The sequence below is a fragment of the Coregonus clupeaformis genome, chromosome 20, assembly GCF_020615455.1.
Source record: "Coregonus clupeaformis isolate EN_2021a chromosome 20, ASM2061545v1, whole genome shotgun sequence".
NCBI classification, from domain to species: Eukaryota; Metazoa; Chordata; class Actinopteri; order Salmoniformes; family Salmonidae; genus Coregonus; species Coregonus clupeaformis.
Genome location: NC_059211.1, coordinates 37930801 through 37991748, shown reverse-complemented (window position 1 = coordinate 37991748; position 60948 = coordinate 37930801). Strand labels below are relative to the sequence as shown.

The 60948-nt window shown below is 43.2% G+C and overlaps 1 protein-coding gene and 1 long non-coding RNA gene across 3 annotated transcripts; both read left to right on the top strand.

The window, feature by feature from the left end:
* The first annotated feature begins 331 nt into the window (after nt 1–331).
* Nucleotides 332–29254, top strand: fam20b (FAM20B glycosaminoglycan xylosylkinase). Of its 2 annotated transcripts, XM_041839198.2 has the most exons (10): nt 332–457; nt 3341–3674; nt 3762–4009; nt 4235–4321; nt 4445–4554; nt 4782–4953; nt 5028–5219; nt 27206–27265; nt 27393–27648; nt 27765–29254. In XM_041839198.2, exons 2-9 carry the CDS (start codon nt 3546–3548, stop codon nt 27622–27624), a joined length of 1230 nt encoding a protein of 409 aa, XP_041695132.1. In that variant the 5' UTR covers nt 332–457; nt 3341–3545; the 3' UTR covers nt 27625–27648; nt 27765–29254. The 2 variants fall into 2 exon arrangements, with proteins under 2 accessions (XP_041695132.1, XP_041695131.1); XM_041839197.2 differs by having other exon boundaries at nt 27393–29254.
* Nucleotides 29255–35983: 6729 nt separating this feature from the next.
* LOC121532679 lies at nt 35984–37162 on the top strand. The gene is made up of 3 exons (XR_005994362.1): nt 35984–36178; nt 36740–36831; nt 37034–37162. It is a non-coding gene; the product is annotated as an uncharacterized LOC121532679 (long non-coding RNA).
* Nucleotides 37163–60948: the final 23786 nt, after the last annotated feature.

Here is a 60948-nt window from a genome sequence, read left to right as displayed (position 1 = left end):
ATCTAATACATCAAACACATAGTTTGATGCCATTCCATTGGCTCCGTTCCGGCCATTATTATGAGCCGTCTTCCCCTCAGCAGCCTCCACTGTATTCCATATACAGTGATTCGCAATGAGGGCATTTATTTGACCTTGGAACTTGTTTTAAAACCCACATTTTATGCAAATGTCACATAAATATGAACAAATATGAATCCTGAATAATGTTTAGACAAATATTTGTCATATATCATAAATAAATACAAGTTATTTACACTTTTCTACTATTACGTGGGGGACTTTTATTTGGAAAATTTGCTAAATTCCGTGACCCGGAAATCCTGTTTTAGTGTTGCTGATGAGACGCTGATTCTTTTGACAGCCTATCGATGAATAACACACAATTTCAAACAAAACATCGAAAACACACCGTTGCATTGATGTGGTTTGACACTCAGCAGCCGTAATTGTAAAGGTAAGCCATTTTATCAGACTTGCTGATACGATAGCTAACGTTACCTCACAACAGCCATTTCTTTGCAATCAACGTTGTTGGCAAGCTAACGGTAAAGTTAGCCTTTAATCACATTCGTAGAATGTTTGATAATGTCTGATGTTAGCTTGCTCGCTAATTAGGTAGCTAGCTAACGCTTGTCAGCTTTCAACGCAAGCTTAGATTTGGAAAATATTGATGCAGTTCGTCAGCTATCAGTACGTTAGCTACTAACTAGCTAGCTAACCAGGTTGAACTTATAAGTAGCAGCTAGCTAACGTGAGATAACTAACCGTTACTTTGCTAGCTAATTTGCGTTGCTAGCTGGCTAGCTAACCACCTAGCTAGCTAGTACTACTGCATTGCTGGACGAAAACAAAACCGACTGCACGGTACCGTTAGCAGCTATCGATGCAGATTTATTCTAAAATCAACAAGGAGTTTCCTAGATGGCAAACTAACTTTGTGGGCCTTTGCGATTTCCAAACAGCTAGTTAGCCAACTAGCGTAGAGTTTCCGCAGTATTGGGACGTGTATGTTGTTGGTCCCATGAAAGACCGATTGTGTGGAATGCAACTCGAGTCATTCCTGCCTGCGTGGCCACCGGCACTGCTAGACATGGGTTGCTAATGTTAACTTAGCCGGCTAATTCACGAGTCCTCAGTAGTTAGCTACCTAGTATCTACTTTTTCTGTTATGTATTTTTATTAATTCTCAACAAGTCCGTTTCTTGTCTATTTTGGCCTCCCTAAATAACCTTTCAAATGACAGCCCTTTAATTTGAGTGGAAACATGATTGCTGTTTTTGATGAGGGTGGCAATTTGATCATCCAGCTGACTGGAATGTTGTTGTTAGCTATGATGATTTACATTACATTATTTAGCAGACGCTCTTATCCAGATCGACTTACAAATTGGTGCATTCAACTTATGATAGCCAGTGGGACAACCACTTTTATTTTTATTTTATTGGGGTAGGGGAAGGAGGATTACATTATACTATTCCAGGTATTCCTTAAAGAGGTAGGGTTTCAAGTGTCTCCGGAAGGTGGTCAGTGACTCCGCTGTTGTGGGGGAGCTTGTTCCACCATTGGGGTGCCTAGAGCAGCGATGATTCTGTGACATTGACAGTGGCACTTTGACATATGGCAAGGACCAGAGCCATACATTTAGAATAAATACATGGCTCTGGCCATGTTATGCAGGCTCATTTGCCATGTTGCAGGCAGTTTGCTTATTTGCCCCAAATAGCACAACAACCCCCATCTATGGACAATCTCATCAATATCTTTGTCCTGAAAACACCCATTACCAACCGATCAATACATCCATCTCAGCTAATGTGGGTCTGTATGAGAGGAGCCCTGCTCTGGAGCCTCCATGTCCTGTCCTGGGTCTGTTACCCCAGCTCAACTCTCCTCTGTTGGGGGAGAGGACAGGATAGAATATTCCTGTTTCCCTGGAGATGTGGCGCCAGACAGGCGAGGGTCACTGTCTGACAGCCCAAAACAGACTGGCTTCTTATTCTTTTTCTTTTAGTTTTATGGCAGACTACACCTATTGGTGTATTGCCGCCACCGACTGTACGGGGTAGTGAAACAAAAAAGATTCCATTGTGGGAAGGGGGGGGATCGACATAATATAAAATACCCCCCAAAATAAAAACATCCCACTCCTTCAGTCACATTCAAATCACATCCCTACACAGGCTCAGGTGCCTGTGAGGACGGAGCAGAATTCCTTGTAATTCCTCTGCAGAAAAATCCCTGAGTCCCAAGAAATGCTCAGCCGCACTCACAATGAAGCCTATTTTCTCTGATTTCCTCTCCGTTTGCACTGTGCAGTTGATAACCAAATGACTAAACGCTAAAGTCCACCTTCTTAACATGCAACATGTCAGGATCCCTCTGTTGACAAGGAACATCGTCTTGTGTCTCTACTCCTACTATCATTACTTCATCAACATCACTCCTTTCTTCCACTCTACTCAACGCCTCCGGATAGGAGACATGCTGGACAGCCCTTATTCTTGCCACCTCTGTCTCCTTCACCCTAACAGGACACTTCAGTAATGTGGGTGCATGTTCACCACCACAATTGCAGCATAAAAACAATTATAAAAAAAAAAATAATAATTGTAAAGTGGTTGTCCCACTGGCTATCATAAGGTGAATGCACCAATTTGTAAGTCGCTCTGGATAAGAGCGTCTGCTAAATGACAAAAATGTAAATGTATATTTAGGCTCAGCTGGCATATAATACTCCTTCCGTCTACTTACACTTGACACATGACCAAGTAATGTACATTTATCACACTGCATGCGTTTGGGCATGAAGAACAGACTGGCTGCAGCAGAGACTAGAGGGCGGGAAAAGAAAGAAGTAGAGAGGGGTTGGGGGACGACAACAGAGAAGACATAAAAAGGGAGAAGAAAAGCAAGGTATCCAATTTCAAAACATAAAACGTTGTTTTGAAAGACAGGGAGTGATAGGCTAGATGGATCCTCTAACTGATCCTGTAACTGGTGGGAGAACAGCCAGTGGGTTAGGCTGGGTTTGATGCTGTCAGTAAAGTGATTGTTTAAAACCCCGGGTGTGGATCCAGGAGTCAGTCAGGTTTGTCTAGGTATGGGTGTGTCTCTGAGCTCTGATGACACAGATTAGAGTTGTAATCTGTTATGAATTGAGCCCAATAATTATACATTACTTTGTCATCATGCTCCTGCCTATCATTTGCCGGCCTGGCCAGCATCTAGGCTCCTGCTGTTTCTGTATGTCTGTCAACAAGTTACTTTTAAAAAAATATCTAACTGTTTTTCATCACTAATGTCCTCTCTGACCTCCTCTCTCCTCCTCTGTCTACAGGGTTGGTTGCTGATACAGTAGGGGCCTGGTCAAGCTGTGGGTCTTGTGGTGAGACAGAGATCCACACCTCCTGCCCTACAGAAGGGTGTGGGAGCTGGGAAGGGGGAGGTGACTAGAGTGGGAGGCAGGTGCCATGCTCCAGGGGTGAGGTGGGGAAGAGGGGGACACACACGGGTCAGGGGTGTTTGCTGAGGTTGCAGAGGAGATGAAGTTGAAGCAGCGCGTGGTGGTGCTGGTTGCCGTGCTACTCCTGTTGGGGCTTGCCAAACTTTTTCTGTTGGACGGAGGAGAGGGGTCCGCAGCCAGCCGACGAGACCTCAGAGCTTTCCGCAAGGTAGGGGTGTGTCTTTGTGTCAGTGTGTATTTATTGTAGCTGGTGCCTGCATGTAACACACACATTTCTATCCGTGTGTGTTATCAGATGGAGTCAGGCCTGTCTCTCTCCCGCGGTGCCCGGCTAACACACACTCTCCAGTCTCCATGGGAGGTGGCAGGCCAGTGGGTGGGCCCCAGGGAGGTGTACCCTGAGGAGACCCCTGAGCTGGCAGCCGTCCTCACCGCGCTGGGCACTGCCAGGGTGGAGCGGGCAGATGTGGGCTACAAGGGCACCCAGCTCAAAGCTCTACTAGTACTGGACGGGGGGCAGAAGGTGGTCTTTAAACCCAAGCGGTGAGAGCGAGAACACACACATACACAGTCCATTCTTTGGTTCTGTGCTGCTGAACAGTCCTCAGGAACTGAGTGTCCTTGTTTCACTCTGACATCTGTGTGTTTGTTGTCTGGTTCTGTTAGGTCAGATTAGGCACTGTGCTTTTACTCTGTGGTTTATGTAAGAGGATAACTCTCTCCATCACTCCCTCCCTTCCATCTCTCCCTCCCTCCCTCTCTTTCTAGGTATAGTAGAGACTATGTGGTAGAAGGAGAGCCGTATGCAGGTTATGACCGACACAATGCAGAGGTGGCAGCTTTTCACCTGGACAGGTACGCGCGACACACACGTATCGGTCTTATGCATTAATATATACATTTTACATTAGGGATTGGGAATCTGGATACTGGTGTTGCTAGTTGTATCTGAGTGTATGTCCTGTGTATGTGCTGTAGGATCCTGGGCTTCAGGAGAGCACCTCTAGTGGTAGGGAGGTTTGTCAACCTGAGGACTGAGATCAAACCTGTCACTACGGACCAGCTACTCAGTACCTTTCTAATGCAGGGTGAGATGCTAGCACACACACACACGGACAGACACATACACACTTGGACACACACACACACACACTACAGGGCTCTGTTCGGTCCCACCCATAATATGTTTGCATATAGACATGCCACTCCTTAAACGTTGATAAGATAATGTGTGTCCGGGTTCAAGCAGCAGTGGGCTAGATCTCTCTCTAAATGGAAATGGTTAACCTCTCTCCCTCCCCCTCTCTCTCTCCAGGTAATAATAGTTGTTTCTATGGGAAGTGTTACTACTGTAGAGAGAGTGAGCCGGCATGTGCGGAGGGAGAGAAGATGGAGGGATCGATAACTCTCTGGCTGCCAGACGTCTGGCCGCTCCAGAAACATAGACACCCCTGGGGACGCACCTACAGGGAGGGCAAACTGGCCAGGTGTGTGTATTAACTATTTGTCTGTGGTATATGTTAACTGTGTGTGCTTGAGTATTCATTTTGTGTGTGTGTAGGTGGGAGTATGATGAGAGCTACTGTGATGCGGTAAAGAAGATGCCTCCGTACGACGCTGGTCCCAGACTGCTGGACGTCATCGACACGGCCATCTTTGATTATCTCATCGGCAACGCAGACCGACATCATTATGAGAGTTTCCAAGACGATGGAGGAGCCAGCATGCTCATCCTGCTGGATAACGCAAAGAGGTGGAACACATACACACTCTACTTATTGTAGCTAATGTTAGCACATGAATGGTATAAACACATTTAGGTACTCTAGACATGATGACTAAGATGACCTCTCCTTCACCTCTCTCCGCCTTCATCTCTCCATCCCCCACATCACTCCTCTTTTCTAGGGGTGTAACGGTTTGGTACATATTGTGGTTACGGTTCGGTTTCGGTACAGCGTAAATTAACAATGTTCAACATTCACAATGTTCCTTGCATTGTCTGTTGTGACCGAATTGTTATGATTGACCTCTCAAGTTTCCACTCTGATGCTGCATGTTGGAGGTGGGAATTAACCAGTTGTGAAGTCGTAGATACCAGTTGTATGCATTCATGTGATTTGAACTTGTTGAGAAACGCAGATTGGCTAATGGTCAACAAGCTGTGTCAACCATATACTTAAAGTACAACGATCATGCTTGTAAACAAATTATAGAGTTCAAAAACCACATTTAATAGATTGCTTTTTATAAATAATGTTTTGTTAAATTTAACTGCTGAAAATGCTGTTATAGAGGCCATTTCCTAAGTAGGGGACGTCAGAGGTCACCATGTGAGAGAAGTTGGTGCTCAGGATGATTGACGAGTTTCCCACTAGTAATTACCAGTTTGAGAGCTGTTCAAGTGAATTTTTCCCAGTCATGTGGTAAATTCCCACTTGGTTATGAACGCACCATGACACTGCCTCCTTCAGTGCCAGATGCGCACTTGTGACTCTCATAAAGGGGGCATGTCTGTAGCACGGTACATCTCCCACTCCGGTGTATTGTGATGGGCTGTCACTGTTAAGTAAGCGCAACACAGGGTGCATTGGTTAAAAACGTCCTGCTTTAGTTTGCTTATATAGAGCGTAAGGCTGACCCCGTTTAGTTGACTGGTCGATTGTTTGGTTGATAGGCAGTTGGTCGACCGAGATTTCTTTAGTCGAGCAGTCTCAATTTTAATTTTATGGTGCACAAAACACCTGTCTAATTCATGCCTGTCTCATTGGACTAATCCATTGTGGAGGCCACAGCGATGGCACAGTCCATCACTCTAAGACATCTGATACTGAAATTGTATATGGTTATATTATGTAAAAAAATAATGGTGCAACACTAATAAATTGAATATTATTTTATAACAAATGCACTTTCTCCTGCTTTGGAAATGGTCGCTGTCCGCGGTTCTGAAACATAATCTTTAGTGTGCTGTAGAATTGCCGCCTTTCCCTATTTTGCTATGTGCATAATAGCAAAATTAACCAGCATATTGGGATTGAGAACAATACAGTGGAGGCAACAGCAGCCGAGACGAGGAAACAGCCCTTGCCTTAAGCCCTCTTTGGACGGGATTAGTTTTACTGGGGGTGGTCCGGTAATGTAATTATGTGCACAAGCACAAAACACCACATCTGTAATTTTAGTCCTGTCCGAATCTGCCATGTCAGTAATTTGTACATGGCATGAGAGGTAACAATTCCAGCTAGAATAACCTACTGTTTTTTTGGTGAACTCCAAGGTCCTCTGATAATACAAGTCCCGTGTGAATCGACATCCCTGTGTTTTGAGAGAAATGTCTGAGTTTGACAGGTTTTGTTCACGGTTTCAGCAAGAAAACAATAATTGATTTGATAAATTGAATGAAGTGCTGCGCATAGCCTATACAGTGGGGAAAAAAAGTATTTAGTCAGCCACCAATTGTGCAAGTTCTCCCACTTAAAAAGATGAGAGAGGCCTGTAATTTTCATCATAGGTACATGTCAACTATGACAGACAATGAGAAAAGAAATTCCAGAAAATCACATTGTAGGATTTTTTATGAATTTATTTGCAAATTATGGTGGAAATTAAGTATTTGGTCAATAACAAAAGTTTCTCAATACTTTGTTATATACCCCTTGTTGGCAATGACACAGGTCAAACGTTTTCTGTAAGTCTTCACAAGATTTTCACACACTGTTGCTGGTATTTTGGCCCATTCCTCCATGCAGATCTCCTCTAGAGCAGTGATGTTTTGGGGCTGTCGCTGGGCAACACGGACTTTCAACTCCCTCCAAAGATTTTCTATGGGGTTGTGATCTGGAGACTGGCTAGGCCACTCCAGGACCTTGAAATGCTTCTTACGAAGCCACTCCTTCGTTGCCCGGGAGGTGTGTTTGGGATCATTGTCATGCTAAAAGACCCAGCCACGTTTCATCTTCAATGCCCTTGCTGATGGAAGGAGGTTTTCACTCAAAATCTCACGATACATGGCCCCATTCATTCTTTCCTTTACACGGATCAGTCGTCCTGGTCCCTTTGCAGAAAAACAGCCCCAAAGCATGAAGTTTCCACCCCCATGCTTCACAGTAGGTATGGTGTTCTTTGGATGCAACTCAGCATTCTTTGTCCTCCAAACACGACGAGTTGAGTTTTTACCAAAAAGTTCTATTTTGGTTTCATCTGACCATATGACATTCTCCCAATCCTCTTCTGGATCATCCAAATGCACTCTAGCAAACTTCAGACGGGCCTGGACATGTACTGGCTTAAGCAGGGGGACACGTCTGGCAATGCAGGATTTGAGTCCCTGGCGGAGTAGTGTGTTACTGATGGTAGGCTTTGTTACTTTGGTCCCAGCTCTCTGCAGGTCATTCACTAGGTCCCCCGTGTGGTTCTGGGATTTTTGCTCACCGTTCTTGTGATCATTTTGACCCCATGGGGTGAGATCTTGCGTGGAGCCCCAGATCGAGGGAGATTATCAGTGGCCTTGTATGTCTTCCATTTCCTAATAATTGCTCCCACAGTTGATTTCTTCAAACCAAGCTGCTTACCTATTGCAGATTCAGTCTTCCCAGCCTGGTGCAGGTCTACAATTTTGTTTCTGGTGTCCTTTGACAGCTCTTTGGTCTTGGCCATAGTGGAGTTTGGAGTGTGACTGTTTGAGGTTGTGGACAGGTGTCTTTTATACTGATAACAAGTTCAAACAGGTGCCATTAATACAGGTAACGAGTGGAGGACAGAGGAGCCTCTTAAAGAAGAAGTTACAGGTCTGTGAGAGCCAGAAATCTTGCTTGTTTGTAGGTGACCAAATACTTATTTTCCACCATAATTTGCAAATAAATTCATAAAAAATCCTACAATGTGATTTTCTGGATTTTTTTCTCTCTCAATTTGTCTGTCATAGTTGACGTGTACCTATGATGAAAATTACAGGCCTCTCTCATCTTTTTAAGTGGGAGAACTTGCACAATTGGTGGCTGACTAAATACTTTTTTCCCCCACTGTATATGAAGGGCATACATGTATCAACTTTCACAGTGAATGCTTTTGTTCATATGTTTTGTGCGTATGAATAGAATATTGCCAAATGCATCAGTAAAACATATTGTGCCTATTTAATGTAACCCTTGCTGTTAATAGATCGCAAAGCAGCATACAACCTACCTACATGTTTGGAAATGATACGTTCACTTTCTCATTCATAGCCTTAAAACGCATCTCAAGTGCAAGTGCACTGTTTAGCTCACATCTGAAGGCTGGGGGCATTTAGGACATCTATTGCGGATCACTAAAATATCCTAATGGTTCTGATAACACTTCCTCAATTCAAATATTATGGGGCACTATACCAAAGAGGTTTGGTATGGTTTAACTTGGGAACCAAGCTTGAGTTATCAGTGTAGCCCTGTTATCGCCTGGACTTGAAATATCTTCACACCTAGAAAATAACCTCCAGGCTTCCATCATAACTGTCAATTTATTGGAAAAAAGAAAAGATTACAGGGGGCAGTTTGGAAAAACGAATCCTGTCCAAATCATCCTCTGGAATAACGGACATTCTGGGGTAATAAATACATAACCAACGTTCTAAAGTAATACTAGTCCCATGCGAATAGGGCTTAGCCTAATTGTCTAAGAAAATTGAGGATAGAGCAAACCCCAACTTAATTAGGTCTATAATCAATAGCCTAACTGTTAAATGTGCCTGTCTTTATAAATCATCCATATACAGTACCAGCCTACTCATACATTGTAGAATAATAGTGAAGACATCAAAACTATGAAGTAACACATATGGAATCATGCAGTAACCAAAAAAGTGTTAAACAAATCAAAATAGATTTTAGATTCTTCAAAGTAGCCACCCTTTGCCTTGATGACAGCTTTGCACCCTCTTGGCATTCTCTCAACCAGCTTCACCTGGAATGCTTTTCCAACAGTCTTGAAGGAGTTCCCACATATGCTGAGCACTTGTTGGCTGCTTTTCCTTCACTCTGCGGTCAATCAATCAATCAATTTTATTTTATATAGCCCTTCTTACATCAGCTAATATCTCGAAGTGCTGTACAGAAACCCAGCCTAAAACCCCAAACAGCTAGTAATGCAGGTGTAGAAGCACGGTGGCTAGGAAAAACTCCCTAGAAAGGTCAAAACCTAGGAAGAAACCTAGAGAGGAACCAGGCTATGAGGGGTGGCCAGTCCTCTTCTGGCTGTGCCGGGTGGAGATTATAACAGAACCATGCCAAGATGTTCAAAAATGTTCATAAGTGACAAGCATGGTCAAATAATAATCAGGAATAAATCTCAGTTGGCTTTTCATAGCCGATCATTAAGAGTTGAAAACAGCAGGTCTGGGACAGGTAGGGGTTCCATAACCGCAGGCAGAACAGTTGAAACTGGAATAGCAGCAAGGCCAGGCGGACTGGGGACAGCAAGGAGTCACCACGGCCGGTAGTCCCGACGTATGGTCCTAGGGCTCAGGTCTCTCAGTTGGCTTTTCATAGCCGATCATTAAGAGTTGAAAACAGCAGGTCTGGGACAGGTAGGGGTTTCGTAAACGCAGGCAGAACAGTTGAAACTGGAATAGCAGCAAGGCCAGGCGGACTGGGGACAGCAAGGTGTCAGCATGCCCGGTAGTCCTGACGTATGGTCCTAGGGCTCAGGTTCTCAGAGAGAAAGAGAGAACGAGAGAATTAGAGAGAGCATACTTAAATTCACACAGGACACTGGATAAAACAGGAGAAGTACTCCAGGTATAACCAACTAACCCCAGCCCCCCGACACATAAACTACTGCAGCATAAATACTGGAGGCTGAGACAGGAGCGGTCCGGAGACACTGTGGCCCCATCCGAAGAAACCCCCGGACAGGGCCAAACAGGAAGGATATAACCCCACCCACTCTGCCAAAGCACAGCCCCCGCACCACCAGAGGGATATCCTCAACCACCAACTTACAATCCTGAGACAAGGCCGAGTATAGCCCACAGAGGTCTCCACCACAGCACAAACCAAGGGGGGGCGCCAACCCAGACAGGAAGATCACGTCAGTAACTCAACCCACTCAAGTGACGCACCCCTCCTAGGGACGGCATGAAAGAGCACCAGCAAGCCAGTGACTCAGCCCCTGTAACAGGGTTAGAGGCAGAGAACCCCAGTGGAGAGAGGGGAACCGGCCTGGCAGAGACAGCAAGGGCTGTTCGTTGCTCCAGAGCCTTTCCGTTCACCTTCACACTCCTGGGCCAGACTACACTCAATCATATGACCTACTGAAGAGATAAGTCTTCAGTAAAGACTTAAAGGTTGAGACCGAGTCTGCGTCTCTCTACATGGGTAGGCAAACTGTTCCATAAAAATGGAGATCTATAGGAGAAAGCCCTGCCTCCCGCTGTTTGCTTAGAAATTCTAGGGACAATTAGGAGGCCTGCGTCTTGTGACCGTAGCGTACGTATTGGTATGTACGGCAGGACCAACTCGGAAAGATAGGTAGGAGCAAGCCCATGTAACGCTTTATAGGTTAACAGTAAAACCTTGAAATCAGCCCTTGCCTTAACAGGAAGCCAGTGTAGGGAAGCTAGCACTGGAGTAATATGATCAAATTTCTTGGTTCTAGTCAGGATTCTAGCAGCCGTATTTAGCACTAACTGAAGTTTATTTAGTGCTTTATCCGGGTAGACGGAAAGTAGAGCATTGCAGTAGTCTAACCTAGAAGTAACAAATGCATGGATTAATTTTTCTGCATCATTTTTGGACAGAAAATTTCTGATTTTTGCAATGTTACGTAGATGGAAAAAAGCTGTCCTTGAAACAGTCTTGATATGTTCGTCAAAAGAGAGATCAGGGTCAAGAGTAACGCCGAGGTCCTTCACAGTTTTATTTGAGACGACTTTACAACCATCAAGATGAATTGTCAGATTTAACAGAAGATCTCTTTGTTTCTTGGGACCTAGAACAAGCATCTCTGTTTTGTCCGAGTTTAAAAGTAGAAAGTTTTCAGCCATCCACTTCCTTATGTCTGAAACACAGGCTTCTAGCGAGGGCAATTTTGGGGCTTCACCATGTTTCATTGAAATGTACAGCTGTGTGTCATCCGCATAGCAGTGAAAGTTAACATTATGTTTTCGAATAACATCCCCAAGAGGTAAAATATATAGTGAAAACAATAGTGGTCCTAAAACGGAACCTTGAGGAACACCGAAATGTACAGTTGATTTGTCGGAGGACAGACCATTCACAGAGACAAACTGATATCTTTCCGACAGGTAAGATCTAAACCAGGCCAGAACTTGTCCGTGTAGACCAATTTGGGTTTCCAGTCTCTCCAAAAGAATGTGGTGATCGATAGTGTCAAAGGCAGCACTAAGGTCTAGTAGCACGAGGACAGATGCAGAGCCTCGGTCTGACGCCATTAAAAGGTCATTTACCACCTTCACAAGTGCAGTCTCAGTGCTATGATGGGGTCTAAAACCAGACTGAAGCATTTCGTATACATTGTTTGTCTTCAGAAAGGCAGTGAGTTGCTGCGCAACAGCTTTTTCTAAAATTTTTGAGAGGAATGGAAGATTCGATATAGGCCGATCGTTTTTTATATTTTCCGGGTCAAGGTTTGGCTTTTTCAAGAGAGGCTTTATCACTGCCACTTTTAGTGAGTTTGGTACACATCCGGTGGATAGAGAGCTGTTTATTATGTTCAACATAGGAGGGCCAAGCACAGGAAGCAGCTCCTTCAGCAGTTTAGTAGGAATAGGATCCAGTATGCAGCTTGAAGGTTTAGAGGCCATGATTATTTTCATCATTGTGTCAAGAGATATAGTACTAAAACACTTAAGTGTCTCTCCCGATCCCAGGCCCTCGCAGAGTCTGTGCAGATCCAGGACAGCTAAGCCCTGGAGGAATACGCAGATTCAAAGAGGAGTCCGTAATTTGCTTTCTAATGGTCATGATCTTTTCCTCAAAGAAGTTCATGAATTTATTACTGCTGAAGTGAAAGCCATCCTCTCTTGGGGAATGCTGCTTTTTAGTTAGCTTTGCAACAGTATCAAAAAGAAATTTTGGATTGTTCTTATTTTCCTCGATTAAGTTGGAAAAGTAGGATGATCGAGCAGCAGTGAGGGCTCTTCGGTACTGCACGGTACTGTCTTTCCAAGCTAGTCGGAAGACTTCCAGTTTGGTGTGGCGCCATTTCCGTTCCAATTTCCTGGAAGCTTGCTTCAAAGCTCGGGTATTTTCTGTATACCAGGGAGCTAGTTTCTTATGACAAATGTTTTTCGTTTTTAGGGGTGCAACTGCATCTAGGGTATTGCGCAAGGTTAAATTGAGTTCCTCAGTTAAGTGGTTAACTGATTTTTGTCCTCTGACGTCCTTGGGTAGGCAGAAGGAGTCTGGAAGGGCATCAAGGAATTTTTGTGTTGTCTGAGAATTTATAGCACGACTTTTGATGCTCCTTGGTTGGGGTCTGAGCAGATTATTTGTTGCGATTGCAAACGTAATAAAATGGTGGTCCGATAGTCCAGGATTTTGTGGAAAAACATTAAGATCTACAACATTTATTCCATGGGACAAAACTAGGTCCAGAGTATGACTGTGGCAGTGAGTAGGTCCAGAGACATGTTGGACAAAACCCACTGAGTCGATGATGGCTCCGAAAGACTTTTGGAGTGGGTCTGTGGACTTCTCCATGTGAATATTAAAATCACCAAAAATTAGAATATGATCTGCTATGACTACAAGGTCTGATAGGAATTCAGGAAACTCAGAGAGGAACGCTGTATATGGCCCAGGAGGCCTGTAAACAGTAGCTATAAAAAGTGATTGAGTAGGCTGCATAGATTTCATGACTAGAAGCTCAAAAGACGAAAACGCCATTTTTTTTTTTGTAAATTGAAATTTGCTATCGTAAATGTTAGCAACACCTCCGCCTTTGCGGGATGCACGGGGAATATGGTCACTAGTGTAACCAGGAGGTGAGGCCTCATTTAACACAGCAAATTCATCAGGCTTAAGCCATGTTTCAGTCAGGCCAATCACATCAAGATTATGATCAGTGATTAGTTCATTGACTATGACTGCCTTTGAAGTGAGGGATCTAACATTAAGTAACCCTATTTTGAGATGTGAGGTATCACGATCTCTTTCAATAATGGCAGGAATGGAGGAGGTCTTTATCCTAATAAGATTGCTAAGGTGAACACCGCCATGTTTAGTTTTGCCCAACCTAGGTCGAGGCACAGACACAGTCTCAATGGGTATGGCTGAGCTGACTACACTGACTGTGCTATTGGCAGACTCCACTAAGCTGGCAGGTTGGCTAACAGCCTGCTGCCTGGCCTGCACCCCGGTCCGACTCATCCCTAACTATCTCAATTTGGTTGAGGTCGCGTGATTGTGGAAGCTAGGTCATCTGATGCAGCACTCCATCACTCTCCTTCTTGGTCAAATAGCCCTAACGCAGCCTGGCTGATAGTCCCACTAAGCGCAAATCAGATGGGATGGCGTATCGCTGCAGAATGCTGTGGTAGCCATGCTGGTTAAGTGTGCCTTGAATTCTAAATAAATCACAGTGTCACCAGCAAAGCACCCCCACAACATCACACCACCTCCTCCATTTTCCACGGTGGGAACCACACATGCGGAGATCATCCGTTCACCTACTCTGCGTCTCACAAAGACACGGCGGTTGGAACCAAAAATCTCCAATTTGGACTCATCAGACCAAAGGACAGATTGCCACCAGTCTAATGTCCATTGCTCGTGTTTCTTGGCCCAAGCAAGTCTCTTCTTCTTATTGGTGTCCTTTAGTAGTGGTTTATTTGCAGCAATTCGACCATGAAGGCCTGATTCACGCAGTCTCCTCTTAACAGTTGATGTGTCTGTTACTTGAACTCTGTGAAGCATTTATTTGGGCTGCAATTTCTGAGGCTGGTAACTCTAATGAACTTATCCTCTGCAGCAGAGGTAATTCTGGGTCTTCCTTTCCTGTGGCGGTCCTCATGAGAGCCAGTTTCATCATAGTGCTTGATGGTTTTTGCGACTGCACTTGAAGAAACGTTCAAAGTTCTTGACATTTTCTGTGTTGACTGACCTTCATGTCTTAAAGTAATGATGGACTGTCGTTTCTCTTTGCTTATTTGAGCTGTTCTTGCCATAATATGGACTTGGTCTTTTACCAAATAGGGCTATCTTCTGTATTAACCCCCCCCACACACACACACACCTTGTCACAACACAACTGACTGGCTCAAACGCATTAAGAAGGAAAGAAATTCCACAAATTAACTTTTAACAAGGCACACCTGTTTAATTGAAATGCATTCCAGGTGACTACCTCATGAAGCTGGTTGAGAGAATGCCAAGAGTGTGCAAAGCTGTCATCAAGGCAAAAGGTGGCTACTAAAATCTAAAATATATTTTGATTTGTTTAACACTTTTTTGCTTACTGCATGATTCCATGTGTTATTTCATAGTTTTGCCTGTTTGAGTGTTTGTTTAATAGCCTACTGATTTCGTGAGCACCAAGTCTCATGCAACAGAAAAATGTTGGATAAAGCAATTTCACAGATGTGGCTGTTTTTAATCTTTGCTGTGCTGTAATAAAGGCTTTACAATTTTTTCCCTTTAGAACAGACAGGTATTACTTATTTAGTGTTGTTTACACTGTTCCAAACAGGCAGAAAAATTATATTATAATCTAACAGCATCTTTTTGTCACACATAATATGCACGCAGCTCTCGTTTCTATACCCGCCTTTTTCTTAATCTCCTTCTTGTTATAATTCAATTATTATTATTATGATCATGTCTCCCGAGTGGTGCAGTGGTCTAAGGCACTGCATCGCAGTGCTAGCTGTGCCACTAGAGATCCTGGTTCGAGTCCAGGCTCTGTCGCAGCCGGCCGCGACCGGGAGACCCATGGGCGGCGCACAATTGGTCCAGCGTCGTCCAAGGTAGGGGAGGGTTTGGCCGGCAGGGATGTGGGTTTGTTTCCCACGTGGGGCCAGAATGAAAAAAAACATGTATGCATTCACTAACTGTAAGTCGCTCTGGATAAGAGCGTCTGCTAAATGACTAAAATGTAAATGAATCCAGGCTCTGTCGTAGCCGGCCGCGACCGGGAGACCCATGGGGCGGCACACAATTGGCACAGCGTCGTCCAGGGTAGGGGAGGGAATGGCCGGCAGGGATTTGGCTCAATTGGTAGAGCATGGCGTTTGCAACGCCAAGGTTGTGGGTTCGTTTCCCACGGTATAAACAGTATAATTAAAAAATATATATATATAATAATGTATGCACTCACTAACTGGAAGTCGCTCTGGACAAGAGCGTCTGCTAAATGACAAAAAAATGTAAAAAAATAAAATAATAAGTAATGTCGTTATCATTAGTAGGCTTTGTATAGTAGCCTTGTATAACCACCATCGAGCTGTAGGTATAAGAGCGCGTCCTGTTTAGTCTTAATACCGGAACTTACAGTATTTAGGCCTATATTTCAATATATAAGCTACTGTATCAATCAATCATTCATTTGTTCATGCCATCACACAGTATACGAGACATACATGCTTTGAAATGCAATCAATCATTTTCATTTTAAAATTAAATAACAAATGGAGCTTTGAATAATTAGCGTAAACATAAATTAACCGCAATTCACGAATGCATGCAACTGTTTTTAGTCTCCTGTAATAAAGACTTTATATATTAATTTTTTTCATTAGCGCAGACTCTCTGGTACACTTATTTATTTAGTGTTGTTTACACTGTTCCAAATGGTCCGAGAAAATAATATTGTAATCTGACAGCAACTGTTTGGCACACAAAATACTCACGCAACGCTTGCTCCTATACCCTCCTTTTTCTCCAGTAGTAAACATTCTGTTTACTACTCAAGTTTCTTTTTCACGTCCTCCGTATCCATTTCGCATAACCTATTTATTGATGTGATTATGATAGGCTATAGTTAAGGCCCTATTGGTCACATGCATGCGATGTTTACATGTTTCACGTAAAGAGAGCAAGGGTTTTCCTAAACAAAATCTAATCTAATTTTATTTGTCACATGCGCCGAATACAACAGGTGTAGTAGACCTTACCATGAATTGCCTACTTACAAGCCCTTAACCAACAATGCAGTTCAAGAAATAGAGTTAAGAAAATATTTACTAAATAAACGAAAGTAAAAAAATATATATCAAAAAGTAACACAAGAAAATTACAAAACAATAACGAGGCTATATACAGGGGGTACCAGTACCGAATCAATGTGCGGGGGTACAGGTTAGTCGAGGTAATTTGTAAAGTGACTATGCATAGATAATAAACAGCAAGTAGCAGCAGTGTAAAAACAAACTGCGGGGGATGGGGTCGTCAATGTAAATAGTCCGGGTGGCCATTTGATTAATTTTTCATCAGTCTTATGGCTTGGGGGTAAAAGCTGTTAAGGAGCCTTTTGGTCCTAGAATTGGTGCTCCGGTACCGCTTGCCGTGCGGTAGCAGAGAGAACAGTCTATGACTTGGGTGACTGGAGTCTTTGTGTATGGGATTTAGGTAACAGAACTTTTCAGTCAGAAACAAGTAAGAAACTAAATGGCTGAAATGATGTTGCAGCTTCAGCATGGACAGCGCAATAAACACTTGCTGTGCTGTGGTACCTTTTCCCTGCAGTAGGGAGGAGAGCGAGACAACGTGCGCCAGTCACACAGGCACTCGCTGTCTTTTCTTTTTTTTTTACACAGTGTGACCATCAGGCTCTTTCTTGAGTCATTTGCGTTTATTTAATCAAACAGTGTGCTGAAAGCATCAGACAAGCTCAGTGCATATGTAGTTGGTTTAATTCAAACACATAAGATGTCTGTCTATATATGGAAAAATAAGTTTAAACATGTTGACCAATCGATTGCTCGAAAGAACGGGACTACCAATATATATTTTTTGTCGGGGACAGCCCAAATAGAGCAGGTAAAATTGGTCTTCCTGAAATTGGTGCAAGAGGGAAGTTGGTAATGTGGCGCGAGCACTTTCACCAGGTGCTGAAACCCCCTATTCTCAGCCATATCCACGGCTATAAACCAAAGATTGTACAAATTATAATCATAGTTTACCTATCGCTCGTGTAATTTCTTAGGCCCGGTCAGAATCAGCTGCCAAGGGTTGATTGAATGCAGAGGGGAGACGATGTGTTGTTTCTTTGCGTTTCATTCTTGCTCTTGTATACTGGGTTGGTGTCGGCGTAAATGTGTCAACATATTTGAGGTGTTGGCAGCTGCATATGCTATTCTCGTTAAGCGTGGCGACATACTGTTAATGTTTTATCCACAACTCTGTCCATCGCCATTGTAATCTACTGGGAAGCCAAAATATTCCCAAACTGGAGATTTAAACGATGATGGGGGATCCTCCAATTCTGGTTTATCGACCCCACCACTCGCCATCGTACAGAACTAGGAGACCGAACTGAGGTCCATTACACCCCATCGTTCGCATAGCCTATAGGCCCAGTGTTTTTGTTTTGTTAATATACACTGCTCAAAAAAATAAAGGGAACACTAAAATAACACATCCTAGATCTGAATGAATGAAATAATCTTATTAAATACTTTTTTCTTTACATAGTTGAATGTGCTGACAACAAAATCACACAAAAATTATCAATGGAAATCAAATTTATCAACCCATGGAGGTCTGGATTTGGAGTCACACTCAAAATTAAAGTGGAAAACCACACTACAGGCTGATCCAACTTTGATGTAATGTCCTTAAAACAAGTCAAAATGAGGCTCAGTAGTGTGTGTGTGTGGCCTCCACGTGCCTGTATGACCTCCCTACAACGCCTGGGCATGCTCCTGATGAGGTGGTGGATGGTCTCCTGAGGGATCTCCTCCCAGACCTGGACTAAAGCATCCGCCAACTCCTGGACAGTCTGTGGAGCAACGTGGCGTTGGTGGATGGAGCGAGACATGATGTCCCAGATGTGCTCAATTGGATTCAGGTCTGGGGAACGGGCGGGCCAGTCCATAGCATCAATGCCTTCCTCTTGCAGGAACTGCTGACACACTCCAGCCACATGAGGTCTAGCATTGTCTTGCATTAGGAGGAACCCAGGACCAACCGCATCAGCATATGGTCTCACAAGGGGTCTGAGGATCTCATCTCGGTACCTAATGGCAGTCAGGCTACCTCCTAATGGCTGTGCGGCCCCCCAAAGAAATGCCACCCCACACCATGACTGACCCACCGCCAAACCGGTCATGCTGGAGGATGTTGCAGGCAGCAGAACGTTCTCCACGGCGTCTCCAGACTCTGTCACGTCTGTCACATGTGCTCAGTGTGAACCTGCTTACATCTGTGAAGAGCACAGGGCGCCAGTGGCGAATTTGCCAATCTTGGTGTTCTCTGGCAAATGCCAAACGTCCTGCACGGTGTTGGGCTGTAAGCACAACCCCCACCTGTGGACGTCGGGCCCTCATACCACCCTCATGGAGTCTGTTTCTGACCGTTTGAGCAGACACATGCACATTTGTGGCCTGCTGGAGGTCATTTTGCAGGGCTCTGGCAGTGCTCCGCCTGCTCCTCCTTGCACAAAGGCGGAGGTAGCGGTCCTGCTGCTGGGTTGTTGCCCTCCTACGGCCTCCTCCACGTCTCCTGATGTACTGGCCTGTCTCCTGGTAGCGCCTCCATGCTCTGGACACTACGCTGACAGACACAGCAAACCTTCTTGCCACAGCTCGCATTGATGTGCCATCCTGGATGAGCTGCACTACCTGAGCCACTTGTGTGGGTTGTAGACTCCGTCTCATGCTACCACTAGAGTGAAAGCACCGCCAGCATTCAAAAGTGACCAAAACATCAGCCAGGAAGCATAGGAACTGAGAAGTGGTCTGTGGTCACCACCTGCAGAACCACTCCTTTATTGGGGGTGTCTTGCTAATTGCCTATAATTTCCACCTGTTGTCTATTCCATTTGCACAACAGCATGTGAAATGTATTGTCAATCAGTGTTGCTTCCTAAGTGGACAGTTTGATTTCACAGAAGTGTGATTGACTTGGAGTTACATTGTGTTGTTTAAGTGTTCCCTTTTTTTCCCCTTTTTTTCCCCCATTTTTTTGAGCAGTATATATTTTTTATATATTCATTGGGTTCACAGTGCGGACCGAACTGTTTACCATTACACCCCTACTCTTTTCCCACTGATCCTGTTGATTAATCTGCTGAGCTGAGTGTGTCCTAGACTGTGTGTTATGACAATATGTATGCAGGTGCTTTAATAGGGATGTAACGAGTCACCGTTAAGGTGCGTTGGCATATAACGCGAATGTCTAGCAACCCAAAGGTTGCGTGTTTGAATCTCATCATGGACAACTTTAGCATTTTAGCTAATTAGCATCTTTTCAACTACTTGCTACTTTGCAACAACACTGAACACAAATATAAATGCAACATGTAAAGTGTTGGTCCCATGTTTCTTGAGATGAAATAAAAGATCCCAGACATTTTCCATAGACACTAAAAGCTTATTTCTATCAAATGTTTTGCACATAATTTGTATACTTCCCTGTTAGTGAGCAACCCATCCACCTGACAGATGTCGCATATAAAGAAGCTGATTAAACAGCATGATCATTACACAGGTGCACATTGTGCTGAGAGCAATAAAAGTCCACTCTAAAATGTGCAGTTTTGTCACACAACACAATGCCACAGATGTCTGAAATTTTGAGGGAGCATGCAATTGGTATGCTGACTGCAGTAATGTCCACCACAGCTGTTGCCAGATAATTTAATGTTAATTTCTGTACCATAAGCGGCCTCCAACGTTTTTTTATGGAATTTGTGAGTATGTCCAACCGGCCTCACAACCACAGACCATGTGTATGGGGTAGTGTGGGTGAGCGGTTTGCTGATTTCAACGTTGTGAACAGAGTGCCCCATTGTGGCGGTAGGGTTATGGTATGGGCAGGCATAAGCTACGGACAACGAACACAATTGCATTTTATCGATGGCAATTTGAATGCACAGAAAAACCGTGACGAGATCCTGAGGCCCATTGTCGTGCCATTCATCCGCCGCCATCACCTCATGTTTCCGCATAATGTACAGCCCCATGTTGCAAGGATCCGTACACAATTCCTGGAAGCTGAAAATGTCCTGGCCTGCATACTCACCTGACATGCTACCCATTGTGCATGTTTGGGATGCTCTGAATCGACGTGTACAATACTGTGTTCCAGTTCCCGCCAATATCCAGCAACTTCGCAAATCGACAATCAACAGCCTGATCAACTCTATGCAAAGGAGATTTCTCACACTGCATGAGGCAAATGGTGGTCACACCAGATGCTGACTGGTTTTCTGATCCACGCCCCTAACTATTTTTTGTTGCATATCTGTATCCCCAGTCATGTGAAATCCATCGATTAGGGCCTAATGAATTTATTTCAATTGACTGATTTCCTTATATGAACTGTAGCTCAGTAAAATCTTTGAAATTGTTGCGTTTTATATTATTGTTCAGTATACTTAGGGTTAGGGGAAGGGTTAGCTAACATGCTAACTATTTTAGCGAACACTTCCCCTAACCTTAACCCTTTAACCTAACTCCTAAACTTAACCCTAACCTTAACTCTAACCCAGCTAACGTTAGCCACTTTCTAGAATGCATAACATATCATTCATTTTGCAAATTCGTTACATATTGTACATTTTGCTAATTTGTAATCAATTTGTCATAGGAAATGGGTGATGGACATCCAGAAATTAATACATACCATACGAAATGTAACATATCATACTAAATGCAGTGTCTCGGATTTATGTTCAAATGTTTGTAAAATGGCTTGCGCGATATTAGACTTTATTCGTTTTTATTAAACGTCCTGTTGAAAATGTTGTTTTACCGGAATAAAAGTAGCCTAAGCTACCGCTGGAGCAGAGTATTTGAGCGAGTGGAGCAGTCGGAAATCCCTCACGGATGAATTAACAAGATTATTTAACAAAGAGCCCATCTACTTTTGTGACTGTGCCATTTGGTTTTGAAATAGGCTATCGTAAGAAGCTTCAACATTTCAACAACATGTCGAAGGCTATTAAACAAGGACCTGCCTGATTTTATATGCGGCTACTTAAAAAAATAAAAAATAATCTCAAATGTATTGATGATCAGATACTTCAGTTGTAACTGGCTCTGTGGCACTCACATTTTACAGTTGATAGGCAACTGTAGCACTGTTACAAACTTACACTGCTCTTTTTTAACAATGGCCTATATAGAAATCAAAACATCTCCGGTGCTGCTGCATGGGCTCATTCGTTGCCTTGCTATCAATTAGGCTACACAAGCTGTGTGACTTATTTCTTGGTCGACACATATAAGCATCTCTACGCATTAGTGGTGCGGCAGGCTAAATAAATACAACAGAATAAGCCTAATTAAAAGAACAGTGATGAATTAAATGAAAAATGTTGGGCAAACCATGCCCAGAGCTCGGGCTGAGCGTTACCGGAGCGAAATTGCAGCGGGAGAGAAGACTGAAGCTCCAACACAGTCTAAGGCACTACATCGCATGTGTTGCGGGGTCACTACAGCCTGGGGTTCAATCCCAGGCTGTGTCACAACCGGCCGTGACCGGGAGTCCCATATGGCAGCGCACAATTGGCCCAGTGTCGTCCGGGTTAGGAGAGGGTTTGGCCGGGGGGGGCTTTTCTTGGCTCATCGCGCTCTAGCGACTCCTTGTGGCGGGCCGTGCACCTGCAGGCTGACTTCGGTCGTCAGTTGAACAGTGTTTCCTCCGACACATTGGTGCAGCTGCCTTCCAGGATAAGCGAGCTGGTGTTAAGAAGCGCGGCTTGGCGGGTCATGTTTCGGAGGACGCATGGCTCAACTTTCGCCTCTCCTGACCCCGTTGGGGAGTTGCAGCGATGAGACAATATTGTATTCACGAAATTGGGGAGAAAAAGGGGGGTAGAAATTACAACAACTAAAAATATGGTTTATGGCTTGCGCAACATTGCAACCTATGTTTGAGATCAAAGCGTGGCAGTGTGAAGCGTGCCTGTATCTCTCACCGAACTAGAATGAGTTTCACTTTCTATAACCTCTCTCTGCTCTGATCGACATGAGCCTGCAACTCTCATCTCTCCAGCGTTGCACTTCATAATTTATTTCCTTATAAACTCAGCAAAAAAGGAAACGTCCTCTCACTGTCAACTGCGTTTTTTTCCAGCTAACATAACATACAGTTGAAGTCGGAAGTTTACAATTCAATGTATCACAATTCCAGTGGGTCAGAAGTTTACACTAAGTTGATTGTGCCTTTTAAACAGCTTGGAAAATTCCATAAAATGATGTCATGGCTTTAGAAGCTTCTGATAGGCTAATTGACATAATTTGAGTCAATTGGAGGTGTACCTGTGGAAATATTTCAAGGCCTACCTTCAAACTCAGGGCCTCTTTGCTTTATATCATGGGAAAATCAAAAGAAATCAGCCAAGACCTCAGAATTTTTTTGGGGACCTCCACAAGTCTGGTTCATCCTTGGGAGCAATTTCCAAACGCCTGAAGATACCATGTTCATCTGTACAAACAATAGTATGCAAGTATAAACACCATGGGACCACGCAGCCGTCATACCGCTCAGAAAGGAGATGCGTTCTGTCTCCTAGAGATGAACATACTTTGGTGCAAAAAGTTCAAATCAATCCCAGAACAACAGCAAAGGACCTTGTGAAGATGCTGGAGGAAACTGGTACAAAAGTGTCTATAGCCACAGTAAAACGAGTCCTATATCGACATAACCTGAAAGCCCACTCAGCAAGGAAGAAGCCACTGCTCCAAAACCGCCAGACTACGCTTTACAACTGCACATGGGGACAAAGATCGTACTTTTTTTAGAAATATCCTCTGGTCTGATGAAACAAAAATAGAACTGTTTGGCCATAATGACCATCGTTATGTTTGGAGGAAAAAGGGGGACGCTTGCAAGCCGAAGAACACCATCCCAACCATGAAGCACGGGGGTGGCAGCATCATGCTGTGGGGGTGTTTTGCTGCAGGAGGGACTGGTGCACTTCACAAAATAGATGAAATCATGAGGAAGGAAAATGATGTGGATATATTGAAGCAACATCTCAAGACATCAGTCAGGAAGTTAAAGCTTGGTCGCAAATGGGTCTTCCAAATGGACAATGACCCCAAGCATACTTCCAAAGTTGTTGCAAAATGGCTTAAGGACAACAAAGTCAAGGTATTGGAGTGGCCATCACAAAGCCCTGACCTCAATCCTATAGAAAATGTGTGGGCAGAACTGAAAAAGCGTGTGCGAGCAAGGAGGCCTTCAAACCTGACTCAGTTACACCACCTCTGTCAGGAGGAATGGGCCAAAATTCACCCAACTTATTGTGGGAAGCTTGTGGAAGCCTACCCGAAATGTTTGACCTAAGTTAAACAATTTAAAAGCAATGCTATCAAATACTAATTGAGTGTATGTAAAATTCTGACCCACTGGGAATGTGATGAAAGAAATAAAAGCTGAAATAAATAATTCTCTCTACTATTATTCTGACATTTCACATTCTTAAAGTGGTGATCCTAACTGGTGGGAATTTTTACTAGGATTAAATGTCAGGAATTGTGAAAAACTGAGTTTAAATGTATTTGGCTAAGGTGTATGTAAACTTCCGACTTCAACTGTATGTAAATATTTGTATGAACATAACAAGATTCAACAACTGAGACATAAACTGAACAAGTTACACAGACATGTGACTAACAGAAATTGAATAATGTGTCCCTGAACCAAGGGGGGTGGGGGGGGGGGTCAAAATCAAAAGTAACAGTCAGTATCTGGTGTGGCCACCAGCTGCATTAAGTACTGCAGTGCATCTCCTCCTCATGGACTGCACCAGATTTGCCAGTTCTTGCTGTGAGATGTTACCCCACTCTTCCACCAAGGCACCTGCAAGTTCCCGGACATTTCTGGGGGGAATAGCCCTAGCCTTCACCCTCCGATCCAACAGGTCCCAGACGTGCTCAATGGGATTGAGATCCGGGCTCTTCGCTGGCCATGGCAGAACACTGACATTCCTGTCTTGCAGGAAATCACACACAGAACGAGCAGTATGGCTGGTGGCGTTGTCATGCTGGAGGGTCACCACATGAGGGAGGAGGATGTCTTCCCTGTAACACACAGCGTTGAGATTGCCTGCAATGACAACAAGCTCAGTCCGATGATGCTGTGACACACCGCCCCAGGCCATGACGGACCCTCCACCTCTAAATCGATCCCGCTCCAGAGTACAGGCCTCAGTGTAACGCTCATTCCTTCGACGATAAATGCGAATCTGACCATCACCCCTGGTGAGACAAAACCGCGACTTGTCAGTGAAGAGCAATTTTTGCCAGTCCTGTCTTGTCCAGCGACGGTGGGTTTGTGCCCATAGGCGACGTTGTTGCCGGTGATGTCTGGTGAGGACCTGCCTTACAACAAGCCCTCAGTCCAGCCTCTCTGAGCCTATTGCGGACAGTCTGAGCACTGATGGAGGGTTTGTGCTTTCCTGGTGTAACTCGGGCAGTTGTTGTTGCCCTCCTGTACCTGTCCCGCAGGTGTGATGTTCGGATGTACCGATCCTGTGCAGGTGTTGTTACACGTGGTCTGCCACTGCGAGGACGATCAGCTGTTCGTCCTGTCTCCCTGTAGCGCTGTCTTAGGCGTCTCACAGTACGGACATTGCAATTTATTGCCCTGCCCACATCTGCAGTCCTCATGCCTCCTTACAGCATGCCTAAGGCACGTTCACGCAGATGAGCAGGGACCCTGGGCATCTTTCTTTTGATGTTTTTCAGAGTCCGTAGAAAGGCCTCTTTAGTGTCCTAAGTTTTCATAACTGTGACCTTTAATTGCCTACCGTCTGTAAGCTATTAGTGTCTTAATGACCGTTCCACAGGTGCATGTTAATTAATTGTTTATGGTTCATTGAAAAAGCATGGGAAACAGTGTTTAAACCCTTTACAATGAAGATCTGTGAAGTTATTTGGATTTTCACTAATTATCTTTGAAAGACAGGGTCCTGAAAAAGGGTTTAGAATCATAGCCGCACAGGTTCTGGAGGAACTGCAGCACACCTGATCAATTTAAATAAATTTGCCAAAGTTATAGAATTACTGCTGTCTGTTCATAAAGAAATGAAATAATTCCGAAATAGCCTACTAAACCATTAAAATGTCTATAATTTAACCACAGAGGATCAATAGCTTATTTTTAAAAATAGCCTAGTTGTGGCTTGTGTGTAACCCAATAACAAGGCATAGCCTACCAACCTAGCCTACAGTCGGTAACGTGCAGCAAATCTTTCAGTGAACAGCATGCAGACAAAACAGGCTTTTCCCAATATTTCAAATACAATCGTGGGAAAACACAGGTTGGAAAGCAAATGGCTCCTGCTGAAAAGAGAAGAATCTAATCTATCTTCTGTAGGCTACCAAAATATTTGATCAACTTCCAAATATTGTTTTACAAAGTAAGACAAGACAGAGAGGCTTTTGGCATCACCGGCGAGTGAGCTGCGTATCATTTGGGGAGTCAGTGAAACTGGAAAGCATTTTTAGGACTATAATTTCCTCATAATGTAGCCTGCAATATGTGTCTCCACACACCTAGGCCTAGGATATTGATGGATTCAAGACAAGGTCATTTTTATTGATCTCAGTTTGTCAGTGTCATTTTGATCATTTGTGTGGTATTAAAGATTCTGCCAAAGTCTCCAGTCATGTAAAATGCATGAAATTGGTTTATAAAAAGCCTAACATTTTCCCCCGTGTGTGCAACTTCTGTAAGGCCACTACTCTACTGCTCTATGCCACTACGCAAATGCGATGATATGCATACAATGCTTTATTATAACTTTTTATTTTGATGTGTTCCGGTACATCAGAGCTCCCAAGGTCACCCCCCTCTCGTGCCCATTTTTTGTTCCGGCACCTCCCGATTTACAAATTTAAGCACTGGTTAAGTTGATAATTTCATAACGAGTATAGCAATCACTTTTGCTACCCGCACTGCATGGTCGAAGCGGGAGAAGAAAAGCTCACTCTGAGTCAAAACATCCAAACAGTCTACCATTAGATTATGAGACTGGGGTGAAATCCAAAGTTGTGCTATATATTCATTGGCTATGTCATAGCTAATTGTTAAAGATAAATATTGATGCATTACTAGCTCTAACACATTTAATCTGCAAAAAAAAATAAGTAACAATTAATTAGTGGGTGATGGTGATTTCACATAGAAAATGGGTGGGGGGGGGGGGACAAAAAGCTTTGTCCCCCCTAACTGATAGTGGGGTGGTAGATGCCCAGTTTCCCTTATGTCTCAGCTTAGGTGCCTACAAATAACAGACATATACATCATTTACACACACACACACACACACACACACACACAAAGTCCAGCTCAGAGAGTCCCAGCTCATAAGGTCCATCAGCAGCTAATTTTAATTTAGAATGGTAAATTAATATGTTTATGCAACAAATGCATCGAATCATATTGCGTCGAACTGAATCGCATCGATTCGTTCCTCTAATCAAACCGAATCTCAACTAATCATTTCAAACCAAAATGTATTGTATCGGAGCCCATGTATCTAGATACATATTGAATCGTCTTGAAAGGGAGAGATGCACATCCCTAGTGTCTAACCAATCTTACTATGTTGTTTTCTTGTTTGTAGTTTTGGGAATGCAGCTCTGGATGAAAGAAGCATTTTGGCCCCTCTGTATCAATGTTGCATGTGAGTTTACACACACACACTGAAAATACTAATGTTTCTGTCAGGAATCACAACCCATTTCTCCTTTCTGCAGTGTATTTATGAGCTGTTTTACATTCTTACATCTCTCTCTCCCTCCATCTGTCAGGGTGCGTTTGTCTACGTGGAACAGGTTGAACCTGCTGAGGGCAGGGGCTCTGAGTTCAGCCATGAGACAGGCCCTGACCTTTGACCCCATCAACCCCGTCCTGGCCGAGCCCCACCTGGCCGCCCTGGACAGACGGCTGTCTGGTGTCATAGCAACCATCCGGCAGTGTGTGGAGTCGCAGGGCCCTGACAACACACTGATAGAGGACCGCATGAACCTGCCACACCCCTAGAGGACAGGAGAAAGAGGGATGGAGGAGAGGAGAGAGACCTGTCCCATCCCTAGAAGAGGACAGGAGAAAGAGAGGGATGGAGGAGCGGAGAGAGACCTGTCCCATCCCTAGAAGAGGACAGGAGAAAGAGAGGTATGGAGGAGAGGAGAGAGACCTGTCCCATCCCTAGAAGAGGACAGGAGAAAGGGAGGGATGGAGGAGCGGAGAGAGACCTGTCCCATCCCTAGAAGAGGACAGGAGAAAGAGAGGGATGGAGGAGCGGAGAGAGACCTGTCCCATCCCTAGAGGAGGACAGGAGAAAGAGAGGGATGGAGGAGCGGAGAGAGACCTGTCCCATCCCTAGAAGAGGACAGGAGAAAGAGGTATGGAGGAGAGAGACCTGTCCCATCCCTAGAGGAGGACAGGAGAAAGAGGGATGGAGGAGAGAGACCTGTCCCATCCCTAGAGGAGGACAAGAGAGAGGGATAGATAGAGGGAGGAGGGAAAGGAGAAGCTGTCTCACTCTGAGAGAGAGGGAGGGTTTTTGCCATGCTAGGAGGAGCTGGATGATAAAGCCCCTCCCACACTCCCCCTCCTCCTCTCACGGCCTCCCAGAATGGGACAGGAAATCACCCCAGCAGCAGGAAGTGGTGTCCTCTACAAACTGTTTCCCTCCACACTAGAACACTTGAACCTAATGGGATCCATATCTGTATTTCCAATGTCTCTCCTCTGCCTTCCACACACACGCAAACACACACACACACACACACATCGTGCCAAACCCTCTCCCTCTCTCGTCCAGTATTAACGAGGGAACCAAAGCCATAGCACTCAACCCAGCGACACTCAGGATAGCAGGGGTCGCTCACACGGCCATAACACCCCGCTCCATGTGGAAACAACACTCCCAGTGAAATCCACTGGACAGACAGTGGAGAGAGAGACTGGCTAAATGACCATAGGGGGGCAGCAAGGGGGATTTTTTGGTCAGTCTGTGATTGTGACTGACAAACAGATGTGTCTCTGTCCGAAATGGCACCCTATTCCCTATATAGTGCATAAGGCTCTAGCCAAAATTAGTGCACTGTATAGGGAGGGAATTGGGTGCCATTTCAGATTCTGCCATCTGACTATGGATGTGTCTCGAATGGTGCTCTATTCGACATATATTGGTTTTGGCCCCAGTTTCTCATACCTTATTCCTATTAATGAATTAAAAGCACTTTCAATAGAGATTCTTGGCTAAGCATGCTTTTTTAGTCAAGGATTATACTTTATCTGGGTCCAAGAAACTGGCCTATAAGGTACTGTAGGGCTTTGGTCAAGACTAGTACATTATTCTGGGAATAGGGTATCCTTTGAGTGTGTACGTACTGAACTAACTGTTGAATAGCATTACTGAGAGAGTATAATTATGATAATTGTATTATTAAAGAAACCTAATTTAGTGTCATGTTTGGATGGTGTGTGTGTGCGCGCGCGCATGAGTGTAGGGCAGGGGTCGGTCACCCAAAAAACGGCCCGCAATCAGGTTTGGTCAAAAAAGACTGTAAAATCACCAGGAATCCTGCAAAAAATGTGTAATTTAGGAAATCTGTTCCCAAATATTCCCACAAATAAAAAGAGATGTTATCAAGTCTCAATGTAATCAAGGTATGAAATTATTGTTATTTTCAAATACAATCTCTTTTTGGGCTTAGTTGTGGTGAATTTGCAGTGTTCATTATTTTGTCCCCCTCCCCCCGACCATCTGCCCCAACACAAATTGTCCCGTTGCTGAATCTAGTTCTCTATACCTGGTGTAGGGGGTGCCATACTGTAGTTGAGTATGCTATTGACGTTAAAGAGTGAATTTGGGACAGGGAGGGGAAAATGGGAAGTTTGGGGCTATATAGGTGTGTAATGTTTTCAACATAAATTATCTATTTAAATATTCTGTATTTCAGTGTTCTGTATAAAAACAAAAACAAGTAATGGCTCCTATTCAGTTGGCTTTTCTTGTATAGGTGGTTTATACAGATATTCATTATCACACTTTTGTTTCTGAGAATTTTCCTGCACTGCAGGAAATGCAGATGAGATTCATGATTTACATAAATTCACTGACAACCTGCATTAATAGTTTGAGCCCAATTCTACTGGTCAAATTAAGAGCTTACATCTGTACATGCTTTCGTATAGATGCTCCTATATAGAGGGTCTAAAGATGCTCAAACTATCAACTGTTACTCTATTTGCAACAACTTATAATTTTTACTGTTCCTCCCTTTAGAGGGAGCCAGATCACTGCAGGAGAGACCTCTAGAGACAGACATACCAGACGGGACAACCGATGCCACCACTTCTCTCTCTCTCTCTTCTATCTTGCACAAATGGCCTGAGGTCATCTGTGGCATAGCCTGGTGTTAACAGATTAAAAGCGAGAGATACATTTCTAATCACAGATGTATGGCTAGAGGAAAGAAAACACTATGAAAGGCTGTGTGTCAGATGAGTGGTGGTGGTGGTAGCCTCAAATGATGTCATATCATTTATAATCAGACAACTCTGGAAGTTCCTCCTGTGACTGGCTGGCCTGAATATTGCTTGTGTCTGCTGGAAGTTGTTGGGTGTTAACCCTTTAATGATGGCATTTATACAGATACAGTGGGGAAAAAAAGTATTTAGTCAGCCACCAATTGTGCAAGTTCTCCCCCTTAAAAAGATGAGAGAGGCCTGTAATTTTCATCATAGGTACACGTCAACTATGACAGACAAATTGAGAATTCTTTTTCCAGAAAATCACATTGTAGGATTTTTAATGAATTTATTTGCAAATTATGGTGGAAAATAAGTATTTGGTCACCTACAAACAAGCAAGATTTCTGGCTCTCACAGACCTGTAACTTCTTCTTTAAGAGGCTCCTCTGTCCTCCACTCGTTACCTTTATTAATGGCACCTGTTTGAACTTGTTATCTTATATAAAAGACACCTGTCCACAACCTCAAACAGTCACACTCCAAACTCCACTATGGCCAAGACCAAAGAGCTGTCAAAGGACACCAGAAACAAAGTTGTAGACCTGCACCAGGCTGGGAAGACTGAATCTGCAATAGGTAAGCAGCTTGGTTTGAAGAAATCAACAGTGGGAGCAATTATTAGGAAATGGAAGACATACAAGACCACTGATAATCTCCCTCGATCTGGGGCTCCACGCAAGATCTCACCCCGTGGTGTCAAAATGATCACAAGAACGGTGAGCAAAAATCCCAGAACCACACGGGGGGACCTAGTGAATGACCTGCAGAGAGCTGGGACCAAAGTAACAAAGCCTACCATCAGTAACACACTACGCCGCCAGGGACTCAAATCCTGCAGTGCAAGACGTGTCCCCCTGCTTAAGCCAGTACATGTCCAGGCCCGTCTGAAGTTTGCTAGAGTGCATTTGGATGATCCAGAAGAGGATTGGGAGAATGTCATATGGTCAGATGAAACCAAAATATAACTTTTTGGTAAAAACTCAACTCGTCGTGTTTGGAGGACAAAGAATGCTGATTTGCAGCCAAAGAACACCATACCTACTGTGAAGCATGGGGGTGGAAACATCATGCTTTGGGGCTGTTTTTCTGCAAAGGGACCAGGACGATTGATCCGTGTAAAGGAAAGAATGAATGGGGCCATGTATCGTGAGATTTTGAGTGAAAACCTCATTCCATCAGCAAGGACATTGAAGACAAAACGTGGCTGGGTCTTTCAGCATGACAATGATCCCAAACACACCGCCGGGCAACGAAGGAGTGGCTTCGCAAGAAGCATTTCAAGGTCCTGGAGTGGCCTAGCCAGTCTCCAGATCTCAACCCCATAGAAAATCTTTGGAGGGAGTTGAAAGTCCGTGTTGCCCAGCGACAGCCCCAAAACATCACTGCTTTAGAGGAGATCTGCATGGAGGAATGGGCCAAAATACCAGCAACAGTGTGTGAAAACCTTGTGAAGACTTACAGAAAACGTTTGACCTGTGTCATTGCCAACAAAGGGTATATAACAAAGTATTGAGAAACTTTTGTTATTGACCAAATACTTATTTTCCACCATAATTTGCAAATAAATTCATAAAAAATCCTACAATGTGATTTTCTGAAGCCACAATTGGTGGCTGACTAAATACTTTTTTTCCCCACTGTACAGTCCATGTTTATTAATAATGTGACAAAGGGGGTCTGTTACTGGTAAGTCAATCCTTGTTGAGCTAACTGTAAAAACCTCACTTTACGTGTTAGAGCTTAACTTCAGCTGTCAGATACAAGGGGGAGTCCCCTGGACAACACCGCTGGAGAATGGGCCTTCTCCCCATCACTGGGGGGAAGATGGCGCACACACCATTGATATGTGTGATAACAGCCCACTCATACCCAGAGTCAGGCCTGGTCTCCCAGTATCAGGGTGGGAGGACCATGCACATACAGTCCTAGGGAGTCTCCCCATGTGTGACTGTATGTGGAACAGATCCAGCACTGAGCTGTATCCACCCATCATTTCCACTTATACCAGCCAAAATAACACAAGCACGCGCAGACACACACGCACTTTCATGGAATCGTGTTTACAGAGATGCTTGGTTTCATGTTCTTTCTCTCCCTCCGCTCCCCGCATCGCGCTGTTTTGATGCACCTTCGCAGGTTCATTATGAGTCAGCGACAGCAAAAACATGTCACACACACCGATATCAGATGGGGGGATGTATGGGGGATACAGTACACACTAGGTGGGCTCTTCCAAATAAGTTTATCCCTGTGATATGTCTCCATGTCTGTTTTATGACTGTGGGGGTCGGGTTTTTCTGTGTGATCTCCTCCCGCACTAACACACAACTCTACCCTACATCCCAAAGTTCACTCCACTGTATACTTTTATGCACTAGGTGGTTGTTACTCTAGGTGGTTCAGTGAACTACTGGATGCTAGTGGGATGATGATGAGTAACCTTGCCTGAGACCTGAAGATTTGTTGTGTCCAACTGTTCTGAATGTGTTGTACCTTGAATGTGGACAGTCAATGCATTTTGTTCTACCCTAGTCTGTATATGGGACCTCAGAAGTAAAATGTAATCTGGAAAAATGTGCAATATTTTTACCACCTGGGGGATTTCAAGAGAATAGTTGTTTGATGGAGCATTTCCAGACATGCAGTACCAATCTCTGTCTCTCTGACCTATATCAACCAGCTAACTGGAATCAGATCTCTCAAACTGTTTTTTGATGCTTAATTCACTGACTGTAAATCAGCATCACTGGTTCAGAAATAGGGGAAACATTTTTATAAGAGATGGGAGAAGAGAGAGAAAGCATCATGGTACGGGAGTGTGTGAGAGTGATTCATCTGTCACCACGTCCCATCCTGATAAAAAATATCACAACTACAATTGCTGTACAGCCCCTAATGGAAGCTACTGCTCTGTGGGTGGGAGGGGTATTTACCAGAGACCGTATATACATTTATAAAGGTATTTACTGACCTTCACATGCATACATGCATGCACATGCACACACACACACCACCACCACACACATACAGTACCAGTCAAAACTTTGGAAACACCTACTCATTCAAGGGTTTTTCTTTATTTTTACTATTTTTTACATTGTAGAATAATAGTGAAGACATCAAAACTATGAAATAACACATATGGAATCATGTAGTTAAATGAAAATATAATTTATATTTGAAATTCTTCAAATAGCCACCCTTTGCCTTGATGACAGCTTTGCACACTCTTGGCATTCTCTCAACCAGCTTCATGAGGTAGTCACCTGGAATGCATTTCAATTAACAGGTGTGCCTTCATAAAAGTTAATGCGGTTGAGCCAGTCACTTGTGTTGTGACAAGGTAGGGGGGGTATACAGAAGATAGCCCTATTTGGTAAAAGATCAAGTCCATATTATGGCAAGAACAGCTCAAAAAAGCAAAGAGAAACGACACTCCATCATTACTTGCATGCACACCCAACCACGTGCATACACACACACACACACACACACACACACACACAAGTCAGTGGGTGGGTGCCCATGTGTGATTGCTGGGAACAGTAAATGAGGACCGAAACCATGTAACTGGCCAGCTCAGCTCTCTCTGTGTAAGCACACTATTATCAGAGGGCTTGGAAAACAGACTCAGACACACCTTAGACCGGCTCAGCTCACTGCAGTCATTTTTTTAATGATCAACCTGGTTGGAGTCCTGTCATTCATTATTTGGAGATATAATCATGATGATTAAACTATAACACAGTAAATGCATTCCTCTGATAGACTGGTTAGATCAGAGTGAAAACAGTGACTCAGTCTGGACTGAGGGTAAGATAGAAGCCGTAGAAGACTGGCTTTCTACTGAAGCTAAGCTAAGCAGGTGCGGGCTTGGTTAGTGCCTGGATGGGAGCAGGGCTGGCCCTAGCCTTTTGGGGGCCCTAAGCGAGATTTGGTTGCCCTTAAATTCTACCCATTTTGCCATGGGGTGTAGAGAAATCTTTGCAGTTTAAAGCTAATTTCCTGCAATTCTACAAATTTTGCCATCACTTATGCACTGTTAATGATATCTGAGTCAGAGTGACTAACAAAATCAATGGGGGCCCCCTGGAGGTCAGGGCCCCTGGGCACGCGATTGGTATTCGGCCATGATTACTACAAGTTTAGATTGCTGGCTCAACTATAAGTTGAGACCCTGACTGAGTTCCAATTTTTTATTTATTTTTTATGTGGGTGGGTTCGGGGACCCCCTAGCGGCCTGGGGCCCTAAACTGCTGCTTATGGCTGGAGCCGGCCCTGGATGGGAGACAGGTTTTATTTAAGGTTAAGGCCTTAGAACACACACACACATAAACAGGTAGTGTGGTATGTCAGGATGTCAGCTGACCCGTGTGGTGAAGATGGGCCTGCTGCCTCTGACAGGGTGATGTTGCTGTCACAACGGAAAAAGAGAGAGACAGCGAGAGAGCAAAAAAAAGGACATAGAAATGACACACCTGGACCCTTACAAAAACACATCCCTGGGCAACCGTATAAGAAGAGGAGGAGGAGGGTGAGGAAGATAGACCAGATGTTCGGTGGACTACATGGAAACACACACACAGAGAGATACTGGGTGGAAAAGAGGCCGCATCGTGACGCACGGCCCACCGCAGAGTTTCCCAGCTTCAACAGAAAGGAAAAATCAACGGCTGTTCTAAAAAAAAAAACATAAGTGTGTGTTTGTGTTTTAAAACCTTTAGAAGTGTGAGTGTGTGATATTTAGAACATAATGACCTTACGTGTCTGTCACTATAAAAACTGCTTTTATATCTTTCTGTATGTGTGTCAAATCTCTGAAACTGATATAACTTGTGTAAACACTAACACAAAACCATGCAGTGTTCACTCTTTCAGGAAATGCTGTACAGGTCTATGTTAACTCTGGTACTGCACTGTTATTTCCTGAAGTAGCTATAAAAAGAACAGCAAGTAGCCATGCTACAGTTTATGCTTAATCAATGAAACTGACAGTCTGTGGATAGTTATTTAGTAGAACCTATAGATTAATAGATCGAAGTAAAATGTTACTTTTTACTGAAAAAGGCCTCAGCTCTCCTAATGGTCAGCCAGTCTAACTATGGCTAACCAGTGGATTATTTCACATTGTCTTTTCTACATGTGGGTCCAACTGTTTTCACAGTTCTGGTTGGTTCCTTCAAAAACATAGTTGTCTGAATGATCTGAATCAGTTGTGTTAGTGTTGGGCTGGAACAAAAGCCTGCACCCATGCAGCTCTCCGGGACCCTGGTATAAATGCAAACTGGCCAGTAGTCACTTTTTCACAACCATTGACCTTTAAAGGGGAAATCTGCAGTTGCTACATCGATTTTGGGGTTAATGATATGTACCCATTGATTCTTGAAGAATATAACTCATTAATGCCTCATGAGCTTAGCTCAACTGTCGTAACCCATCAGAACCCAACATATATGCTTGTTTTACTCCAATGTTTGTAAACAAAGTAAATGTAAACAAACACTATATAGCCTCAAAGCATCATTAAAACTATAATTTGCATCCATAGCTCTGTCTATGAATTTGAGAGTGGTTACATTTCTCCAGCCCCATCCCTCAGATTTTTACCGAAACAGGGGTGGGGAAACGCTTTGTTATTGTTTCACATGCTGAATGCCCCTTTAAAGCAGGAATCAGCGGGTTGTGGGCGACCCAATGCTGCCCCACTTCTTGCTTAGTATTTTTTACTTTGAACGGAAACAAGGGGGTTGAGCCCTGAGCCGCTTGGTCTTCTGGGGAAGGTGTGTCTTTGCGCTAATCTCGCCTACTCGAATGACCCTGGTGCCCCGGAGCTGGAGAGGAAGTGAAAGTCACTTGGAGCTATGCAGATTGTTGATGTGATAGTCTGTTTTGTTTTTAGATGATAATGCTAATTTAGTGACCCCAAGAAATGCATCTAGCTACAAAATGCGGTACAGTAACATCACACAAACATGTATTTCTCAGGGAGATACTTGTGGAGATTTCAAGGAAACCTGAGGCTATACAAGTTATGGTCAACACTGAAAGAAAGGTAAGAAATGCTGTATGTATTTTCTGTTATGCTTAGTAATTCAATAATTATTTTGTTGGTAATCGACCAAAATAGTTAGCTATGTTTGCCCTGTACATCACATACTTCCTGCTTATGTACAGCATTGATTCCTACCTAGTGTGAACTTCCCACCAGAACGACTGAATGAATATCCAGCGTGGTCAGTCAAGTAAACAATGTCTCATCTGCATGACATATTGGTGGACTATGGGCCATCAAGTCATAAGATGGTACATTAGCATGACACATGTTACACTGGTTACAGCACATCCTATGTATCTAAAGGACACTGTTGTGACACTGACTTATTTGGTGGTAGTATCTCTACATTTAGCTGTAGTCAACAGAGCATTGATGGTTGAATTAATAAATGGTGCATACGTTCTCATTATAATTTGCTCATATTCCATCCATATTATGTTATCAAAATCAACGTTTATTTGGCATATGTACAGGATACAGTGGGGTGTATACGGGAATATGACATTGCGTTGTACCGTGTACTATTGAAGTAACAATTAGTTTGATGTTTTCCCACAGTGACAACAACCCCCAAAGACTCGGACTCGTCCCTCCTATCCCACTACCAACCAAGCAAGAGTTTCTCAAGGAACATCAGTGCAAAGGGCTTGGTAGGAATCTTTTGTTCATACAGAATGGCAGACATTACACTTGTTACAATTATTTTACCTTTTCTTGATGAAACTTGAGAAATTAATATACAATTACATTGCGTTAGAATCAATACTATGAAAACTTGGTTTGGAAAGGCCATTGACACTTGCGCTAAGTGATTTCAGTGCATTTCAGTGATATTATTTTTTCTCCCATCAGCATCAAAACTGCCGGAGTAACAGAACCATGGATGACTTGGACAACTTGCTGCATAATAAGAAACTGAACACACAAATCTCTGTTATGTAAAAATCCATGTTTTCATTTTAATTCACAATTAAACACTTTACAAATTTGTTTTGCCAGGTCCCACACCTCCATGTCACAAACCTAATGTGCTGCTCCTGCTCCCACCATTCACCCCCTACTAGGAGGTCATCAGAGCCTGTATGCATCAACCTAAGTAACATAAGAAAATAAAAAACGTCAGAATATGTCAGTTTAAGCTAGAGATAACTGTTTTTTTGCATGGTCTGCGTCTCAATCCACCACATCAGCCTACGGCAGCCTTCCGCATCTGCGGTGGAAGATGGCCGAGCTACAGCTGTGTTTTTCAAATTATGAGACATCCCGAAAATCGGTCTTCTCACAAAAACGTCTGTAGCATCCGAACAGTTATGACCACTCTATGGAAAGATGAGACTCTCGCAAGCACGATGGTGTTCTCCGTTTTGCTCTACGACCTAATCTAATCTACTCCCCCTCTCGTTATTGTGCCTGCCCATACTAGCTAACTTTTATAGCTTTTTGTCGGGCATTTCCATCTTTGTGTGTTAGCTAGCTAGCTAGTTAGCTTTGGGTCTATCCCGTTACCTCAGAAGGTAGCTCATAGCTAGCTAGCTAAGTTAGCCACACGTAGCTATTGTAGCTAGTTAGCTTGTTGTACCTGTTGTTGGCGCTTGTTGACCTGCGGTTTCGTGCCAGTCCCCGTTTGACTGCCACGCCAGCCTGCATCACCCATCCATCGCTTGAAGTTTTGCTGTGATCACAGAGCTCAGCAGTGCTGTAGGCTACCGGTCCTCGCTTGACCAAGTCCACCAACGCCGAGACTGAGAGTCCACGCTTGACTGTGCCAGTCAGATAGCTTAATATAGGCGGGAGTTTCCAGCCCGTACCTTGATACCTATTTAGGCGGGAGTCTCGACCCCGAAGCACAATGGGTCAAAGTCAACTGTAAGTATAACTTTTCCTCTAAGCATCTGAAGCCGATACCGAGGCAATCGAAGCATACACCGAGACACACCGAAACGGAACACACTTCTCTTATGTGAAAATCCGTTCTTTGCACACTGCTTTAGTGCTGTACACAGGATGTCGTTCCACCCATGTCAACAGTTTGAAAAACAACTCCCAGCCTCAGGTGGGAAGACTGAGACATCTATCCCATTGTTCAAATACTTCGTGCTTGAGCTCCAATGCACTTGGAGCAAGCCAAATTACAGGACCCCTGCCATGCCAAGCATATGCACTTGCTTAGCTACAGTTCATGGTGCAGATGAGAATGGTTTTGACCATTTACCCCGTATGGACAAATAATTTGCTTTGCTTGTTCTGCCTGCTTCTCTCCATCACAGTTCAGACCAAGAGCTGCCTAACAAACGATGCAGAGCATCGGATCGCTTCCTACGCAGGACACATGATAGCACTGTTTCAGCCGCTAGGCTTAGCAATTCAGCAGGGATACTGGCCTTCTATAAGAAGGAGCTGCAGGATCGCCTCTATGATGCTGAGAAGGAACTGTCTACAGTTACAGACCTGCTCATCCAATGCCTTCAGGACAATGCTCAGATGGTTGGAAAATCTTTGGCAACACTGTGTTGCTCGGTGCCACCTATGGTTGGTGCAGTCCAAGCACCCTGACAAAGAGAAGGTTCCACTCTAGGTATACCCATATCACTTGGCCAGACATTTGGCCCAGCAGTGGCCCACCTCCTCCAAGTGTCTAAGGAAGACAGAGAAGCACAGATGGAGCTTCAGTGCCTCAATACAATGGTGGCGCCTAGCACTTCAAACTCCCAGTGGAGTTCTCCTAGTTGCAGTTCACAACCGGGTGACTTTGACCACAGACGCCTCCCTACAGGGATGGGGAGCAGTCTTGAACCAGTCAGAGGCTTATGGTGTATGGTCAGCACCGTTGTCAACGGCTCACATCAACGTACTGGAGCTCAAGGTAGTTCACCTTGCACTCCGGCACTTCCTCCCAGTACTGAGAGGACAACATGTTCTGATATGGACAGACAACACAACTGTGGTTGCACACATCAACTGCCAGGGCGGACTGAGGTCAATGGCACTGCACCAGGTAGCAAGGGAGCTACTGCTTTTGTCAAACAGACACCTTACATCCCTCAAAGCAATACACCTGCCAGGGGTGGAGAATCAGGCAGCAGACCTTCTCTCCAAACGAGGCCCTCTTCCTTCAGACTGGCGGATACATCCCACAGTAGTGGAGATGATCTGGATGCGATTTGTACGGGCCATCGCCAATCGGTTCGCATTGCAAGACTCAACCCATTGTCCTTCAGTTCCTTCAGAAAGTATTCACACCCCTTTACTTTTTCCACATTTTGTTGTGTTACAGCCTGAATTTCAAATAGATTAAAATTAGATTGTTTGTCACTGGCCTACACACAATACCCCATAATGTAAAAGTGGAATTATGTTTTTCGTAATTTGTACAAATTAATTAAAAAGGAAAAGCTGAAATGTCTTGAGTCAATAAGTATTCAACCCCTTTGTTATGGCAAGCGTAAATAAGTTCAAGAGAAAAAATGTGCACAAGTCACATAATAAGTTGCATGGACTCACTCTGTGTGCAATAATAGTTTTTAACATGATTTTTGAATGTCTACCTCATCTCTGTACCCCAAACATACAATTATCTGTAAGGTCTCTCAGTCGAGCAATGAATTTCAACCACAGATTCAACCACAAAGACCAGGGAGGTTTTCCAATGCCTCGCAAAGAAGGTCACCAATTGGTAGATGTGTAAAAGTTTTAAAAAGCAGTCATTGCATATCTCTTTGAGCATGGTAAAGTTATTAATTACACTTTGGATGGTGTATCAATACACCCAGTCACCACAAAGATATAGGCGTCCTTCCTAACTCAGTTGCCGGAGAGGAAGGAAACCACTCAGGGATTTCACATTGAGGCCAATGGTGTTTATTTGTCTTTTTGTCAAGCAAAACTTTTTCTGGAAGGTACTACGCAGCGTGCAGACCCACTCGTGCAATCAACTTTGTTGCGATACGTCGAGTTTCCTTATAGGCCTATTTGACGGAAACTGTGAAGCCAGCTGTATAGTCTATTACCTATTCTGTTTCTGAGTCTTTTATTAAAGAATGTGAAACAATGTTGCGTCTGTTTTCTGCTTTTCATAATATCATGCATAGCTGTTCTTTATATGGCCTAAAATAAATATGTTCGTATGGGCAGAATATTATCTATAAGCTATAGCATACCAAATTCTTTGCAGTTGAAAATAAAATAAAACATTTGAAAATAATGAAAATAAAACATTTGAAAATAAAACATTTGATGCTGAAAAAGATTATCTGGTAAAAGGCAGACATTTGGACATTTCAGTTAAGTAAGTATTCAACGTCCATCCATGTCTGAGGACGTCGGGAGATGCCATGAAACCGGCCACTAGTGGCAACAGTGAGTGCTGTTACTTTCAAGTAGGTTTCGGTTTTGCTAAGGCGTTGTGGACGGGGATGGTGGATGGGCACAAGCATCTGCCTCTGATTCCAAAGGTTGCAAGTTTGAATCCAGTGATATAAAGTTTTGGGGGGGAGATTTTTGTTTTAAGCAAGCATCTGCCTCTGATTCCAAAGGTTGCAAGTTTGAATCCAGCGATATAAAGTTTTTTGGGGGAGATTTTTGTTTTAAGCATTTTGTTCAGGCATTAACCCCAAACCTTAACCCTTACCTTAACCATTCAGAAGAAGAATTTGGGGTTAACCCTAACCTTAAAAATGTGTGGCTAATGCCTATACTTAACCTTAAACATTTCGAAATTTGACGTTTGGAACATTTGAGAAACATAGATGAACGTCTAATTCTGACATGAGACTGTGAGAGCTGGTAGCAGCAACTAGGCCCAATTAATTATCTTTGGAATGATCCTCTTTGAACTGCCGGATCTGAATAAATGGGTTGGATGGATTGCTTCCATAGTCCAGCAATCTAATTGCAAGTCGTTCATATGCTACAGTGAGGGAAAAAAGTATTTGATCCCCTGCTGATTTTGTACGTTTGCCCACTGACAAAGACTTGATCAGTCTATAATTTTAATGGTAGGTTTATTTGAACAGTGAGATACAGAATAACAACAAAAAAATCCACAAAAATGCATGGCAAAAATGTTATGAATTGATTTACATTTTAATGAGGGAAATACGTATTTGACCCCTCTGCAAAACATGACTTAGTACTTGGTGGCAAAACCCTTGTTGGCAATCACAGAGGTCAGACGTTTCTTGTAGTTGGCCACCAGGTTTGCACACATCTCAGGAGGGATTTTGTCCCACTCCTCTTTGCAGATCTTCTCCAAGTCATTAAGGTTTCGAGGCTGATGTTTGGCAACTCGAACCTTCAGCTCCCTCCACAGATTTTCTATGGGATTAAGGTCTGGAGACTGGCTAGGCCACTCCAGGACCTTAATGTGCTTCTTCTTGAGCCACTCCTTTGTTGCCTTGGCCGTGTGTTTTGGGTCATTCCCATCCACGACCCATTTTCAATGCCCTGGCTGAGGGAAGGAGGTTCTCACCCAAGATTTGACAGTACATGGCCCCGTCCATCGTCCCTTTGATGCGGTGAAGTTGTCCTGTCCCCTTAGCAGAAAAACACCCCCAAAGCATAATGTTTCCACCTCCATGTTTGACAGTGGGGATGGTGTTCTTGGGGTCATAGGCAGCATTCCTCCTCCTCCAAACATGGCGAGTTGAGTTGATGCCAAAGAGCTCGATTTTGGTCTCATCTGACCACAACACTTTCACCCAGTTCTCCTCTGAATCATTCAGATGTTCATTGGCAAACTTCAGATGGCCCTGTATATGTGCTTTCTTGAGCAGGGGGAACTTGCGGGCGCTGCAGGATTTCAGTCCTTCACGGTGTAGTGTGTTACCAATTGTTTTCTTGGTGACTATGGTCCCAGCAGCCTTGAGATCATTGACAAGATTCTCCCGTGTAGTTCTGGGCTGATTCCTCACCGTTCTCATGATCATTGCAACTCCATGAGGTGAGATCTTGCATGGAGCCCCAGGCCGAGGGAGATTGACAGTTATTTTGTGTTTCTTCCATTTGCGAATAATCGCACCAACTGTTGTCACCTTCTCACCAAGCTGCTTGGCAATGGTCTTGTAGCCCATTCCAGCCTTGTGTAGGTCTACAATCTTGTCCCTGACATCCTTGGAGAGCTCTTTGGTCTTGGCCATGATAGAGAGTTTGGAATCTGATTAATTGATTGCTTCTGTGGACAGGTGTCTTTTATACAGGTAACCAGCTGAGATTAGGAGCACTCCCTTTAAGAGTGTGCTCCTAATCTTAGCTCGTTACCTGTATAAAAGACTTCTGGAAGCCAGAAATATTTCTGATTGAGAGGGGGTCAAATACTTATTTCCCTCATTAAAATGCAAATCAATTTATAACATTTTTGACATGTGTTTTTCTGGATTTTGTTGTTGTTATTCTGTCTCTCACTGTTCAAATAAACCTACCATTAAAATTATAGATTGATCATTTCTTTGTCAGTGGGCAAACGTACAAAATCAGCAGGGGATCAAATACTTTTTTCCCTCATTGAAAAAATAAAAATATTCTGCTACGCTCAGCATTCATCATTCTTAGAGGTCACAACAAGCAATGGAACCCGAATGTAGCCCCTCTGTGCATTGGAAAATATCCTGGAGCATTAAAGCTACACCTACAGACGGGAACAACAACCCGCAAATAAGTCCTTCTGGAAGTGCACTGAATACGATGCTTTCGAATGCTGGGGTCGCATAACCCTCACTGATAAGGTTATCTCCAAGTTGCCTGGAGAACACAACCATATCCCGGACAATGCTCGGATTCTGATCCGAAAGGTGATGAATGGCCTGAAGGATAGAAGCCTGGAGACCCAGGAAGAAACCAAACAAGTTGTGGACCGTCGTACACATGGCTTGCCTGCGTCTATTTGGGGAGAAATGCCCTCTCTGAAGAACATGAAGAAGTCGGTGCACAGGCGCAGACAAGAAAACAACGGGGCACCCCCTGTACCTACATCCCTCTCCGAACTCATCATCCCTGACAGCTATAAGGGCTACAATAGAGAGCTGTTCCTCCAACGTGGCAGTGGACCTGGGCCAGACAGAATTCTGACCTTCACAGCCACACGCATCTTGGGGGTACCTTTACGACTCAAAGGACTGGTTTGCAGATGGAACATTCAGCGCCCGAAACGTCAACTGGAGGAACTCCTGAGCCCTGACATACTTTCAGGCAACATGGGTTGGGGAGAAGGTCGGACGCATTCGAAGAAAGCCATTGTTTAACATAATGGCTTTATTATTCCTATTCATATTAGTCTTAATGACAGCATGCCCAAGGCCAATAACATGGTTGCTTATCTTCTTCTACAATATATACAAAAGTATGTGGACACCCCTTCAAATTAGTGGATTTGGCTATTTCAGCCACACCTGTTGCTGACAGGTGTATAAAATCAAGCACACCGCCATGCAATCTCCATAGACAAACACTGGCAGTAGAATGGCCTTACTGAAGAGCTCAGTGACTTTCAACGTGGCACAGTCACAGGATGCCACCTTTCCAACAAGTCAGTTCGTCAAATTTCTGCCCTGCTAGAGCTGCCCCTGTCAACTGTAAGTGCTGTTATTGTGAAGTGGAAACGTCTAGGAGCAGCAACGGCTCAGCCGCGAAGTGGTAGGCCACACAAACTCATACAACGGCACCGCCGAGTGCTAAAAATGTAAAAAATAGTCTATCTTCAGTTGCAACACTCACTACCGAGTCCCAAACTGCCTCTGGCAGCAACGTCAGCACAAGATCTGTTCGTCGGGAGCTTCATGAAATGGGTTTCCATGGCCAAGCAGCCGCACACAAGCCTAAGATCACCATGCGCAATGCCAAGCGTCGGCTGGTGTTGTAAAGCTTGTCTCCATTGGACTCCATTGGACTCTGGAGCCTAACCCGACTTCCTGACGGGCCGCCCCCAGGTGGTAAGGGTAGGCAACAACATGTCTGCCACGCTGATCCTCAACACTGGGGACCCTCAGGGGTGCGTGCTTAGTCCCCTCCTGTAATCCCTGACCAAAATGATCCTTAACAGCTTCTACCCCCAAGCCATAAGACTGCTGAACAATTGATTAAATGGCCACCTGGACTATTTACATTGACACCATTTGTTTTTACACTGCTGCTACCCGCTGTCTATTATCTATGCAAAGTCACTTTACCCCTACCTACATGTAAAAATGACCTCGACTAACCTGTACCCCCGCACATTTACTCGGTACCGGTACCTCCTGTATATAGCCTCATTATTGTTATTTTATTGTGTTACTTTTTTATTATTTTCTACTTTAGTTTATTTGGTAAATATTTTCTTAACTCTTTCTTGAACTGCATTGTTGGTTAAGGGCTTGTAAGTAAGCATTTCACAATAAGGTCTACACCTGTTGTATTCGGCGTATGTGACAAATAAAGTTTGATTTGATTTGATTTGGAAACGCGTTCTCTGGAGTGATGAATCACGCTTCACCTTCTGGCAGTCCGATGGACAAATCTGGATTTGGCGGATGCCAGGAGAACGCTACCTGCCCCAATGCATAGTGCCAACTGTAAAGTTTGGTGGAGGAGGAATAATGGTCTGGGGCTGTTTTTCATGGTTCAGGCTAGGCCTCTTAGTTCTAGTGAAGGGAAATCTTAACGCTACAGCATACAATGTCATTCTAGACGATTCTGTGCTTCCAACTTTGTGGCAAAAGTTTGGGGAAGGCCCTTTCCTGTTTCAGCATGACAATGCCTCCGTGCAAAAAGCGAGGTCCATACAGAAATGGTATGTCGAGATCGGTGTGGAAGAACTTGACTGGCCTGCACAGAGCCCTGACCTCAACCCCATCGATCACCTTTGGGATGAATTGGAATGCCGACTGCGAGCCAGGCCTAATTGCCCAACATCAGTGCCCGACCTCACTAATGCTCTTGTGGCTGAATGGAAGCAAGTCCCCACAGCAATGTTCCAACATCTAGTGGAAAGCCTTTCCAGAAGAGTGGATGCTGTTATAGCATTAAAGGAGGGACCAACTCCATATTAATGCCCATGATTTTGGAATGAGATGTCTGACGAGCAGGTGTCCACATACTTTTGGTCATGTAATGTATTTATTTTTTATTTTCAGAATTATAGAACTGCTACTATGCTGTCCTGCAAGACTTGGCAAAGACGAACAAAGGAGTGGAGGGCTGGAATCGAATATTTTCGGCGAATCTTGGCACTACCCACCCCAGCATTTGGATGTTCATTGAGGCATTGCAACGACAGCAGCAAAGAGGTGAAATGAGAATGGAGCAACGACTTGCTGGCGTTCCACCGCCATGGCAAAGACCCCACTACCGCAAGCAGCAGAAGGATCTAAAGTCCCACTCAATGGCTGGAGTATTTCCTGAAGAGCGTTGCCTACACTTTCAAGTTGAAGTTGTGAATACTTCCAAATCCATCTGAGAAAAATGAGCACCTAGCCTACTTGGACACTTCTTAATGACACTTATCAATTTCAACCCGTTTAATGACTCCAAAATCCTTATGAGACCAGAACAAAAAGCACATTATTGGACGATTTGTTTGTGAACTTGTTTTTATGGCGCTGTGTTGTCATTTAGCCTACTTTTATTTAATTTTAAATTTTTTGTTGTAAAAATGTTTATTTGAAGTAAATGTTTTAGGCCTACACTTTTTTGTTGATAAATAAATGTTTTATAGTGAATGGTTGGTGTTAATGGATGGTATAAAAACTAGATAAAACGAAAATACATTATTTAAAACGAGAATACATTGTAGAAACTATACAGATATAGACCTAGATATAGTATAGTCTGTTTTTAGCCTTCAGCTGTTATATAACCACATGAATGAATTTATATACAATATTCTGTCCATTTGAACACATTTATACAGGCCTAGGCTACAATATCCTACACATATGAACACATTTCTTTTAGGCCATAACTGAACCAATTTCTGTAGGCTATATATACAATATTCTGCCCATATGAACTAATGTACACTACATTACCAAAAGTATGTGGACACCTGCTCGTCGCGCATCTCATTCCAAAATCATGGGCATTAATAGGAGTTGGTCCCCCCTTTGCTGTTATTGTAATTCGTTATTCACTGTGTATTTATTCCTCGTGTCACTGTTTCTATTTTTTATTTTATTTTGTATCTTTATCTCAAGTCTGCGTTGTTGGAAAAGGACCCTTAAAGTAAGCATTTCACTGTTCGTCTACACCTGTTGTTTACTAAGCATGTGGTCCTCTGTAGCTCAATTGGTAGAGCATGGCGCTTGTAACGCCAGGGTAGTGGGTTCGATCCCCGGGACCACCCATACGTAAAAATGTATGCACACATGACTGTAAGTCGCTTTGGATAAAAGCGTCTGCTAAATGTCATATTATTTTTATTATTAAAAATAACATTTTATTTTATTTGCCAGGTTATCATGAAGCAAACCAGACTATTATATTGACCAGTGCTATTGAATTGTCTGTGCTTTATTTGATTGACTTATTGTTGATCTTTCTTTACTTCCTTGTCTCTGTGTTATTCCCATAGCTTTGTCATGTTCATCATTGTAGTTACAGCATAGGCTATGTTAGGCTGCTGCAGGGATCAGGACAGAGGAGAGGAGAGCAGAGGGGATGATGATGATGATGACATCCGTAGGAAGAGCTGCGAGTGGACTGCGCAACCCCTGTCCTCAGGGCAGTGCACAGACCTTTCAGGGGGCAGGTGCTCAAAATGTAGCGAAATTTGTTTTACATTTTTGAGCATAGGCCTATTTATTTCTGCAACACACTCACCCATCATCACACATTGTAAGCACGCTAGTTACAGTGCCTCCTAAAGATATGATTGACATCGGGAAAAGAGGTTGGGCTATGAGCTGATCATTGGTGTTGATCAGGGGCGGTGTGTTCAATAGGGCGATATGGGCGACGCACTGCCAAACGGGAAAAGGAAGGGATTTTTTTTCTAATCAATTATATCACGGCAACAGTAGTTATCAGTGTTGTAATCTAGACGTCTGGTGTGATCTGCCACTAATCTGTCCAATCAGGCTAAAGTCGTGCTTCAAATGGCCACCCCCCCTTTTGGGGCGATTTCAGTCAGGTTGAAAATCGCCCAGAAGTCTGTCATAGACTCCCATGTAAAATCTATTTTTTTCAAATATCAGAGCTTTCAATACAATCTCTATGGGTGTCTGAGGGCTTGCACTTACGCGCTTTCGTCATACGTAACATAACCATGAACGTAACTAAGAAAAGAGCGGGTAGCCTCATCAATCAATTCACTATTACTGTCAAAATGGCAGTGCAACTCGATTGTCTCTTTGAAAGAAGTTCCTTTTTGTCGGCGAACAAATCAAGATAAATTGGCAACGAAACAATTAGGACCTCACAGACAAAATTTAATAATTCAACAGGTTTCTACTAAAGGCGGAAAGTCCTACACCCGAGGATTTTCCAAAAATTGGTACGAACGAAAAAATAACATTGCCACTCAACTGGATGAGGGATACAGGCTAGCTGTCCGCCGCCACAACGATGAGGTTAGTGTTGATAATCACAAGTTTACTGGAGAACTGAGACCAAGTAGAGACTTTGGACAGGGTGGATATGGTATAATAAAGGCAGTTTATTCAGAGGTAAAGATATCTGGAATCGCGTGCACGGACCCGTTCGTCAAACTCTTAGGGAGCTATACATTAAGCCCCATTACTTACCATATCAGATAAGAGAAATTGCTGCAGCTACATATATTTTACATCCTGGCCCTACATAGTTCACTATTTGCATCACTTACCAAAATATTACATGTGGTCATATATGCTTGGAAAGTGGAGATGCCATAGAACGTCAAAAAAGTAAACATTGCTGGAGACACATTGCCGTTTTGGAGAAGACATCGCATTTGCTAGCGAAGAGATTTGTTGTGGCAAATGAACTTGGGCTGGGAATTGCCAGGAACCTCACGATAAGATATATGCATTGCGAGTCTCATGATTCTATACGTATTGCGATTCGATACTGTGATTTTATTGCGCACCATATGTCTGTTGCAGAGGGATCAGAAAGCCATGAGAACGAGTTTTGATCAGTCATGGAAATAAAAGTGCTGAAAACAAATTGGCTCCCAATGTGAAAAGATTGAGAACAAGCTATGAAGGAACAATAATGGTGTTTTGGTGCAGGTACAGCCAACTAGCGCTAAAATATTGCGATATTGTCAATACAGTATATCGTAAAGTATCACTATGTAACTCGATTTCTTTCACCCCAATCCCTCAAATTAACGGTAAATAACTGAATTGTTTGCCCCACATTTAGCTAAGATGATTAGCTAGCCAGCTAAAATGTTTTATTTAGTTAGCAGTCGCATCTACAATAGTTTACTGTCAATAACATGTCTCCAAAAATGACGTGGTGTCTCCAATTGTGTTGACATTTTACAATTGCGATGCGCATCCATGAGTATCCACTTTCTGTAGCTCAGCTGGTAGAGCACGGCGCTTGTAACGCCAAGGTAGTGGGTTCGATCCCCGGGACCACCCATACACAAAAATGTATGCACGCATGACTGTAAGTCGCTTTGGATAAAAGCGTCTGCTAAATGGCATATTATTATTATTATTATTATTATTATTCTGAAGAGAGCCCCGAAACATTGTGTGCAGACATTTTATGCAATAAATGAAGTAGGTTGAATCTAGTAGTTCTGATCTTCTGATTGGTCCTGATGAGTTGGGCGAGGTCCCCTCCAGGCTACTGTCACTGTTGCATTGGCTCTGAGTCGGGTTCTCTGTCTTCAAATGTTCAGCCTAAGAGAGGGGATTTGTGTGTGTGTGTGTGTGTGTGTTTAACAGTGATGATGTGTGTGTGTGTGTGTGTGTGTGTGTGTGTTTAACAGTGATGATGTGTGTGTGTGTGTGTTTGTGTGTGTGTGTGTGTGTGTCCTCAGAGCAAGAACTCGTGAGTTGGAAGAACTGAGAGGCCTATGGCGTGGGTGTTGTCCTTGGCCACCTGCTGACAAGGCTGACAAGATAGGACCCTTTTGTCCATTGTTATTGGATAGGAACAGAACTTATAACCAGCTCCTGACCTAAATAGATCTTAGCACAACATTTTACTCAACATATCATATTCCATATTCACTATAACAAATATATTTACTACGACATTAGCAAGAACCGCCACATCCTCAGCCGGCTAATCCAGTGTGTGAAGTTTTGCGGAGTGTTTGAGTTAGCTTTGCGAGGCAAAGATGAAACTGAGGGCTCCACCAACCCTGGTAAGCCAACACTTTTGAGATCAGTCAATAAATGCTTCTGGTATTGACTTATATGCTGCCCCTGTCTTCATGTTGTTGCTGGACATATCTTTTTTAAAATGTGTGTAGGTCACCTAAATCATCAGAAAAATTGCCCCCCCTGAGAATTTTTTCAGGAGCCGCCACTGGTGTTGATGATTGATGTAAATCTGCACGTATCAGCCAACCAGACTGAATATTGATGATGATGTTGGCTAAATCAAGTGTTATCAAGTGTTAATCAAATGTTATGCTGCTGTGCAAATACTGTTGAATTTTAAACTAGGTAGCTAGCTAGCTACACACACTTCACCGGTGACCGCATCTCTCAAGCCATGCATGTTTGGATACTGGACACCCGCAATCTCGGCGCAGCGCACAATGGGAAAAGACGCAACCGGGCGCGTGTGAGCTCCATTCAGGGCAGATCAACAGGCACAACCAATGGATGGGGTGGGGGGTGGTGAATTTGATGACGACTTGCAAGTGGGTTCCGAACAACAATGACAAAACATTTAAACCAAAAAAATCATTTTGGGGGAAATGATACCGCCACCCAAAAGGGCGCTTTAGAGACTGGAACGGCAAAAGGTAGAGCCTTATCTGTGCACGTGCCTGCCTGTCCTGCACACCCCCATGTCTAGAACTGTCCACCTTGTCATATTAGGAAAACATCCTGACTCCATAACCGGGGGGACACTCTTTTCACACCACTACGATATGAAGTGATTTGCGTAGCTGGTGAATTTGATGACGACTTGCAAGTGGGTTCCGAACAACAATGACAAAACATTTAAACCAAAAAAATCATTTTGGAGGAAATGATACCGCCACCCAAAAGGGCACTTTAGAGACTGGAACGGCAAAAGGTAGAGCCTTATCTGTGCACGTGCCTGCCTGTCCTGCACACCCCCATGTCTAGAACTGTCCACCTTGTCATATTAGGAAAACATCCTGACTCCATAACCGGGGGGACACTCTTTTCACACCACTACGATATGAAATGATTTGCGTAGCAGTTTAGGAGAGCATTTTCACTAACCCTAACCCTTTCCCTAACCTTAACCTCAGTCTCCTAACCTGCTACGTTAATTCTCCTAACCTGCTGCATAAATTCTCCTAACCTGCTATGAAAAAATCACGTGAAAAGAGTGTTTCTCATAACCTGGGGGCCATTTTATAATACCCCCCCCCTTCCTCTGAACTTACCAAGATGGCTTTTAGTTCTGTAACAATGCATGCATTTTTTGTATATTACAGAGACTTAAACACTATCGATTGTTTCGGTGACGAGAGAGAGAGCGCTGAGGGCTAGTTTCAGTTTATGACACTAGGTCATAAAACCCTACCTTAACTAAGACTGTTTACAGACCCAATAAACCAGAGACAATTACCACATATAACACTAAATACACGCTCAGCCAAGGACAAACATGAATTATATAAGACTGAGCTCTTACTCAACATGTAGTATTTAATTATCAATGCATTTCATAAGATAAGATAAAATAAAACAGTGCTAGCTGTGCCACTAGAGATCCTGGTTCGAATCCAGGCTCTGTCGTAGCCGGCCGCAACCGGGAGACTCATGGGGCGGCGCACAATTGGCCCAGCGTCGTCCAGGGTAGGGGAGGGAATGGCCGGCAGGGGATGTAGCTCAGTTGGTAGAGCATGGCGTTTGCAACGCCAGGGTTGTGGGTTCGATAAAATAATGTATGTGCTAACTGTAAGTCGCTCTGGATAAGAGCGTCTGCTAAAATGACTAAAATGTAAATGTAAATAAAATGTTAATCACCGAAGCAAGCATCTCATGACTCAGGTCATGACTAAACATGAGGGCAGTGAGCACCAAATTAGTTTCAGAACAATAACAATATATCTTTTTTCATTTTATTTTCTTCATTTGGGGTAGATCAGCTTTAGTATTGCAGATAGATTGTAACTTCCATCAATGTAATTGCCTGCATCACTTCCAATCCCTGATATGTGTTTTTTTTCCGCAAATATATATATATACAGCTGCGGAACAAATTAAGAGGCCGCTGCAAAATTATCAGTTTCTCTGGTTTTACTATTTATAGGTATGTGTTTGGGTAAAAATAACATTTTTGTTTTATTCTATAAACTACTGACAACATTTCTCCCAAATTCCAAATAAAAATATTGTCATTTAGAGCATTTATTTGCAGAAAATGACAACTGGTCAAAATAACAAAAAATATGTAGTGTTGTCAGACCTCGAATAATGCAAAGAAAATAAGTTCATGTTCATTTTTAAACAACACAATACTAATGTTTTAACTTAGGAACAGTTCAGAAATCAATATTTGGTGGAATAACCCTGATTTTCAATCACAGCTTTCATGCGTCTTGGCATGCTCTCCACCAGTCTTTCACATTGATGTTGGGTGACTTTATGCCACTCCTGGCGCAAAAATTCAAGCAGCTCAGCTTTGTTTGATGGCTTGTGACCATCCATCTTCCTCTTGATCACATTCCAGAAGTTTTCAATGGGGTTCAGGTCTGGAGATTGGGCTGGCCATGACAGGGTCTTGATCTGGTGGTCCTCCAGCCACACCTTGATTGACCTGGCTGTGTGGCATGGCGCATTGTCCTGCTGGAAAAACCAATCCTCAGAGTTGGGGAACAATGTCAGAGCAAAAGGAAGCAAGTTTTCTTCCAGGACAACCTTGTACGTGGCTTGATTCATGCGTCCTTCACAAAGACAAATCTGCCTGATTCCAGCCTTGCTGAAGCACCCCCAGATCATCACCGATCTTCCACCAAATTTCACAGTGGGTGCGAGACACTGTGGCTTGTAGGCCTCTCCAGGTCTCCGTCTAAACATTAGACGACCAGGTGTTGGGCAAAGCTGAAAATTGGACTCATCAGAGAAGATTACCTTACTCCAGTCCTCTACGGTCCAATCCTTATGGTATTTTGCAAACCTCAGCCTGACTCTTCTTTGCTTCTCATTGATGAAGGGCTTTTTTCTAGCTTTGCACGACTTCAGCCCTGCCCCTAGGAGCCTGTTTCGAACCGTCCTCGCTGTGCACTTCACCCCAGCTTCCGTTTGCCATTCTTTTTGTAGGTCACTTGATGTCATCCTACGGTTGTTGAGTGACATTCGAATGAGTTGGCGGTCATCCTGGTCAGTAGAGTCATTTTCGCCCTCTGCCGGTCTATAGCTTTGTTGTCTCCAATGTCTGCTGCTTGACCTTGTTCTTATGAACTGCCGTCTTTGACATTTTAAGGATGGAAGCAACCTGACGCTCACTGTATCCCTCTGCCAGTAAAGCCAGAATTGAACCCTTCCTTTACTCACTCAAAACTTTCCTTTTCAGCTCTTGTGGCATGGTCAATAGTTCTTTTTTGATTAATATTACTTTTGAGGTACTATTAGCACTGTTTTTGCCATCCAGCTGGTCCTATTGCAAGAGGATAGTGATGACCACAGCAGTGGTTTTTATACTTTTCCTCGTTAAATAAGATTTGGTTCATGTGATCACCTAATCAATACCTAATTCAGTAGAATGAGGTGTGCCTGTGTTGGAATTCATCAGACACTGGAATAGAATGGCTGTCATACATGTAGAGATGCTGATTTAAGAAAAATGTGCAGTGGTCTCTTAATTTTTTCCACAGCTGTATATATACATATATACATACATACACATACATGCATATGTATACATACAGTTGAAGTCGGAAGTTTACATACACCTTAGCCAAATACATTTAAACTCAGTTTTTTACAATTCCTGACATTTCATCCTAGTAAAAATTCCCTGTCTTAGGTCAGTTAGGATCACCACTTTATTTTAAGAATGTGAAATGTCAGAATAATAGTTGAGAGAATGTTTTATTTCAGCTTTTAGTTATTTCATCACATTCCCAGTGGGTCAGAAGTTTACATACACTCAATTAGTATTTGGTAGCATTGCCTTTAAATTGTTTAACTTGGGTCAAACATTTCGGGTAGCCTTCCACAAGCTTCCCACAATAAGTTGGGTGAATTTTGGCCCATTCCTCCTGACAGAGCTGGTGTAACTGAGTCAGGTTTGTAGGCCTCCTTGCTCGCACACGCCTTTTCAGTTCTGCCCACAAATTTCCTATAGGATTGAGGTCAGGGCTTTGTGATGGCCACTCCAATACCTTGACTTTGTTGTCCTTAAGCCATTTTGCCACAACTTTGGAAGAATGCTTGGGGTCATTGTCCATTTAGAAGACCCATTTGCGACCAAGCTTTAACTTCCTGACTGATGTCTTGAGATGTTGCTTCAATATATCTACATAATTTTCCTTCCTCATGATGCCATCTATTTTGTGAAGTGCACCAGTCCCTCTTGCAGCAAAGCACCCCCACAGCATGATGCTGCCACCCCCGTGCTTCACGGTTGGGATGGTGTTCTTCAGCTTGCAAGCACTTCCCCTTTTCCTCCAAACATAACAATGGTCATTATAGCCAAACAGTTCTATTTTTGTTTAATCAGACCAGAGGACATTTCTCCAAAAAGTACGATCTTTGTCCCCATGTGCAGTTGCAAACCGTAGTCAGGCTTTTTTATGGCGGTTTTGGAGCAGTGGCTTCTTCCTTGCTGAGTGGCCTTTCAGGTTATGTCGATATAGGACTCTTTCTACTGTGGATATAGATACTTTTGTACCCGTTTCCTCCAGCATCTTCACAAGGTCCTTTGCTGTTGTTCTGGGATTTATTTGTACTTTTCGCACCAAAGTACGTTCATCTCTAGGAGACAGAACGTGTCTCCTTGCTGAGCGGTATGACGGCTGCGTGGTCCCATGGTGTTTATACTTGCGTACTATTGTTTGTACAGATGAACGTGGTACCTTCAGGCGTTTGGAAATTGGATGAACCAGACTTGTGGAGGTCTACAATTTATTTCTGAGGTCTTGGCTGATTTCTTTTGATTTCCCCATGATATCAAGCAAAGAGGCACTGAGTTTGAAGGTAGGCCTTGAAATACATCCACAGGTACACCTCCAATTGACTCAAATGATGTAAATTAGCTTATCAGAAGCTTCTAAAGCCATTACATCATTTTCTGGAATTTCCAAGATGTTTAAAGGCACAGTCAAATTAGTGTATGTAAACTTCTGACCCTCTAGAATTGTGATACAGTGAATTATAAGTGAAATAATCTGTCGGTAAACAATTGTTGGAAAGATTACTTGTGTCATGCACAAAGTAGATGTCCTAACCGACTTGCCAAAACTATAGTTTGTTAACAAGAAATTTGTGGAGTGGTTGAAAAACGAGTTTTAATGACTACAACCTAAGTGTATGTAAACTTCTGACTTCAACTGTAAGTACAAAATCTCGGTGGTGAAAGGTAAGTCGAGACCTTCAGACTATAAGGTTCTATTTGCGTAAAGCACAGTTCTGAGATATTGAGCATCAAAGTTTTCACTTCCCAGATCTGTTTTGTAGTGAATTCTTCTTTCATAACATATTAAGGTCCTCACCTTAAAGGTACCTAAAGTGCCGAGTATCAAAATCCTAAGATATTTGTAAATCAATTTTTTAGTGGGGTGCAATCACAGATAGAACCTTATGGCTCTGAAATGTTAATCTTGGTTCAGCCATAAGGTTTTATCTGGCACAGAATGTTACAATTATTTCAATTTCAATAGAAAATAACAGACATTTTATGATTAAATAAAGAGAATACCCTTCCTTCTTTCTAATCACATCATCAAATATATTAATTAATGTTCATCACACATTTGTTAAAGCGATAGGTCCCTAAAATGACATACTGTATACACTATATCAAATCACATTTTATTTGTCACATGCGCCGATTACAACAGGTGTAGACCTTACCGTGAAATGCTTACTTACAAGCAGCACCAACAATGCAGTTCAAGAAACAGAGTTAAGAAAATATTTACTAAATAAACTAAAGTAAAAAAGAAAAGAAAAAGTAACACAATAAAATAGCAATAACAAGGCTATATCCTATGGATAACTAGAAACATTGCTAAAGCTTAGCTCTGGATGAGTAAACTGATATATTTTTCTGGTCTCTGACACCCAAAGTCAGTAAACTACTTGCTATTAATCAATAAAATTGAGGATTTCGTATTGATATAGAACAAGACAAAAACAGCAATGTATCTCCAAAGGGCATAAAACATTCTCTAAGGCATCTGTATTTATTTGTTTTTACCATAAAGAGCTTACGTTATGCCATTCTTCTGGAAGAGTGGTGAAAGAAAATCGAAGTAATTGAAAAAGAGGACCAGAACCTATGATATGAATAGTCAGGGGCTTGGGAATGTCTTTAACATATGTCGTTTTGAGTTGAGTCCAGATCTCAGAACTATTTTGTGATGTCTTCCTCTTTCATGACTCAATAAGTATATCACCTTACATACAATTATTCTTGAGTGATAACCCAGCACTGTGTGATTGGATTGCAGATAGAACCAAGTAAAAAAGTATTTGCGCAGATAGAACATTCTGATTTTCAATTAACTTTTTCACAAATCTGACATATCTCACATGTAAAGGACCACCTACGATGCAACTCTATGTGAATAAATCATTTTGACCAACATTTCAGATAGAACCTTATAGTCCCAAGATCTTGAAGTATCACTGATACTCATTTCCAAAATTACAGCTAACCCTGGGTTGAGTGGTATAAAAAAAACACACAAAAAACAATTCCCAACAACAAGAAAAGCAGATAAACTCATATGCCACTATAACTGACTGAGCTGTCAATCACACTGTAAGCTCTCCCTCTCTCCTCTCTCTCACATTACCCCTCCTACTGTAATCTATGTATAACACTTCCCCTCCAAAACCCCCTATGGGCTTGCTAGTTTCATGCATAGGCCTCACCATGGTCATTACAATATCAAGCCAGATTATTTTCCATTAACTGGAAAAAGTGCACCATTTGAAAATGGTTCACCTCCTTTGAATTCAGCTGTTTACTTACATTGTTGAAGGGATAAGAATGAAACACACAAGCTACAAAGGTTTGTAGCCAGGCAGATATTAAGGTAACAATGGCCTCCAGTGCTAACATCTAGATATCTATATCTATGCTAATAGTCTATGTTCCAGTGTCGTGCTAAGGTTAGAAAGCTTGACACGCTACACTCTTAGAAAAAAGGGTTCCAAAAGGTTTCTTCGGCTGTCCCCATAGGATAACCCTTTTTGGATCCAGGTAGAACCTTTTTCGGTTCCAGGTAAAGCCCTTTTCGGTTCCTTGTAGAAGTCTCTGTGAAAAGGGTTCTACATGGAACCCAAAACGGTTCCATCTGGAACCAAAACGGTTCTACCTGGAACCAAAAATAGTTATCCAAAGGATTATCCTATGGGGACAGGCAAATAATCCTTTTAGATTCTGGATAGCACCTGGATAGAGTGTACTGTCTCTGTACTTCCCCTACTGCCATCCCACAGAGCTTAATGATTCTATATCTGTTCCTTCTAATTTAAATTCAAAGTGAACAGGACTTTTCTTTCATCTAGTGAGAAAATCACAGCAGCTATTATTATCACTCCCTGCCCTGACTGCCAAACACCTGCCTTTACCTGACTGACAACTATAAAGGGTTGTTTATATAGTAGTATCACTACAATGAATGAATGAGTGTGTGTACTGTCCTAGACACCCACTCACTACAGTACAAAGCTGATAAACAACCAGCCTGGTGTTCCGTCATCATGTCACTGGTTAAATGGCTTCAGTACTGTAAGCAAGAGAGTGGAGTTGTTGTGAAGGCTTGGCTGCTTAGACCTTGCATAGGTGTGGCACAGGGCAGGCTCAGGGCAGGCAGCCATGTGTAGCCAGCAATCAAACACTGCATCACGACATTGATGATGACACACACACATTGCATCACGTCCCTGCTGCAATTTAACTTTCACTTTCTAAACGGCCACTGTGGTGAAACTTATGCAATTTTCTCAGGACACAGTATCACACAACAAACACCCTGCCTATGGCTGACAGAAAGACCTGGGCAATGGAAAAAGTGAAAACTCAGTACTGATGACAGGGTATTTGATGTGAGGCTATGCAGAGTTTTCATATTAAATACTTCATTTTATCTAAAGAGCATTGGAAATATTCAGAACATTCACTATGATAGGAAATAATAATAAACAGATCTGGGAAATAATAAAATAATACAGTGCAAGAAAAAAATAATCATCTTATACACAAAATATTGATATACAATCATATTTCACCATCTCTTTATTACATTCAATTACTTTGTAAATTCATGGTTGATCAATACATCTTACAAACACGATATTATAGAAAATAATCAGTTGCTTCTATCACTGTCCCCTGACAGGAGATGTTACTTCTATTGACATACAAGTGAAAAAGTATGCATATAATGTACCAGCATACTTTACTACCTGATAGTTTCAAGCAAACGTTACAATTTTAACTAACCTTTGATGACTGGATCTCACTCTACTCAGTTTCCCTGTTTATAATGGACGGAGACACTGGGTTACAGTTTCCCTATTAAACCTTCAATACAAAAAATCTACCTCCATAACGGCTCTGGATAGTCCACCTTCCCAGCTCCAAAATGACCCCCTCATTTAGTGTATGTCTCTTAGGCTGAGGGAATGTCACCACACAGAGGGAATGTGTGGACTGGACCCTGAACATAAAGGTAGTGCAGTTCACATCTGGATCAAAGTTATGACCCTTGTTATAACACATAAGCTGTGTCAGGTGGTTAGTGTGCTGTCTATACCAGTGTTTTCCAACTCCAGTCCTCGAGTACCCACAACAGCACACATTTTTGTTGTTGCCCCGGACAAACTCACCTGATTCAACTCATTGAGGGCTTGATAAGTTGACAAGTTGAATCAGGGGTGCCTGTCCGGGGCTACAACAACATGTGTGCTGTTGGGGGTACTCAAGGAGTTGGGAAACACTGGTATAGACAGCACACTAACCACCTGACACAGCTTATGTGTTATAATAAGGGTCATAACTTTGATCCAGATGTGAACTGTACTGTACTGTACTGTACTGGTCTATGCAGCCTCAGAATAAAGGAGCTAAACATTTGTTCAGGTGTTGCTCTCATGGAATGTAATTCCTTGAGCACTACAGATAACTCATGGAATGAAATCTTTAATGCTATCTTACAGTGTGGCTTAACACTTCTAGACTGTACGGTTTTCAGACTGGTCACAGCTCGACAAGCTCGTAGACTGTGAAAGTGCTCTCTTTCAGGTTGGGTTTGCCCTCGTTGAAGACGAGGTAAACTTGACCGCCTTTGACCAACTTGACCTCAGTAGCGAAGGTGATCTCAGGGTAGGTTCCGTCGTTGGTTTTGATTTTACGGCTGCTAATGAGTTTCCAAAACAGGTAGACTTTCCCCTTGCCGTCTGCCCTGCTCACCTGACCGTGGATAAAATAGATGGCGTCCTTCGGTGCGGTGAAGATGTCATACTGTACTTCGTCTGGTATTTCTACTGACTTTCTGCCCTCTGGAGACAGAGGAAATACACTTAAAATTACCAAGCTGCACTCTGGGAAAGATAATGACCAACTTTGATTCAAGGCCATATTGGAATGAATGTTCACGTGCGTATTGGATACTCAGTTGTTCTTGTCATAACCAGAACATTGTGTCTATTGCTGTGTCTGCTTTATTTTATTGCACTGAGAGACTGTTAACATACTCCTGCATAAAGGATGTACACAATACTAAGTGAGGTGGAGATTACTGTGTGATCTAAAGACCATAGGAGAATAAAGACAGAAGCATTCACCTTGAAGTTTGAAGGTCTGATTGAATTTCTCTGTGCAATGTGATTGTCCAGTTCCCTAAAGAGGCAGAGAACGAGAGAGAGAGAGAGAGAGAGAGAGCGAGAGAGAGAGATGAGACTTTGGAAAAGTTGTACACACACACACATACAAATACACACACACACATACACTGGACCTTACCTGTGTGGCTCTTTGGGTGTAGAACCCAATGCAGAAACACAACAACCCCACGAATAGAACCATGATCACGAGCCCCATCACTGTTACACACCTGGACCAGGGGCGGATGGCTATAGGTGAGGGGGGCCCTGGAATGAACACATGGGCTTCCATCTGTCTGTCTGTCTGTTTGTCCATCTGTAAGTTTACCTGGAAGTCTACCTGCGAGCACACCTGTGAGTCTACCTGTATCTCCATTCTGTTGTGTGTGAGTTGTGTGTCTATCTGTCTGACTGGCAGTTCTGACTATGTTCCTTACTGATCGAGGGAGCTCCATATTTATAACCAATTTCTTCCCACACACAGTGATAAGGCAGGGATCCCGAGTCCGGCCCCCAGTACCCCGGCAGCATGTTTTTGGGCCGACCCCCGCCAGTCAGACAACATGGTCATAAAGACTGGAGGAGAGAACAGAGGGAACCCGGGAATTCTCCCTACCGCCCACGCACTACACTACAATTCTCCCTCCCTCCCTCCCGCCCGACCGCCCGCCCACGCACTACACTTTATACACTTCTCTTTGGCCCGCCTACAAACTGGCAAATTACTGGCATATGCACAAACAAAGAGGAAAGAAGAAGTTAAACTGTTACCGACAGCCAGGGAGCTATTTCTGTTACAGGTGTTCACAACTCCTTGAAAGCATATTTTTACTGTAGTGATCATGTTAATAAACTCATTAAGATAACCTCTACTTTCTACTTTTCCAACACTAATATGTGGTCCTCTGTAGCTCAATTGGAAGAGCATGGCGCTTGTAACGGCAGGGTAGTGGGTTCGATCCCCGGGACCACCCATACGTAAAAATGTATGCGCACATGACTGTAAGTCGCTTTGGATAAAAGCGTCTGCTAAATGGCATATTAATATCCTGAACAATGTATGGCAATATATGCCTTCAATGAATGAAGCTGCAGTTTTTGAAGAAAATAAAAAAGTACATTCTGTAAATGCACACACACACACACCTGTATAAAAGCAACGCTTGTTTTGATATAATTTAAAAAAGCTTGAAAAGGTAGTGGAATGGGATTAGTGTGGTGTGTGACGAATCCAATACTTTAACTTGTATATGGTACAAATCACATTATTGTGGGAGCACCTCCTCTAAGAATATGAATTAGGCTGTTTGAGAAGGTTTGAATCCTATGCAACCTGCATACACATTGTTTGAAGTACAATAGACCAACATATCTATGTAGTAGATCAAAGCTGTGTGCTGGAAAACCTTGGTAGAGCATGAGTGGAGTAGGCATTGTGGTGCTCATGTGAATTTCCTTTCTTTTTTGGCTTCAGACTAATGACTACTTCTCAATTAAAACATAGTTTTTTGTTTTTAATTTCCATGGTTTTTACACTGGAAGGTGATTATGCAACATTATAAACTGGGTGGTTCGAGCCCTGAATGCTGATTGGCTGACAGCCGTTGCGTCGTGCATAAGAACAGCCCTTAGCCGTGGTAAATT

Coding starts and splice junctions, on each gene's coding strand:
- fam20b (XM_041839198.2), top strand. CDS start 3,546: ATGAAGTTGAAGCAGCGCGTGGTGGTGCTGGTTGCCGTGCTACTCCTG. Junction 4,322..4,444: donor GCAGCTTTTCACCTGGACAG/GTACGCGCGACA, acceptor TATGTGCTGTAG/GATCCTGGGCTTCAGGAGAG. Junction 5,220..27,205: donor CTGCTGGATAACGCAAAGAG/GTGGAACACATA, acceptor TCTTGTTTGTAG/TTTTGGGAATGCAGCTCTGG.